A 51,227-nucleotide genomic window follows, 5' to 3' on the forward strand; every position below is an offset into this window, starting at 1 on the left:
AACAGAGTCCAATGCTCCGATTCTTCTCTGTTAGCCAATATCTGGATGGAATGCAGCAAGGCAATAAGATGCAACAGGGATGTCCTAAATGCCCTGTTTCATGCAAGGCTTCAACAAGCTGAGTAAAGTGTCTGTTCTTCCTTTGCATGTTTGGGGAGGGGGTTGACTCATCATCCTGCTGTCTCCCTTTGGATGCTGGGCCCACAAACAGGAAATCTTAAACTGTGATTCCACCTTGGTCTGTAGTCTAAACCAGTGTTTCTCAACCTTTTTCCGACCTTGTTTTCTTCCTATGTCCCCCCTGTCCTACAATATCAAATATGTAGGATTGGCAACCCTAGATTGGGCTATGCTATACCACATCACACTCCCAATGCAATAAAGAAGGCCTGGAAGTAGAAAAAAAATTCATTTTAAAGTATAATGTTTGAGTTGTGTGTCATGTGATGTGGAACTCCCCCCCCCCAAAAAAAAACCCCCAAAAAACAAAACCATGGCTCTAAGTGAGGAGACTTTGGGCCTTGACATTTCGATATAGGACTCAAAGTTTTGTCTTCCCATACTTTCCTCTCTAAGCACTGAAAGCCTTGTCCCTCAGCCAGGGGAAGTTGTCCTCATGTGAACACTGAGTCTCAAAAAGACAGTATCATCAGGTAAAATAGTAAAGAGTCCAGTAGCACCATTAAGGCTAACAAATTTTATTGTAGAACAAAATAGGAGTCGGTTGCACCTTTAAGACCAACTTAGTTTTATTCAGAACATAAGATGAAGTGTGCATGCACACGAAAGCTTACGTTCTGAATAAAACTAAGTTGGTCTTAAAGGTGCAATCGACTCCTATTTTGTTCTACTACTTCATACCAACACAGCTGTCTACTTGGATCTATCTACATAAATTTTATTGTAGCGTAAGCTTTTGGGAAACACAGCTTTCTTCATCAAATGCCTGGAGGGTATGTAGAAACTGGCCAGAGCTATATAGGTGGTAAGGGGAGAGGGGAGTGGATGCAGGAAGTGAGTGCCCTGTAAATGCAAAGCAGTTGCAAAAGTCATGAATAAGAGAAGATAGAATGCGCAGTCCAGGCTGGGTGGGACCACTTCCTTCTATACAGGGCTTTTTTAAAAAAGGAAAAGCCCAGCAGGAACTCATATGTATATTAGGCCACACTCCCTGACACCAAGCCAGTCAGAACTGCATTCCTGCTCAAAAAAAGCCTTGCTTCTATATATGCTCCCATGTGACATATGCTTTCATGTGCCAGCAATGCCCTCCTGCTCTGTACATAGCCTTACGCAAAAGAATAAATGGACACAAATCTGACATAAAAAATGGCAATATAAAGAAACTGGTAGGAAAACACTTCAATCTACCAGGAAATTCCATCAAACTTAAAGGTCACTAACTTAGAACTATATCAGAAATCATTTCAAGAAATGTGGCAACCCATGGTCCACTACTTAATGGACAATAACATTCTTCCTACTAATCCTTCATATGCGAAAATGATCTTTTTCTGATTACTTATTCCAACCTGTTAATGCAGAACCCGGTCAGTGAAATGTGATATTAGATTTCATATAGTTTTCTCTTCCTTCCCCCTATCTTTCTCTCCCCCTCCTTTTTCTTTTCTTTTCTTTTCTTTTCTTTTCTTTTCTTTTCTTTTCTTTTCTTTCTTTGGTTCATTTTACATACACATTTATATGCCTACATAAATGCACATTTTTGTACTCAGGGTATCCCTACTTGTATATAAGTAATTCTTTTATGGTCATTGTTACTGGTATTTGGATTTGTGTATGTTTTAGTATTCAAGTTTAAATAAAACTTCTTTCAAAAAAACCCTTAAAGGTCACCATAGTTCAACAGAGACATTTCAAAACCAAGATCTAACGGGAAGCTGCTGAACTGGAATTCATATGTAAATTTGACTCAGTCAATCTTGGATTGAATTGGGACTTTGGATGGTTATCTCATTGGCCTTTCCCATTCAGATATTCCGTTCAGATTCATCAATAGAAGGAAGTGGTCACGCCCGGCCTGGACTGCACATTTTACCTTCTCTTATTCATTTTACCTTCTCTTATTCATGTTTTGCATTTGCATGGCACTCACTTCCTGTATCCACTTCCCTTACCACCTATATATATCTGGCCAGTCTTTACATACCTTCCATGTATCTGACAAAGAGAACTGTGTTTCTTGAAAGCTGAGACTACAACAAGGTTCTTCACTATTTTGCAGCAACAGACTAACACAGCTAACTCCTCTGGATCTACATCAGGTAAATTATTGGTGAATCTTCCTCTACTGGGTGAGGGTTGGGTTTTTTTACAAAATTCATACAGAAAGGGTGGAGGTTACGTATGCCAAGTGCCAGCTTCAGGCAGGCATTGTCTTATCTATACTTCTCCTTGCCTCAGGGACCAGCAGGAGAAACAGCATGGGGGACATGATGTTGCAGTATATGCTGATGTCATATCCTGGCAAAAAAAACCCCAGATGTGGAGTAATGCCATAGAGTTTCTAGAGTGTCTGTTGATATGTTGATGTTATATCTGGGTATCTAAGTTTACTGTGACACTACAGCTGCCCCTTACCAGGCCCCCTTTGCCCAGGTAAGTGGGTTGGCATCCCTAATGGGTTGGAAAGCCAGGTAATGGGTTGGAGAGCCAGTTTGGTGTAGTGGTTAAGTGTGTGGACTCTTATCTGGGAGAACCGGGTTTGATTCCCCACTTGCACCTGCTGGCATGGCCTTGGGTCAGCCATAGCTCTGGCAGAGGTTGTCCTTAAAAGGGCAGCTGCTGTGAGAGCCCTCTCCAGCCCCACCCACCTCACAGGGTGTCTGTTGTGGGGGAGGAAGGTAAAGGAGATTGTAAGCCGCTCTGAGACTCTTCGGAGTGAAGGGCGGGATATAAACCCAATATCTTCTTCTTCTAATAGCCACTGTTTGAAAAGGAATACTCAAAAATGCCCAGGCCTCGGCAGTCTGGAGCAGGCAAGGCCTAAGTGTTATGATAGATTCCACTCTCCAATATCAAGTTGTTGCTACTTTCTTCTCCTCTGTGTGTGTGTGTGCTCGTGGGCAAGGTAGGCTTACCAACTTCCTGGTGGGGCTCTCAGCCTTCACCTGAGCTTGGAGAGACCACTCAGTACTTTTCTTCATCTGATAAGCCATAAATGTGGGGCATTGTAGAAGAGTAACCTAGGGTAGCTTTAACTTCTCTGGTTCCCAAGATAGTTTAACAGCAGCAACAACAACATTCCTTAAGCAGTATGCTTCTTGTCCTAGGCCACTAGATGCCAGTATAAGTCTTAGAGAGTCATTCCTCTCTCACCTTCCTTTTCTGAAAAAGGAAGGATCTAGTTTCACGCGCGCAAACACACTTTTCTGGCATAGGAGGTCTTTGGCTTTGTTCTCTTTCTTCAAGCCAAGTTAGCCTTTATTGGCATAAAACATATATATATATATATATATCAGAGCAAATTGGTTAAAAAAAGATAAAATGGAACAATTGCATATACATACATCAGGAAAAGCATAAATATAAACTATTTCTATGAGATCCTCTGGTGTGCCTTTAAAACAGAATAAAGAAACTTAGTCACTTTCTCAGTGACACTAGATGAAGTATCGTTCAAGAGATTATAGACCTTAAGTGCATCAGAACAATCAACCATGCTAACTAAAAGAGGATGTAAATACTTGTGACGAAGATCTGTATACAAATTACAATAAAGAAGAACATGAGTAACTGACTCCACACATTTTTGCTTACAGAGACAGTATCTGACTGAGTAGGCTGTCTTGTTAAATCTGCCTTAAAGAATGGCAGAGGGCATGGTGTTGCATCTGGCAAGGGAAAAAGCTCTACACTGCTGTGGCACCTGCAAGATGGATAGATATGAGGCCATTTTCCCAGTACTAAGAGAGATCTCAAAACTCAGTGGGGAACAAGTTTTCTTAGCCAGACTGTATAGGACTTGGCACTCAATATCTAGCAACCTGTTTTTAATTTGTTGGATGGCGGTAGTGAAGGACAGCATGGACAATAGTTTTAGGGATAAATCCATTGCTTTTATTTTTCTCTCAATTTGTGCTGACCAATTTGACAAATTGAATTCAGAGAGCATTTGAGAGATATAGCTCCCCTGTTCAGAGTTGTAATGCAAGGGTAGCCAGAATGAAGGTCATGAGCCATGCACTAGTAACCATTAAAGACATGCCACCTGTCAGACTTCGGTCTGCTACCCATAGGAGGAATCATATACAAGTGTGGAGAACTGAGACAGCGGACTGTAAAGTACTACCTTACAAGAGTGGTGTGAAATAACTTTTTGATTTTTCTATGGACATTTAATGAATTTTGGTTTGTTATGATAATAATATAATTGCATCATTATGAAAGAAATTGCTTAAGCATTTCTTTGCAACGTTATTTCTAGTGTTTGCTAATCAGTACACTGCAATTTCCGGTTTACCCATTCTCTATTTGGAAACATGTCTATGTAGAATGACTTATTTTCGTATAGTGAGGCTGACAAAGCCAATATACTCGCAACCATGTCACCTATAATGGATGTGGGTGGTGATACTCAAGATGAGGAATGGAATAAGATGGAATGGCACTTTCAGTCTCCAATCTCGCAGAGCGCTGAGGACTGAAAGTGCCTTGTTGTTTCTGGGTGCTGAGGGGTTGCAGGAACTCCCCCGGCCCCTCAGCGCCCAGAAACAATGGCTCTTTTGCAGCTGACGTGATGACATCACCACTTTTCAGGGGGGCACGCGTCAGGGTTCTGCCCTGAATGCATGCTTTGTTCCCAGTCCAAACTACGATCCCCACACATGCTTTGAGGAAACCCCGTAATGCACATCTGACTGTTACACAGGGTAGAGACACCAGACCAATTGGTGTATTCTAGGTTTAAGACAACATATCTTAATCACAGCACTGATAAACAGCTATTATTATGTTGTTGAAGTCTTTGGTGTGAATGTTGTGTTTTTTTTAAAACAGATCCTCTCCAAAAGGACACCATGTCTAACTTCTACCTGTGTTTGCTACTTGCTGGTCTCTGCATCCTTTCCAGCAGTTATCATATGCCCAGACACCAGGGTGGCCACAGTGGGCATGAACATCGAGCAGATGACCAACCTTCAGCTGAAAGTCACCAGAATAGCAGCCATTTGCCCGGTCTCAAGATAGCCCCAAACAGTGCTGAGTTTGCCTTTAAATTCTACCGCCAGATAGCTTCCAAGACTCCTGGGAAAAACATTTTCTTTTCTCCAGTGACCATTTCCACTGCCATTATGCTTGTGACTCTGGGAGCTAAAGGGACCACACTAGATCAGATGGTTTCAGGAATTGGCTTTAACCAGTCCTTGTTCAGCAAGAAGGAGATAGATGATGGTTTCTGCCAGCTCCTACAATTGCTGAACCGCCACAAGGCCGAAATTGAGCTGAGTGCTGGAAATGCCCTTTTCTCAACTGACAGATTCCCACTGAAACAGGAAGTGGTGGATAAGGCCCGTAATTTGTTCCAAGCAGATATTGTGCATACTGATTTTCAGAATGGCAAAGAAGCTGTGAAACAGATCAACAGCTACATAGAGAAGAACACCCATGGGAAATTAGTAGATGTTCTAAAGGATCTTGACCCAGAAACTGCAATGGTTCTTGTAAGCTATATCTTCCTGAAAGGTGAGGTGCTTTGTTTTTGTTTTTTTTCAAATTACATAGTGCACTTATTTCTTAATAGAACACAATCCATGTAATACCTTTTCTTGATCCCAAACTGGCTCAATTGTCAATGTTCACAAGCGAAGTAGGGTTAGCATTTATGCAGAGAACATGAGAACATAAGAGAATCCATGTGAAACTCTGTGTCACACATTGGTTAAAACAGAGGTGCCATCAGGATGTCCTCCAGCGGTGCCAATGGATGGCAATGGAAAACTGCTTCTGTTCTTCTCTTGCCTTGAAACTCCATGAGGCAGAACCTCATTTACCATTTTTGGTCCCGAAAGGGCAACATAAGGAACTACAATACAGCAGGGCTACATAAACAAGGATTTCAGTATTGAAAAACCACCACAAAAATAAGAGCAATCCCCATCTACTCAGTGGCTCTGGTTACTTTCAGGTTCATACAAAGGAGCAGAGTAGACTATGGGTCAATCCACATTGGTAGAAGCTGAAATAGTAGACAGTGCCATCTTTAGTAGACTTCCACACATCTACCTTCATTGACTTTAAAAGGGGTAGTTGTGCTTAGGATGGTTAGATTTGAGTCCAGTAGCACCTTAGGGTCCAACAAGAATTTCTGGGCACAGACTTTTGAGAGTTAAAGCTCCCTTCATCAGACACAAGCAGAGCTCCCTAACAAATGGTGCTTTGGCTTGCAAAAGCTGCCCTGGAAATGTTGTCGGTCTCTCAGGTGCCACTGGATCCGAACTGAACTGTTCTTCTGCTGACCAACATGGCTATCCTCTGAAATAATATCCTTAGGATGGCACTGATAGTCTCTTCATGCCTCATATTTCATGTAGGTAGGAAAGAAGGTGATGTGTGACATTGCTCTTTCAGTTGCCACTTGCCAGAACAAGGAAATGCTAAAATGAAGATGGCACATCACAGTTTTTCCACTTGGGATGCCAGTCTCCAGGCGGCAGCAGGGAATCCCCGGAATTACATCTTATCTACAGACTAGAGAGATCAGTTCCCCTGGAGAAAATGGATGCTTTGGAAGATGCGTTCTATGGCACTGTACCCCCCTGAGGTTTCTGCCCTTTCCAGGCTCCATCGCCTTTAGACAGAAAAAGGGAATTACTGTGTTGTTTGTGGATAATTGATAACTGGCATTGCCTCCTTCCAAGCAAAGATGATTCTATGTGTAGTTCTTGCTCTTGTGGAGGTATTTGAAGTGGCAGTGGTACATCCACATCAGTATTTTCCCTGCCCTTTCCTTGCCTCAGCCCTCTGTTGCAGTCCCACATCTGCCACCAATGCCACCAATATTTTTATGTCCATTAAAAAAATGGTAATAGCTATAGCACTATAATTTTACTTAAAAGTAAGACTCTATGCAGTGTTTAGAGGACAGCATTTAGAGTGTCAGACTAGGTTCTGGAAGATCCAAGCTTTTTTTCTGACTGGATGATCTTCTGCCAATCACTCACTCTCAGCCTAATCTACCTCACAGGGTTGTTGTGTGAGGATGAAATGGAGGACGGATTGATATAAGCCACTTGGGGTTCCATTCAGGAGAAAGGTGGAGGTATAAATGAAGTAAAATGCAGCAAATAAATACTCTTTATTGCAAAGTTATAAAGACAAAATGAGCAACTGTTGCCTTTTCCTTTATAACTATGCAATCAAAAGGGCCAGAGACTTACTTAAAAAAAAAGCTATAAAATAGTACATAGTTGCAATACATTGTTATAATGCTATAGTAATACAGTTATTAGAACTAAAAAATGCCCCCAAACCCTCTATTGCTTGTGTGTAGTAATGGTCACCACAAGGACTGAGGTGAGGAAAACAACACCAAAGTGGGAAAGACCAGAAAAATGTTTACCTTCCTGTCCATGTGATGTCCAACCACAGTTTTGACTACAAGTTTTCCAAAAAGATCATACCAAACTAGAGAAGGATTACAAGAAAGCAGGGTACAGCCTGGAACCAGGAGTAATAAAAGCACATAATGTGGATGTTCTCTCCCCAAACAGTGCTGCTCTAAACAAATCCAAAGTATAGCAAAACACATGGAAAAGCCATTGTTACCTTGAACTCCTTGCACTGCAACTGTTAAACATTAGCATCTTCTTTCCGCAGTGAGTACTGAGATCAAACCAAGAAAAGGTTCAAAATTTCAACTGGTTGTATTCAGACCTGGATGTGCTTTTGAATTTGGGTGACATTTCAAGAGTCTCATTTAAGTATGAACAAATCTTGTGACACTGTATCATATACTCCATCACCTTTTTCTTTCAAAGGTTATTGGGAAAAGCCTTTTAGTCTCGAGAATACTCAGAAGAAGGACTTCTTTGTCAATAACAAAACGACAGTGCAAGTGGATATGATGCGCAGAGATGGCTATTATTACACCTATCATGATAAAGAACTGGCCTGTGAGGTGGTGCGCGTCCCATACCGAGGCAATGCTTCGGCACTCTTCATTTTGCCTGAGAAAGAAAAACTGAACCAGGTGGAACAGGCAGTGAGGCGAGAAGCTTTGTTAAAATGGGAGGCTGGTGCAAAAGAACGGTAAGTCAAGGGAAGCGTAAGAGATGGTGAGATCTGGATTGGAGAGACTCTTTGTCAGATGTCTTAGGCCAGTGACTATCTCTCATTACATTTCTTCACAGAGCTACTGTTGTTATTTCATAGGCCCCAAACTACTCCTATTTACTAGGGACAGTCCCAGTTTCCTGGTTCTTGTCCTAGTTCCAGTTCTGTCCCTGGATTTGCTCTTTAAAATGGTGTTCGTTTCAGATGCTAGGCCATTCTGTTGGGCTCTGTTCCCTCCTCAGATGTCCTAAAGGCTAAATTTCTGAATGGGGAATTGAGGGATTCATAGAATCATAGAGCTGGAAGGTCCCTCCAGAATCATCTAGTCCAACCCCCTGCACAATGCAGGAAACTCACAAACACCTTCCCCTAAATTAACAGGATCCTCATTGCTGTCAGATGGCCATCTAGCCTCTGTTTAAAAACCTCCAAGGAAGGAGAGCCCACTACCTCCTGAGGAAGCCTGTTCCATTGAGGAACCACTCTAACAGCCAGGAAGTTCTTTCTAATGTTGAAACGGAAACTCGTTTGATTTAATTTCAACCCATTGGTTCTGGTCCTACCTTCTGGGGCCACAGAAAACAATTCCACACCATCCTCTATATGACAGCCCTTCATGTACTTGAAGATGCTGATCATATCACCTCTCAGCTGCCTCCTCTCCAGGCTAAACATGACCAGCTCCTTCAACCTTTCTTCATAGGATTTGCTCTCCAGACCCCTTATCATCTTCACCGCCTTCCTCTGGACCCGTTCCCACTTGTCTATATCCTTCTTAAAATGTGGTGCCCAAAACTGAGCACAATAATCCAGGTGAGGTCTTACCAGACCAGAGTAAAGAGATACGATTACTTCATGAGATCTGGACACTATACTTCTGTTAATACAGCCCAAAATTGTATTTATTTTTTTAGCCACTGCATCACACTATTGACTCATGTTTAGCATTTGGTCCACTAAGATCCCTAGATCCTTTTCGCACATACTACTGCTAAGAAAAGTCTCCCACATCCTATAACCATGCATTGGGTTTTTTCCTGCCTAAATGCAGAACTTTACAATTATCCCTGTTAAAATTCATTTTATTGGTTTTAGCTCAGTTTTCCAGCCTGTCAAGATCATCCTGTATCCTGTTGCTATCTTCTACTGTATTTCCAACCCTTCCCAATTTAGTATTATCTGCAAATTTAATATGCATTCCCTCTGTTCCTTCATCAAATCATTTATAAAGATGTTGAGCTGCCCTGAGCCACTTCAGTGGGAAGGGCGGAATATAAATAAATTTGAACTTGAACTTGAACAAAACAGGTCCCAGGGCAAATCCTTGAGGCACTTAATAACAGATCCTTGATTCACTTGGTCTTTAGTCCTGTGCCAATCTAAATCTATCACAGCAGCTAATTTCTGTGAGGTTTGGGTCACTCTTAAAGTCACCACATTACTTAAAGGAAGCCAGGATTTTTAGTCAAAAACACTAATGCTGTCAAAACATTGTAAAACTGTTTTTTCAACTGAAAACATTGTAAACATGTCATAGCATTTTAAAACATTTTTTTAAAAAAACAAAACAGTGTAGTCATCACAGGTTTTTATTAAACCGAAATACAAATTCCTGTTCAATGTGTCCCTCTTAGAGGCTGGGCTGGTGCTAGGGTATTTGGTGCCCTAGGTGAGCTGCCCGCTAGACCTCCCTCCCTCCCGAAATTTGAAAAAAAAACACCCAGAGAATTGTAGGAGTAATGAAGAACTTGAAACTATTTACATTTTTAACTTACAGGGCTTTTTTTATTTTAAATTTTATTTTTTTTGTAAAAAAATTTGTGAGATTAAGCAATAAAAATCGTGAGAATACTACTTGACCCTTTTAGCTGGAGGTGCCAGGGACATGACCTTCACATGACCATTTCTACTTGACCCTTTTAGCTGGAGGTGCCAGGGACAAGACCTTCACATGACCATTTCTACTTGATCCTTTTAGCTGGAGGTGCCAGGGACAAGACCTTCACATGACCATTTCTACTTGATCCTTTTAGCTGGAGGTGCCAGGGACAAGACCTTCACATGACCATTTCTACTTGACCCTTTTAGCTGGAGGTGCCAGGGACAAGACCTTCACATGACCATTTCTACTTGATCCTTTTAGCTGGAGGTGCCAGGGACAAGACCTTCACATGACCATTTCTACTTGACCCTTTTAGCTGGAGGTGCCAGGGACAAGACCTTCACATGACCATTTCTACTTGATCCTTTTAGCTGGAGGTGCCAGGGACAAGACCTTCACATGACCATTTCTACTTGACCCTTTTAGCTGGAGGTGCCAGGGACAAGACCTTCACATGACCATTTCTACTTGATCCTTTTAGCTGGAGGTGCCAGGGACAAGACCTTCACATGACCATTTCTACTTGACCCTTTTAGCTGGAGGTGCCAGGGACAAGACCTTCACATGACCATTTCTACTTGATCCTTTTAGCTGGAGGTGCCAGGGACAAGACCTTCACATGACCATTTCTACTTGACCCTTTTAGCTGGAGGTGCCAGGGACAAGACCTTCACATGACCATTTCTACTTGACCCTTTTAGCTGGAGGTGCCAGGGACAAGACCTTCACATGACCATTTCTACTTGATCCTTTTAGCTGGAGGTGCCAGGGACAAGACCTTCACATGACCATTTCTACTTGACCCTTTTAGCTGGAGGTGCCAGGGACAAGACCTTCACATGACCATTTCTACTTGACCCTTTTAGCTGGAGGTGCCAGGGACAAGACCTTCACATGACCATTTCTACTTGACCCTTTTAGCTGGAGGTGCCAGGGACATGACCTTCACATGACCATTTCTACTTGACCCTTTTAGCTGGAGGTGCCAGGGACATGACCTTCACATGACCATTTCTACTTGATCCTTTTAGCTGGAGGTGCCAGGGACAAGACCTTGTGCATGCGAGAGAGATGCTCTACCGCTGAGCTATGGCTCCCACCCCATGGCTCTGTTAGAGTAGGGTAGGAAGGATGAATGGCAGCTACAAATTCAACAGGAGCCAATTTTTAGAAACTGTAATTGGCTCTTCTTCAGCTTTTACTGTTGGTTAATTTATCCCTGCTGAGCTCCGAGGAGCACACTGTGCAGGCGCCATTCACTTTCGCACTACACAGCTGGGAAATGCAAAACTGGCTAGGCAGTGTCTGCCCTCCATGGACTGCTTTCCACTGGGGAAGGCAGGCCCCAAGGAGCACACACGCTGCACATGGGGAGGGCAGCCGCCTACTTGGCCTACTCCCACACACCGGCCATGCTTAGAGAGATACCTCAACCAACCAGTCTCTGGCTCTTCTTTCCACAGGAGAGTAGACCTGTCACTTCCGAGGGTTTTGCTGAGAACAAGCATTGATGCCAAAGAAATACTTCAAGAATTGGGCGTCACTCAGGTATTCACGGACCAAGCAGATCTATCAGCATTCACTGATAAATCCAGTTTGAAGATTTCAAAGGTATGTTTCTAAGAACTCATAGTGGAGATTAAGCCTTCCCCTTCTGTTACCGATACATGTATATTTGCCACAAGCAGGTATAGACTTATGGGTCTTCTGGGACTGTTTTATGGGCGGAAAGGTAATACAAAAGAAAAGTGGCCCCCTTTTCTTGCAAAAGCAACCCGAAATAAGCTTTCAGGTACCAAAGGGAATATGTGTCTAGGGCTGCCAGGTCCCCATTGGCCATCAGTGGAGATGGGGGGTAGGGTTGCCACCTCCATGTTGGGACATTCCTGGAGATCTGAGAGTGCAAGGATAGGGAACTCAGTAGGGTATGATGCCATAGAGTCCACCTTCCACAGCAGCCATTTTCTTCAGGGGAACTGATCTCTGTAGTCTATAGATTAACTGTTATTCTGGGAGATCCCCAGGTCCCACCTGGAGGCTGGCATCCCTAATACTTCACACTAGCAGGGTTTCACATCTGCCAATGGGTCCTTAGTTAATATAAGCTGACCAACACCAACATAATTCACCATACAGGAAGAATTTTGTAAGTGCTCAGGATACATAGCTTACACTTCCGAACAGATTTATTTTTTATTCCCACAATGCATATTTCTGGACATAATTTTTAAGAGTGTGTTCTTACATTTATGTTTAAGAATAGCCTGAAATTTCAGGGAAAAGGACCTCACAAACCAATCCTCACCTTTCCCAAGGTCAAGCTTGTTATCTTGTGTCTCATGACATCCTGTATCATTAAAATTATGATGTGCGAAAAACAGAGTCCTGGAGTAAAGGTGGTCTGCCACCAATTTAACCCCATTGAAGCCAATAAGTTTAGGACTGTAGTGCTATCTATTTAGTTGTAGAAAAGAGTAAGAGTCCAGTTACACCTTAAAGACTAGCAACATTTGTGGCTGGCTATGAGCTTTGGTGAGTCACTGCTCACTTCTTCAGAAAGCTGAAGTATTTGAAGAAATCCCCCCCCTCTGGTCATAGATCAGAAAGGGGGGTCAGTTCAGTTGCTTTCCAGACTTACCAAGGAACAGAGATTTGAAGAAATTAAATACTAGAAGACTTCAGCAAGGAAAATTCTGGAGGCTTCAGGAAAAGTTTATTTTTTTGGACCCAGCCTGACCTAGGCTTTCAGCTTCCAAGTCTGGGCAGGGATTCCCAACAATTTGGGGGGCTCCTTCCTGCCTCAGGACAGCTGCACAGCAGGGGAAGCCTTGCCCCAAATATGGCCTCATGGGCACTGTGCACACCCACCTTCCCAGCTGTGACACTGAGTCTTGTGAGGTAAGCGTGTACAGCACCCACTCTCTTGGAGCAGGGAACCACTTGCTCTTGCCTTCCAAGCCGATTGGGGCTTGGAAGGGCAGCAGCACACAGTGCCTGCTTCCCTCCCCAACCATTTAAAGGGAAGGTCCCTTTATATGGTTGGGGAAAGCAGGCACTGTCATTCTGCATGACATCTTCATGTTGAGCATGGCCCCTCCCAGAACACACACACACACACACACACACACACCAATTTCTCCATGGGGAATCGTTGGGACTTCAATCACTAGTCTGACCAGGTCAATACATGGAGAAACAGATATGATAAAAACTACTTGCTGCAAGTAGAAGGCCCCTTTGGGTGCTGAGCATCTGAGTAGACAGAACTCTTAACTGAGGTGTGGAGGAGGCAGTCACCAGCTGTGCAGTGACCTGGTCAGCTGAAGAAAGCTTTGAGGTAATGGTTTGTAGAAATCTGTAACTCTTTAAGCTAAGGAGCCTGTCATATATTAACATCTGATAAGGCATGCATAGAGAGAGCGACAGAGCAATTGTATTTTACCCATTTCTTTTGGTTCCCTTGCTCAGCCTGGTGCTGTGTTAAAAGTATGCTTGTGAACAGTTTCCTTTTAATAAATACCTTATAACTTTGGATACTCGTAGTGGTTCTCTGTAACCCATTGACCTCCACGATCTTGGACATGCTACTTTAAAAGTTTTGCCAGGGGGAAGGCAGGCAATTGGCAAATAGTTATTCCTCCAGGGGTGCACAAGGTAGTAAATGGTCCCCGTGGTGACTAGGTGCTGGCAGTGGGACACACAGAGGAAAGCTTCAGAATGTGAAAGAAGAACTGAGAGTCCTCATCATCCCATTAGGTAATTCCTGCAAAGGTCTGGTGGTGCTGGGTTACTGGAGAGAGAGAGAGAGGGAGGGAGAGAGAGAGAGAGAGAAGCCATTTCAGGTGTTGGGAAAACCTTGAAGGGCATGGTGGAACAGTGCCTGCAGGCCAGAGCAGTCCTGTTCTCTAACAATTAGTAGTTGTTCTTGCTGTTGGGATGAAGAGAAGAAGTTGTACCTACCCAACTTTGGAGAGGTAATAAATAAATAAATAAAAGTAGTACCAAACTTTAGAGTATATTTGGACACCTGTTTTGTGAATGAGTGCCATGCACATCCTATTTATGATTATTGGTATGATCACTTTTGGAAAGACTTCATCTGTCACAGTTAGACACAATCTCATAAAATGTGTTCCAGACATTCCGATTTATTAAAGAAATGTGGATTTCACCCTACAAAATGGTCACTGGATGTCAATCTAGCATGAGTAGGAGGGAGGGGAGGCAGAGACCTGCACCTCCCTTACACAGAGCAGATGCTGCCAGAAGGGAACATCTACAAAAGCCCCCCAGATCACAGATGGAATGATAAATAACAGAAATAACAACGTGACTAATATCTCCAAAGACATTAAATAATTTATTTTGCTTTGGAGTTCTGGAATAGATACGTCGCTCACTTTTCCCCACCCTTCCTTTCTCTTAATTCTTGCATTTGCTTTCCTTGCAGGTTGTCCACAAAGCATTTTTGAACATCCAAGAGAATGGCACTGAAGCTGCTGCTACCACTGTCATTGAAATTGTCCCAACGTCTCTCCCCCCTGTGGTTACATTCGACAGACCCTTCCTATTTATGATTGTAGAGCACTTTACCCGTACCATCTTATTCTTAGGGAGGGTTGTGAACCCTAATGACCACTAATCGCACAGCTGGTAAACTCAGGAGGCTCTCTTAATGCCCAAGTGCTAGCTTAATGTATGTGAAGAATTTCTTCTAGAGCAAAATAAAAAAACTGATGTGATAACCTGGAGTCTGTGAAAAAAACAAAGAATCTGGTTGTTCTTTCTCCTATACAGAATTTCTTGTCTCACAAATACTTCATTGACCAAATGGTAGCTGAGGCAGCGTAGTGGCTAAGATTATGAGCTATGAGCCACAGGGTCTTTCATTCAAATCTTAACCCCATCACAGACTCGCTAGGTGACGTTAGGCAGACCGTTGTCCCTGAGTCTTGAGTTGTCACCTGCCATAAAGGGCCATTCTTGCATGGGCATTAATGACTGGAGGCCGCAATATAACTTTTCCAGATGAATAAATAAAGTTGACCTGCATCACAGAGCTGATGTAAGGATCACAGCAAGATATTGGGTGTGCATGGCTTGAAACACTGAAATGATGTCTAAATGCTGAGCATTGTTACACAGGACATCTCAATATGTTTTATGCCTGGTATTTGTTATCTTGAAAAATAAGTGCCTATACAATCAAAGATTTAAACAAAAAACAAGCACACACCCTTTAAAGCATGCAGGAGCGATGGCTTGGAAGTTGAGCATTTGCTTAACATACAAAAGGTCATAGGTTCAACTTCAACCCTCAACATCGGAAAAAAGGAATAGGTAGAAAGTGATATGAAAGCCCCAATCTGAGACACTTCCTGCAGGGGTGGACAGGTCATTGTAGCCACTGCAGAATTTCTCAAAGAGCCAATGCTCTTCCTCACTTGGCCCCAGGGCTTTTTTTTGTAGCAGGAGCTCCTTTGCATATTAGGCCACACACCTCTGATGTAGCCAATCCTCCTACAGCTTACAGTAGGCCCTGTACTAAGACCCCAGTAAGCTCTTGGAGGATTGGCTACATCAGGGGTGTGTGGCCTAATATGCAAAGGAGTTCCTGCTACAAAAACAAAATACAAAACCGTTGCTTGGCCCAGTCCAGCCCAGGGAAAGTGGCCTCCGGACAAAAGAAATCTTATCTGGTCCACAGAAGGTGCTAATGGCCATGTCTGGATCCACCAGAGCTGCGGGACTTTGTAGCTCCTCCCTTCTTCCTTTGTAGGGGTAGGGCATGGCTGGGCTGGATGGTGAGGTCATTTCTCAGGGCCACTTTTCTCTTCTTCCCAGACTGCTCATGACTGCCATTCACAATAGACAATATCGACCCTCTCTAGGCCTAATGGTCTCAGTCAGCATAAAGGCAGCTTCAAGGGTGTTCACACAGAAATTCATATTCTGTGGCTCAAATGCCAGCGATGGACAGAAAACACCAGATATCTCCCTTGTATAATGAAAACAATGTACGGAATATCTCCAACACATGAATAATACACAAAACACTAGTATTACTTATGAGAAAAATTCAAAATGTTGTAACACACACTGTTGCCAATAAATACAATATCCAGAATAACATAAACCAAACCACCAAGTTCCATTACAGTTCCAGGCTTCCAAGGAATATGTAAAGACCTGTACAACACTCAAAGGTGATATAAATATATTCTCCAACTGTGCACAAAGTAGGTTCTCAATGGAATTTCGATCGTTATATTTCCCGTTTCGATTAATACCTTTGTCAAGTGATGCACATATGAATCACTTAAGCCTTTACTCTGAGGCTCTCTAAACCATATGTCAGCTTCAAAAATATTTATTTTAATATTTCTTCTCTCTGGAGCCTTCAGTCTCTGTAATATTCATGACTCAGTGGTACATACTTCCTGCTGGGCCAATAGCTAGTTGTTTAGTCTTTCTCCCCATCCCTGTTTTTTCATAAGAGATACTTGAAGCGAACCAATGATGATGCCGTACATTGCTTGAAAACTACAGAACATATTTATGACTCCCATGTGCAAACAACAAAACAAAAAACTGCAAACACAGATGAACTACTGTATCAAGGGCAGAGATTTCATAACACTGTTTGCCGCTTCAAACACAGGAAATAATATCACATAATCACTTGTAAGTCATGATACAATATTGAACACACAAAGCTGCCTTGTTCTGAATCAGACCACTGGTCCATATCAAGTTTTCTCAGGCTGGCAGCAGCTCTCCAGGGTCTCAGGCAGAGGTCTTTCTCCCATCACCTACTGCCTGGTCCTTTTACCGGGAGATGCCAGGGATTGAGCCTGGGACCTTCTGCATGCTAAGCTGAATGAATCAGCTCAGATCATACAGTTTTCTCCCTCTGAGCAACCTCTTATTGCTGTGCACTGATTATTGATATCTTTCAACAAGCATGGCATGGTCTCAACAGCAACTCTTCCATGGTACCCCATAACTTATCATTGAAACTAGAGTGGTAGTGTTCCTGATGGGTGTGGTTTTAGAACTATCAAGCCAGAAATATTTCTGTATATATAAATCCTGAGCATTTGTGACATTTTACAAGTTACAGTGAATGCACGTACAATCTTTCTATAGTGTACACTTGATGTTTTTCATATAGTTCTACTCACTCAGATCTCAAGAAGGAGAATCACCATTCAACAGTCTAAGAGAGGAGTAAAGCCTTCAAGCCTTACAGAGTTGGTAAAGATTCTACTCTGAATAGGGAAGGGTGGTAGCTCAGTGATAGAGCATCTGCTTGGGAAGCAGAAGGTTCCAGGTTCAATCCCCGGCATCTCCAACTAAAAAGGGTCCAGGCAAATAGGTGTGAAAAACATCAGCTTGAGACCCTGGAGAGCCGCTGCCAGTCTGAGTAGACAATACTGACTTTAATGGACCGAGGGTCTGTTTCAGTATAAGGCAGCTTCATATGTTCACATATGTGTGTTGAATAATTCTCATCTTGTATTCAACACATGTTCAGCTGAATGTATGACTGGAAATGCCCAGTTATCCAGGTACAGGTCCCCGGTTTCATTTGTAAAATAAATGTGCTTTAGTAGGTGCATGCAAACAAAAATGTGGATGCAGAAGGTGCATGTTTTGTATCATGTGAACAGAGCTGGAGTCTATGTGATTGAGGTATGTATGTGTTCCTACTCTTACATAGTATACATGGTTCACCACGAGCATGCTTAAATTTGCCTAATGTGTCAAACATATTTTATAATTAATATCCTAAAGATCATATAGTTCTAGTTTGGTGTAGTGGTTAAGTGTGCGGACTCTTATCTGGGAGAACCGGGTTTGATTCCCCACTCCTCCACTTGCACCTGCTAGCATGGCCTTGGGTCAGCCATAGCTCTGGCAGAGGTTGTCCTTGAAAGGGCAGCTGCTGTGAGAGCCCTCTTCAGCCCCACCCACCTCACAGGGTGTTTGTTGTGGGGGAGGAAGGTAAAGGAGATTGTGAGCCGCTCTGAGACTCTTTGGAGTGGAGGGCGGGATATAAATCCAATATCTTCTTCTTCTACTCACTCAAATCTCAAGACTTCAGAGTCTCTTAGACCACTCAACAGTCTAAGAGAGGAGTAAAGCCTTACTGAAGGAGGATAGGGAAATGGCTGAGAAGCTGAATGAATTTTTTGCCTCCGTCTTCACTGTGGAAGATGAGAACTTTTTGCCCGCCCCAGAACCACTAATTTTGGAAAGGATGTTGAAAGACCTGAGTCAGATTGAGGTGACAAAAGAGGAGGTCCTACAACTACTAGACGAATTAAAAACTAATAAGTCACCGGGTCCGGATGGCATACATCCGAGAGTTCTGAAAGAACTCAAAGTTGAACTTGTGGATCTTCTAACAAAAATCTGTAATCTTTCATTGAAATCTGCCTCCATTCCTGAGGACTGGAAGGTAGCAAATGTCACCCCCATCTTTAAAAAGGGTTCCAGAGGAGATCCGGGAAATTACAGGCCAGTCAGTCTGACTTCAATACCGGGAAAGTTGGTAGAAACCATTATCAAGAACAGAATGAGTAGGCACATTGATGAACATGGGTTATTGATGAAGACTCAGCATGGGTTCTGTGTATAGACAATTTTATTAGTAACATATGGTAGCAGAACTATATCTACAACTTATAAAAGCTTAAAGTAAAAGAAAGATCTTTCTACCCCATATCTTACTTTCCCCCCACCCCTCCTTCCGTTACTTGACCCCCGCCAGTGTTTCTTAAAAAAAAAAAAAAGTATTAAAGGTACCCTTAACTATTAAGAAAAAACAAAAAAACCCCAAAAGTTATATTCTTATTTTAAAAACCTTAATCATCAAAGATTGTCCAATGTCCTTTTATTTTCCACTCTTTTTCTACGTATCTTCTGAATTTCTTCAACTCCAACTTAAAAAGTTCCAAATCATAGTGTCTTAGTTTTCTTGTTAATTTGTCCATTTCACTCCATGACATAACTTTTGTAATCCAATCCCATTTCTCTGGTATTTTTTCTTGCTTCCACAGCTGCGCATACAATGTCCTAGCAGCTGAGAGCAAGTACCATATTAAAGTTCTATCTTCTTTTGGAAATTTTTCCATTTGTAATCCCAGCAGAAAAATCTCTGCCACTTTGTTGAATTCATATCCCAAAATCTTAGAAATCTCTTGCTGGATCATCTGCCAAAACATTTTAGCATCTGCCAAAACATTTGTGAAAGGGCTAAGACTCAGCATGGGTTCTGTAAGGAAAGATCTTGCCTCACTAACCTGTTACATTTCTTTGAGGGGGTGAACAAACATGTGGACAAAGGAGACCCGATAAATGTTGTTTACCTTGACTTCCAGAAAGCTTTTGATAAAATTCCTCATCAAAGGCTCCTTAGAAAGCTTGAGAGTCATGGAGTAAAAGGACAGGTCCTCTTGTGGATCAAAAACTGGCTGAGTAATAGGAAGCAGAGAGTGAGTATAAATGGGCAGTCTTTGCAGTGGACGACGGTAAGCAGTGGGGTGCTGCAGGGCTCGGTACTGGGTCCCATGCTTCTTTAACTTGTTCATAAATGATTTAGAGCTGGGAGTGAGCAGTGAAGTGGCCAAGTTTGCAGATGACACTAAATTGTTCAGGGTGGTGAGAACCAGAGAGGATTGTGAGGAACTCCAAAGGGATCTATCTGTTGAGGCTGGGTGAGTGGGCGTCAATGTGGCAGATGTGGTTCAATGTGGCCAAGTGCAAAGTAATGCACATTGGGGCCAAGAATCCCAGCTACAAATACAAGTTGATGGGGTGTGAACTGGCAGAGATTGACCAAGAGAGAGATCTTGAAGTCGTGGTAGATAATTCACTGAAAATGTCAAGACGGTGTGCGTTTGCAATAAAAAAGGCCAACGCCATGCTGGGAATTATTAGGAAGGGAATTGAAAACAAATCAGCCGGTATCATAATGCCCCTGTATAAATCGATGGTGCGGTCTCATTTGGAGTACTGTGTGTAGTTCTGGTCGCCGCACCTCAAAAAGGATATTATAGCATTGTTTTGGCCACTGTGTGACACAGAGTGTGAGACTGGATGGACCACTGGCCTGATCCAACATGGCTTCTCTTATGTTCTTATGGACCTCTGCTCCATATGTTGATCTAAAGTCTAGTGCTTATTCTGATGGATAGCAATTTACATACACACTGAACGCAACAGAGCACATTTTTTAATTTACATTGGTAAATTGTACTAAATTGATGGTCACATAAAAATTATACGATTATGAGCTATGAGCCGCAAGGTCTTCCATTCAAATCTTCCATTCTCCTCTCCTTTTATGCAACCATGGGCAGTTGCATCCCTGCCCTCCTGTAGAGGGCTGAACATGGATGGACTGGTGTAAAGAGACTTTTTGTGGTTCTGGTTCCTGAATTTTTACACCAGAAGCAAAAGCCGGCAGAGAGGGCTGGTATGAATGACCAAGGGGAGGGATGCAGGCGATACCTGGACAGTTATAGTGATGGAAAGTGGTCTGGGAAAAGATGCTATTGGTGGGATACAGAGCATGCTTTCCAGCTGGGAGAGATAACACCTCTTGATTAGAGGGCAGAACCCCCAAGGCTTAGCACTTATCACTCAGACCACAGAACACATGTATGGAAGGGTCCGAAAGAGAGACCTGTTCCTTTGTTTGGGGCTCCTTCTTGGTTTCAGTTGGAGGGGAGGGGACTTTTTCTGGGAATTTCTTGGAGCAGGTGTTTTGCCATGAAGAAAGACAGAGGTGAATTATGCTAAAGAGAGTTGCTGGTGCACCAGGGCAGGGACAGCCTGCAACTATGCAAATGAGAGGTAGCAGCTTTAATTAGAAGCTCTCTTTATGTTTATTTTCCTTACTGGGCTTCAATTATTCTCTCCAGAAAGATATGGGAACTGATCTCTGTCACCTGGAATTCAGTTATAATTCTGGGAGATCTCCAGTCCCCGCCCGGAGGTTTGCTAACGCTATGTAATCCAGGCACTGGAAGTAAGGGCAAGTTCAAGGCTTAAGGCTTTCTTTCTTAAATCCCCCCTCCCACTCACACACCTTGGCTTAAGCAAAGTAACTCTTTATTATAAAAGAGTAAATACAGTTTTGTACACAGGGTATGGTGTTCCCGACCCTCAAAATACTTTCCCTTCCCAAACCACAGATCCTGCAGTCAGAGTCCCAGAAGTGCTGCCTTCTTGATAAAGCTGGCCCAGCCACAGTCCCTCAGAAGCAGCAGGCCTCCAGTGGGAAGGAAAGTCCTCAGGGCCTCTCTCCTCACCATCTAAGAGAAGAAGTCAGCTTCAGTTCATAGGCAAATGGTCTGGGGGCTAACCCCCTCCAGAAAAAATGTTCAAAAAAAAGTGGGCCCACACCAGACAAAACTTTCTTCAGCTGAAGCTCAGCACTCCAGTCCTTGGAGAGACCAAAGGACTAGGCCCCTGCTGCTCCCACTACCCAGTTTACTTCTCTTCCAGTCACTCCCACACACACTCCTCCCAATACGAAAATTAAGTAGTTTCATTGCTCTCCCCAACAGCATATATCCCCAAAGTTCCACACTTAGTTTCAGGCAAAGTCTACTTCTTAGTTTATAGGCAAGGTGGCTACAAAGGAGCAAACAAAGTGACTCCAGTGGGGATACTGCATAATAATTGTGGATTGCAACCTTATTATCAGAGAGCTCCTAAGAACATAAGAAAAACCATGTTGGATCAGGTCAATGGCCCATCCAGTCCAACACTCTGTGTCACACAATGGTCAAAAAAACCCAAGTGCCATCAAGAGGTCCACCAGTCGGGCTAGAAGCCTTTCCACTGTGCCCCCCGCCAAGCACAAGAATACAGAGCATCACTGCTAGGGTTGCCAATCCCAAGGTGGGGGCAGGGGATCCCCCAGTTTGGAGGCCCTCCCCCCGCTTCAGGGTCATCAGAAAACAGGGGGAGGAGAGGGGAAATGTCTGCCGAGAACTCTATTATTCCCTATGGAGACTTATTCCCATAGGAAATAATGAAGAATTGATCTGAAGACAAAGAAGAAGATATTGGATTTATATCCCGCCCTCCACTCCGAAGAGTCTCAGAGCGGCTCACAATCTCCTTTACCTTCCTCCCCCACAACAGACACCCTGTGAGGTGGGTGGGGCTGGAGAGGGCTCTCACAGCAGCTGCCCTTTCAAGGACAACCTCTGCCAGAGCTATGGCGGACCCAAGGCCATGCTAGCAGGTGCAAGTGGAGGAGTGGGGAATCAAACCCGGTTCTCCCAGATAAGAGTCCGCACACTTAACCACTACACCAAACTGGCTCTCTGCGGGTATCTGGGGCTCTGGGAGGGATGTTTTTTTGAGTTAGAGGCACCATATTTTCAGTATTGCATTCAGTGTTTCTCCCCAAAATACCCCCCAAGTTTCAAAAAGATTGGACCAGGGGGTCCAATTCTATGAGTCCCCAAAGAAGGTGCCCCTATCCTTCATTATTTCCTATGGAAGGAAGGCATTTTAAAAGGTGTGCGGTCCTTTTCAATGTGACGGCCAGAACTCCCTTTAGAGTTCAATTATGATTGTTACACCCTTGCTCCAGGCTCCACCCCCAATGTCTCCTGGCTCCACCCCGAAGTCTCCTGGCTCCACCCCCAAAGTCCCCAGATATTTCTTGAATTGGACTTAGCAACCCTAATCACTGCCCCAGACAGAGAATTCCAACAATAAGCTGTGGCTAATAGCCACTGATGGACTTCTGCTCCATATGCTTATCCATTCCCCTCTTGAAACTGTCTATGTTTGTAGCCGCCACCACCTCCTGTGGCAGCGAATTCCACATGTTAATCACCCTTTGGGTGAAGAAGTACTTCTTTTTATCAGTTCTAAACCGACTGCTCAGCAATTTCATTGAATGCCCATGAGTTCTTGTATTTTGAGAAAGGCAGAAAAGTACTTCCTTCTCTACCTTCTCTATCCCATGAATAATCTTGTAAACCTCATAATCTTGTAAACCTCTTGGACACCAAGTCTCAAGAAAGGTGACTTGACACTTGTCCAGATTTGGGGCCAGAAATGGAACTTATACTAATGATATTTGCTACATAGGGTGCTCTAGGGACAGCCAGCAATGAACTTAGGACTGTTGATTAATATTTGTTCTTTGTGGGCCCATCATTATTGTCTCTGCTTAATGGTTAATGGAAAGCATACATTTCTCAACACTGCCCCACCATATAAATGACAGAGCAATACAGAGATCTCTCTCACCTGTTATCTTCAGGCAGACACTTCTGAATGCAATGTAAGTACAGAAAGATAATTTTCTGACTTTGGTATCACAGGTGTTTGCTGATCAGAATGATTTGCACGAGAGGTGATGGGTTTTCCCTGAACTTGTTAACATTTTTTATTCTTTAACTGAGACTCCATTTCACTGCTGCATTCATCCTCTCGACCAAATCATCGGTATATTTTTAACTACAGGAGAAATATAAAGTGATTCCATATTGGCTCAGCTGTGGTCTCAAGACAGAAAAGCTACAGAAAAGAAGGGAAGGTTGGCCATTTAAGCTCCTAGTGGCCAAGTCTCAACAACTCTGCCAGCGCCTCAAATCCTTGGTTCAGACCCTTCAGTGGGAATCTTTGTCTTCTCCCTAGTTGTCTCCTCTTGCACTGCTGCCATTTCGTGAGATGAGGCAATAGGTGAGCCAGTGTCCATTGTTAGTGGCCCCTAAAGAGCTGGCTGGTAAGGACAGCCCAGCTTGGCTCAGCCCAGGGCCACTTTCACTTCCCAGCTGGCTCCTGCTAGCAGAGCACCAGACTCTGCCTGGGAAATTTTTGACCCCAGAGTATGGTCTACAAATGCAAGCCTCCTTTTGGGCAGGAGCTGACAGGAGCTCTGGAACCTCTAAATTTTATTGTGCTCTTTCTTTCTTACCCCCCCCCCCCTCTCAAATACTTGCTTCTGGGCTCCATTGTTCGAACCCCCTGTGAGAATTTTGCTGAACTCTAAGATTTGACAAACTTTCTAATATTTTTCCTCACAAAAAAATGGGAAAATAACCAAAACATATGAAGCAGATAGATGGAAATCTTCCTCATGCCACTGCGGCCACATAGGAAAAAGAATTTAAGAAGTATGATGGGAGTAAAGTTTTATTGTGACAATTATAATTCCAGAAGCATTTTAAGAAAGATGCTGAGCTGATACAATTTAGCACGCCTTCCTGTGATGTCAGGGGTGTGAGGCATATGCAAATGAGTTATGGATAGGAGTTGTGCTAAAGAGCTCCAGCACCTCCTTTTCCATGAAATGATTCCTGAACAAATGTATTCACCATAGAAGAAAGAAGATTAGATTGTTTTAAGATTTTCACTAAATGGTTGCTCTTATGTAATTTCATAGAGAAGTGGTATAATCGAGACTATGGAGTACCAATTCCCGTTTTTCTTCCCTGTTTCCTATTGTTTGCACCACCTGTTACTTTTGCCACCTGTTTCCTCCAGTCCTTCTCATTAGCCCCATTGCTTCTGGCCACTACTGGCTTCAATTGGAGGTTTTGATTAAATTGCACTACTAAAGGTTCTACAGATTTAGTAGGCAGAAATTAACTTAATTTATTAGAACACTGGGTTAGGCTTAACAGGTTAGTAAGGTATTGCTATCATTAACTGTTACCACCAAGTTAGAGGCATACCAGGTATAGTTTGGGGTTTTGTCTGTATTTCATTGTATTTGCTGCTATCACCACAACTTGTTTGGTCTGAGGCACTGCAGAGACCATCAGAAGAGGTGATGAATGGGCCGGGGATTCCAGTGCTCCTGGGGAGGGGATAGTATAGCAGTGGGAACAGGCATAGATCTAAGGAAAGGAGTCTAAGATACCAGAAAGCTCGGCCTCCTTCCAGCCTGCGTCCCATCCCGACGGTTGCAGACAGTGGGGCCAAGTGGAAGCACCTGTCTCCGACATTGGTGTTGTGTAATGCCAGGTCCATTAATAATAAGACCCCTGTCCTTCGGGACTTTCTGCTAGAGCAGAATGCGGACCTGGCTTGCGTGACCGAGATCTGGGTGCCTGATGGGGAGACAGTTGCTCTCTTCCAGTTAGCTCCACCTGGTTTCTCGGTCCTTCACCAATCATGGACTAGCAAGTGGGGGGAAGGGGAGGCTTACTTCTTCCGGGCGCTTCTGTCTCCAAAGATCACTGGCATTGAATGTGTTGGCATGGTGTGTGATGTGGGAGAGAGTTTGGCTGTCTGGCTAGTGTATCGACCACCCAATGCACCGACCAGAGCCATACTGTCCCTTCTGGAGGCTTCAGTAGCTAGGTGTTGGAACACCCAAGGCTTTTAGTCTTGGGTGACTTCAATGTTCATGCTGATGACGCATGCTCCACTCAAACGATGGACCTGGTGTCATCCATGGCGGCACTGGGACTCTCTCAATATGTAACAACCCCCACACACCAGGTTGGACACATGCTGGACTTGGTCTTTGCGGCAGGAGTGACAGTGGACTGAATTACTGCTGATGCAGTGCCATGGTCGGACCACTATGCCTTGAAGGCCCATGTGAATGTTCCACTCAAAACCTGTTTGGGTGACAAGCATATTTTAGCTCACTCATGGAGCCAAATGGACCCCATGAGGCTTCAGACAGCTCTGCAAGATCCTTGGCCCCCTGGCGATTCTCTAGATGAGCTCATGGAGACCTGGCATAACAGGCTCCAAGGCGTCCTCTCCACCCCCGTTCAAAGCTGGCTCCATGGTACACCCCGGAGCTACAGCTGTTGAAACAGGGCCTGAGACAACTAGAGAGGCAGTGGTGATGTGCCCGCGACGAAGTGACAAGAACATCCTATAGGGCGTTTATGAGACCCTATGAGATGGCAGTCAAGGCTGCTAAGAGAACTTATCTTATGACCACGATTGCATCTGTGAGCTCATGTTCAGCACAATTGTTTAGATCAATTCAATCACTGACTACCCTACCACAGGGTAAATTAAATGCTAGGGAATTAGATATAGGCTGCAAAGTTTTTGTGAGCTTTTTTGCAGATAAGGTCTTGTCACTCTGCCATGACCTCCCGGTCACACTTGAGACAGTAAAGGAACTTGAGGCTCCATCCACTATCCAAAACTGTCTTCTAGTCAGTTTTTGGATTACTTCCTCCTTCAGCCTGGAGGAAGTTGACAGAACGCTCTCTACTGTACGCCCAACTACTTGTAGTCTGGACCCATGTCCATCCTGGCTTATAAAGGCTGGCTGGGATGAACTACTGGCCCCACTGAGGAAAATTGTCAACCAGTCCCTATCTGAAAGGACCTTCCCACAGCCTCTTAAAGAGGCAGTAGTCTGCCCCCTTCTGAAGAAACCATTTTTGGACCTGGTCGTATTGGCAAACTAACGGCGGTGTCAAACTTGCCTTTTTTGGGCAAGATTATTGAGAGAGCGGTTGTGGTGCAGTTACAGAGCTTTCTGGATGATGCTTCCTTGCTAAACCCTTTTCAATCTGGTTTCCGCCCAGGTCATGGGACAGAGACAGTTTTGATCGCTCTCATAGATGACCTCCAGAGGCATCTGGATAGAGGTGGCTTGGTGGTACTGATGCTTCTAGATCTATCGGCTGCGTTTGACACAGTCGATTATCAGTTACTACCTGACGCCTCGCCAATGCTGGGATACAGGGGTTGGCCTTACAATGGCTTTCCTCCTTCCTTCAGGGTTGGGGGCAAAGGGTGGCAATAGGGGAGGAACTGTCTCATTGGCACCCACTTGTGTGCGGTGTGCCACAAGGGGCAGTCCTCTCCCCGATGTTATTTAACATCTACATGTGCCCCCTTGCCCAGATTGCCCAGAGGTTCGGGCTGGGATGTCATGTATGCAGATGACACCCAGCTCTATCTGTTGATGGGCGGCCAATCCGACTCCTCCCCAGAAGACCTGACCATGGCGCTTCAAGCTGTAGCAGGGTGACTCAGACTGAGTCGACTGACATTGAATTCGACAAAGACGGAGGTCCTGTACCTAAGTCATCATGGTCTAGGAACTGAGGTCTCGTTACTGACCTTTGACAGGGTGCTACTTACACTAGCACCCAAGGTTAAAAGCTTAGGGGTGCTTCTGGATCCCTCCTTAAATATGGAGGCCCAGTTGGCGGCAACCACCAGATCAGCCTTTTATCACCTTAGGCTTATAGACAGTTTGTCTTTTACCTTGAATGCAATGACTTAGCGACAGTGATCCACGCTACGGTAATCTCAAGATTGGATTACTGCAATGCCCTCTACATGGGGCTGTCCTTGTCTCAAACCTGGAAGCTTCAATTAGTGCAGAATGTGGCAGCCAGGTTGTTACTGGGTCTTTCCTTACGGGACCGCCTTTCCCCACGTTCCCCAGAGAGCACTTCGGTCTGGATCACAAAATCTGCTTTCAATCCCCAGCCCTAAGGAGGCCAGGCTCATGACAACTAGAGCCAGGGCCTTCTCTGGAGTGGCCCCACACTGGTGGAATGAGTTGCCAGAAGACGTTAGGGCCCTGTGAGAGCTCATACAGTTCTGCAGGGCCTGTAAGATGGCACTCTTCCACCAGGCATTTGCAAACTAGATTGCTGGCCGCTAGTCCTCAGGAAACATCTGGACCACCATCTTGCAAGCTGGACCACCTCTTGCAAGCTGCTCTGTAGCAGCAGTGGAAAGGACCATCTAAGATCTGCTTACAGAGAACATAAATTTGAATTTAAGACCATAGCATCAAAATGTTATTTTTTTGTTTTTAAACTGTTTTATGGTTTTATGTTTTTATATGTTTTATACTCATGCATACACACGAGCTTGTAAGCTGCCCTGAGCCTGCTTCAGCGAGGAAGATGGGATATAAATGGAATTAAATAAATAAATACTGACAACAGGTTTTCCTGAATTCTCAGCTTTTGTTTTTAAAAAATAAGTTTCTAACTTTTTTCCTTTCAAAAATATGCCCTTTTCATTACATCTCTACAAAGGAAGGGAATAAAGACTTAACATCACTAACCATAAAGGGGCCCGTGTAATTGGAGATGGCTCAGACAGCAGGGTATAGATGCTGAACAAGACACACTTACAGACTGCATGACCTTATATTACCATCCTTGTGTCTTCAGCCTATAGTATCAGGTGACTCATGACTAGAGGTCAGGTGACCTGTGACACTGCAGTTACATCATTACATGTGACTCCTTATGTCACCAAAAGGGGCAGACAGGGGGAGGCTCCCAGTGGCTTGATAGGATAAGTGGGACTTGATGGGCTTACCTATTGGAAAACAACCTTAAATAAAGAAAAGAAGTTGGTCAATTTTACAGCCACATTATAATGTATTGTAACACCATAGCTAACACAACGGGGGTTTTCTGCATGACAAGATTACATCCTGGCTGGTGATCTTCTTTCTAGGCTACTTCTTTGTGTACAGTGATTTCCTTAATGGTTGGCAAGAACTGGTTTTTGTGTGGTAGCAAGCTCTTTTGTTTAACTGCAGGCTTACTCTATATGCATCTGGCTTAACACAACCAGCATATGTGCTACTCTTGCTTTCCCTTCATGGTGGCTGAGCAGGAACAAGATGGATGCAGGACCCCTACATCATGACTTCTGGTAAAGGCTGCATTTGGTGGCTGTCTTCAGTGGACAGGAGTGCAGTGGTCAGGCCTCGGATTCAGCAGGAGCTCACAGGAGCACAGCTCCTGAACCTTTCTGAGAGTTCCACCTCCTCCTTCTCACCTAGTAGGTGCAGCTGCATAACAATCCCTGGATGAGCTCCACCACCTATTTTACTACAAAACGACCCCTGGCAGTGGTGTTCTGCATGGCTTGGCAGCTTCTTGGAGAAGCCTGATCTGGAATCCCTCTATGCAGGGGGGTGCGCAGTCAGAGCAATGGCATGAACAAGCAGGGAGGCCTCTTAGCTAAACTGGAGTGTTTGCTGCTTGGCCTCACACAGTGAAATGTCCATATGGAAGCTGGCACAAATGCCAAATGCTTAAGATCAAACAGAATCCACTGCTATAGACAGTAGGCAAGTGAGTATTTGTTATTAATGTCCATATTGGGTTAGTTCTTATACCCAATGTTTTCTGCTTATCACTGAATGTTCATAGAGGCAGTTTGCATGTGTTCACACAACATAAGTTCATACTGAAAGTTCCTAACAATAAGAGTCCTGTATTTCTGACACTAGGCCAGAGTAAACTCAGTCCATAAATGGTGATAAAATGGGGTCCTGGGAGTCTGGTACCAGAATCAGGGTGAATACAATCCATTTAAAGTTGGAGGAGGAGGGCTTGGGCCTAACAGAATGGCCAGCATCTACTTGCCTGTGAAAGGCTGGATTGGCAGCTCTGCATTGGGAAACACCTGGAGATGTGAGAGGTGGAACCTAGGGAGGGAGAGATCTCAGCAGGTCATATAGAGTCCACTCTCCAAAGCACCAGTTTTCTCCAGGGAAACTGATCTTGCTTATCTGGAGACCAATTGTAATAGCAGAAAATCTGCAGGTGCCACCTGGAGGTTGGCAATCCTAGATGTGGACTTCAAACAATGTGAATAGAATCTATTTCATTCCCACCCTTTGTACAAGGAGCTCAGGGCATCATACATGCTTTTTTCTTTATTTTATTTTCACAAGAACCCTATGAGGTAGCAGTAGAAAAGAGCAATAGTCCACTAGAACGTTAAAGACTAACAAAATATGTGGCTGGTAGGGATGCCAGATCCAATTCAAGAAATATCTGGGGACTTTGGGGGTGGAGCCAGGAGCAAGGTTGTGACAAGCATAATTGAACTCCAAAGGGAGTTCTGGCCATCACATTTAAAGGGACTGCACATCTTTTAAATGACTCCCTCCACTGGAAATAATGGATAGGGGCACCTTCTTTTGGGGCTCATAGAATTGGACCCCCTAGTCCAATCTTTTTGAAATTTGGTCCTCTTGAGGAGAGGTGTTGCTAAAAATTTAATGCCCCAGATACTCGCAGTTCAATTCTCCATTATGGGAATCAGTCTCCATAGGGAATAATGGAGTGCCCAACAGGCATTCCCCTCCCTGCTTTCTGATGATCCTGAAGCAGGGGGAGGGCCTCCAAACCAGGGGATCCCCTGCCCCCACCTGGACTTGCTCCATATAGAAAAGTGGCTTGCTCCATATAGAAAAGTGGCTTGCTCCATATAGAAAAGTATTTTGCAACAATGGGTGAGTTTTAAGAGTGTATGTTCCCTGTAATAGCTAAATTGCTTGGAGATAAAGTTTTGGTTTCACCCCTGGGTCCTTGAAACGCACCATATTAGTTCATAAACAACCCGTATTAGAGTTTTGTTATTTATATTTTCAAGATGGTTCCTTCATGAAGCCTCAGTGCTTGTATCCAGTATGTATGGAGAGTGTTGTGGCGAGCAATGGAGTGGAAGGCTTTGCTCATGCTTCTACTAAAAGGAACTGGCTTACTCCCTTGTAATACACAGCACAAGTGGAAGATATTATAATACTGATGAAGTGGGAACATGAAATGCGTCTATTATATTATTGTAACTAGTTACTTGTATGCTGTATTAGTAAATTACTATGGGCTCTGTTTATAAGGATTTAATTGTATTTTGTGGTTGTCAATGTGGACTTGTGTGTCAAATGTATTGATTAAGGCTGAAGCAGTTTTATATTTAAAAAGCATATAAATATATTTAAAAAGTATTAAAAAGTCTGGTAGCCTATTTATATCACAGACATGTTGTTTGTTTTTTGTATATATCCTCACTGTGATCCCCTTGTTGATTATGTTAATATGCACCTGGGGATTGGCAACCCTAGTGGCAGGGCATGAGTTAGCCCGAGTCACTGCTCACCTCTTCACATACAGCCTATGAGGCAAGTTCGGCTGCAAATGAGTAGCAGATCCAAGTCACAAAGTGAGGGTCATGGTAAGTTTGAATTCATCGAGACCCTAGCCTGACACTCCAACCAAGATACCATACTGGAAGAGGATGAACGCTGTAGTCTACAGGGTTTCAGTGACCTCCTGTTATAAGCTAATGTCTGCTATTCAGAGGAGGCCCAGACAACAGCCCACATTTCAAGAGGTGGGAGACCCATGTGTTGCTGGGACACCCATAGCCTTCTGCACAGGGCTCAGAAGCACCCTACTAGAACATTTCAGGCTGGGGAAATGGGAAGAGGGGCAGACAGAAGCTCAGTTTGTGCTCTGCTCCCAATCCAAACTGGGATGTCCACGCAGGCTTTGAGGAGACCCCGTAATGCACAAACTGAGGAAGAGACACAGGGTAGAGACACCAGACCCAATTGGTGTATTCTAGGTTTAAGACAACATATCTTAAAAACAGCACTGATAAACATCTATTATTATGTTGTTGAAGTCTTCAGTGTGCATGTTTTTGTTGTTGTTTTAACAGATCCTCTCCAAAAGAACACCATGTCTAATTTCTATGTGTGTTTGCACCCAACTTGAACATTTCAGGCTGGGGAGAAATGGGAAAAGGGGCAGACAGATCAACTTTTGCTCTGTTCCCAATCCAAACTGGGATCTCCACACATGCTTTGAGGAGACCCTGTAATGTTTAAGTTTATTAGATTTATATCCCGCCCTCCCTGTCGTAGAAAGCTCAGGGTGGCTCACAACCAATAAAATCACAATAAAACAATTCAACAACATTAATTACATCATAATTAAAATTCAACAGTTAAAACAATCTGGTACTAATATCATTTGATGTTCTTTCATTTCTGATGGCTTCAGTACTTATTAGAAATCGTTCACTACTACTGACCATTACACAGGGTAGGGACACCAGACAACATAAACATAGGTTTAAGACAACATATTTTAATCACAGCACTGATAAACATCTATTATTATGTTGTTGAAGTCGTGTGAATGTTGTGATTTTTTCTTACAGATTCTCTCAAAAAGGACACCATGTCTAACTTCTATGTGTGTTTGCTACTTGCTGGTCTCTGCATCCTTGCCAGCTGTCATCATGTGCCCGGACACCAGGGTGGCCACGATGGGCATGAACATCCAGCAGATGACCAACCCCCTGCTGAAAGTCACCAGGAGAGCAGCCATTTGCCCTGTTTCAAGATAGCTCCAAACAATGCTGAGTTTGCATTTAAATTTTACCACCAGATAGCTTCCAAGGCTCCTGATAAAAACATTTTCTTTTCTCCAGTGACCATTTCCACTGGCATTATGCTTGTGACCCTGGGACCTAAATCAGGGCCGACACTAGATCAGATGTTTTCAGCAATTGGCTTTAATCAGTCCATGATCAGCATAAAGGAGATAGATGATGGTTTCCACCACCTCCTACAATTCCTGAACCGCTCTGAGGCTGAAATGGAGCTGAGTGTTGGGAATTCCCTTTTCTCAAGAATCCCAGTGCCACAGGAGACCGTGGATGAGGCCCGTGATTTGCTCCAAGCAGATATTGTGCATACTGATTTTCAGAATGGCAAAGAAGCTGTGAAACAGATCAACAGCTACATAGAGAAGAAAACCCATGGGAAATTAGTAGACGTTCTAAAGGATCTTGACCCAGAAACTGCAATGGTTCTTGTAAGCTATACCTTCCTGAAAGGTGAAGTGCTTTGTTGGTTTCAAATTACACAGCACACTTATTTTAATACAGAACACAATCCATGTAATACCTTTTCTTGGGCACAAACAGCCTCAGTTGTCAATGCTCACAAGCTAAGTAAGGTTAGCATTTGGATGGAAGACTACCAAAGAAGACCAGGGTTGCTATGTAAAGAACATGAGAACATTAGAGAATCCATGTGAAACTCTGTGTCACGCATTGGTTAAAACAGAGGTGCCATCAGGAGGTCCTCCAGCAGTGCCAATGGAAGGCAATGGCAAACTGCTTCTGCTCTTCTTTTGCCTTGAAACCATGAGACAGAACCTCATATACCATTTTTGGTCCTGAAAGGACAACATAAGGAACTACAATACAGCAGGGCTACATAAACAAGGATTTCAGTATTGAAAAACCACCACAAAAATAAGAGCAATCCCTGTGGCTAATAGCCACTGATGGACCTCTGCTCCATATTTTTATCTAAACCTCTCTTGAAGGTGGCTATGCTTGTGGCTGCCACCACCTCCTGTGGCAGTGAATTCCACATGTCAATCATCCTTTGGGTGAAGAAGTACTTCCTTTTATCCGTTTTAACCTGTCTGCTCAGCAATTTCATCGAATGCCCACGAGTTCTTGTATTGCGAGAAAGGGAGAAAAGTACTTCTTTCTCTACTTTCTCCATTCCATGCATTATCTTGTAAACCTCTATCATGTCGCCCCGCAGTTGACGTTTCTCCAAGCTAAAGAGTCCCAAGCGTTTCAACCTTTCCTCATAGGGAAAGTGTTCCAGCCCTTTAATCATTCTAGTTGCTCTTTTCTGGACTTTCTCCAATGCTATAATATCCTTTTTGAGGTGCGGCGACCAGAACTGCACACAGTACTCCAAATGAAACCGCACCATCGATTTATACAGGGGCATTATGATACTGGCTGATTTGTTTTCAGTTCCCTTTCTAATAATTCCCAGCGTGGCGTTGGCCTTTTTTATTGCAAACGCACACTGTCTTGACATTTTCAGTGAGATATCTACCACGACCCCAAGATCTCTCTCTTGGTCAGTCTCTGCCAGTTCACACCCCATCAACTTGTATTTGTAGCTGGGATTCTTGGCCCCCATGTGCATTACTTTGCACTTGGCCACATTGAACCGCATCTGCCACGTTGACGCCCACTCACCCAGCCTCAACAGATCCCTTTGGAGTTCCTCACAATCCTCTCTGGTTCTCACCACCTTGAACAATTTAGTGTCATCCGCAAACTTGGCCACTTCACTGCTCACTCCCAACTCTAAATCATTTATGAACAAGTTAAAAAGCATGGGACCCAGTACCGAGCCCTGCGGCACCCCACTGCTTACCGTCCTCCACTGCGAAGACTGCCCATTTATACTCACTCTCTGCTTCCTATTACTCAGACAGTTTTTGATCCACAAGAGGACCTGTCCTTTTACTCCATGACTCTCAAGCTTTCTAAGGAGCCTTTGATGAGGAACTTTATCAAAAGCTTTCTGGAAGTCAAGGTAAACAACATCTATCGGGTCTCCTTTGTCCACATGTTTGTTCACCCCCTCAAAGAAATGTAACAGCTTAGTGAGGCAAGATCTTCCCTTACAGAACCCATGCTGAGTCTTCCTCAATAACCCGTGTTCATCAATGTGCCTACTCATTCTGTCCTTGATAATGGTTTCTACCAACTTTCCCGGTATTGAAGTCAGACTGACTGGCCTGTAATTTCCCGGATCTCCTCTGGAACCCTTTTTAAAGATGGGGGTGACATTTGCTACCTTCCAGTCCTCAGGAACGGAGGCAGATTTCAATGAAAGATTACAGATTTTTGTTAGAAGATCCACAAGTTCAACTTTGAGTTCTTTCAGAACTCTCGGATGTATGCCATCAGGACCCGGTGACTTATTAGTTTTTAATTTGTCTATCAGTTGAAGGACCTCCTCTTTTGTCACCTCAATATGACTCAGGTCTTTCAACACCCTTTCCAAAATTAGTGGTTCTGGGGTGGGCAAAAAGTTCTCATCTTCCACAGTGAAGACAGAGGCAAAAAATTCATTCAGCTTCTCAGCCATTTCCCTATCCTCCTTCAGTAATCCTTTTACCCCATGGTCATCCAACGGCCCCACTGCCTCCCTGGCTGGTTTCCTACTTCTAATATATTTGAAGAAATTTTTATTGTTGGTCTTTATTTTTTTTGCAATATGCTCCTCATAGTCCCTTTTTGCCTGCCTGATCACAGTCTTGCATTTGATTTGCCACAGCCTGCGTTCCCTTTTACTAATCTCACTTGGACTGGTTTTCCACCGCTTAAAGGAGTCCTTCTTACCTTTTACAGCTTCCATTACTTTGTTTGTTAACTATGCAGGCCTTTTCTTATGCCTGTTTGTGCCTTTCCTAACTTGTGGTATGTATTTTATCTGAGCTTCTAGGATTATAGTTTTAAATAGTCTCCAAGCTTCCCCAAGGGTTTTGACCGTATTTACCTTTCCTTTCAGTTTCCTCCTCACATGCCTCCTCATCTCAGTGTATTTACCCCTTTTAAAGTTAAATGTGGTTGTGGCTATCTTTTTTGGGCAACTCCATATGGTGAAATCAATAACATTATGGTCACTGCTCCCAAGCGGCGCAATCACTTTTACATCTCTCACCAAGTCTTGGGCATTACTTAGGACCAAATCCAGGGTCGCCCCACCCGTGGTAGATTCTGTGACCATCTGCTCCATAGCACAGTCATTGAGAGCATCAAGAAACTCAATCTCTTTCTCTCGACCAGAACACATATTGACCCAATCAATCTGCGGGTAGTTAAAATCACCTATTACGACACAGTTTTTACATTTAGCTGCTATCTTTAAGCTTTCCATCATATTATAATCGTCCTCTCTCTTTTGATTTGGTGGGCGATAACTCCCATAGTTAAATTTCCTTTTGGGCCCTCTATTTCAACCCAAAGCATTTCTAAAAGTGAATCTAATTCTCTGACCTCAGTCTTACTGGACCGTATATCCTCTCTGACATACAGAGCCACCCCACCTCCAACCCTTCCCTTCCTATCCTTCCAATATAACTTATATCCAGGAATCACCGTGTCCCACTGATTCTCCTCATTCCACCAAGTTTCTGAAATTCCCACAATGTCTATGTTTTCTCCCAACACTAAACATTCCAATTCACCAATTTTACTTCGAACACTTCTAGCATTTGCATACAAACATCTATAATTTCCCAGGCAAGCGAGGCCCACCACCTTCCTCCTGCTGCCTCGAGACTCTGGCAGACAGTCCATTCTGTTTCTCACCATCACAGTGGACAACTCTGGTCCATTACCCGGTAGAAAAATAGCAGCCAACCCTACATCTCTTTGAGACGAGTCCTCCTGAACCAGAGACATTTCATCTCCTGTCGGCTTTCACCCAAGATTTAGTTTAAAAACTGCTCTGCCACCTTTTTAATTTTAAGCACCAGCAGCCTGGTTCCATCCGGGGACAAGTGGAGACCGTCTCTTTTGTACAGCTCCCGCTTGTTCCAGAAAGCATCCCAGTGCCTAACAAACTTAAACCCTTCCTCCTTACACAATCGTCTCATCCACACATTGAGACTTCTCATTTGTGCCTGTCTCTCCTGCCCTGCACATGGAACAGGTAGCACTTCTGAGAAGGCTACCTTGGAGGTCCTGGCCTTAAGTCTCCCACCTAGCAGCCTAAATTTTTCCTCCAGGACCTCACGACTGCATTTCCCCACATTGTTGGTGCCAACATGCATCACAACCACAGGCTCCTCCCCAGCACTGTCTATCAGCCTATCTACTACACGCGTAATGTCCGCTACCTTCGCACCAGGCAGGCAAGTCACCATACGGTCAGTATGTGGTTTCACCACCCAGCTGTCTACTTGCCTAAGGATCGAATCACCAACTACCAACCCCCCCCCCTGCCCAGGGATGGTTCCTTGGCGTGATTGGATTCCCGCTCACCAACCGAAGAAGCGGTCCCTTCTGAGGGCGCATTCCCCTTATCCTCAGCACGGTGCCCTGTTCCCTCTCGACCCTCATGCTCTCTGGCAGCAATGGAGCTGCTACGTTCAGAGCGGGGCTCATCTAATACGCCCCCAAGAGTCTTCCCCAAGTGCCTAACTGACCGTCTCTGCTTCTCCACGGCAGTCACCTCGGCCTCAAGGGTACGAACTCGTTCCCTGAGGACCAAGAGCTCTTTGCATCGAGCACACACCCAAGACTTCTGTCCTTTGGGCAGATAGTCATACATATGACAGTGCAAAATACTGGAAAGCCCCCAACCCCCTGCTGGCATTCTATCTTCATTATATATATATATATATATATATATATATATATATTTAAAATATACAGTCCACTTTAAATGCTGTTTGTTTAAGTGGCTCCCCTTCTGGAGGGTCAACTTACCTTATTGGGAGAACAAGGAAATCAGGGATCTGGGTTCCTGGTCCTTACAGAGCCACTAGGCAAAGAGCCACAGGCCAAGAGCCCTTTAGCTCTCTTGCCCTTTGGCAAGGCGCAGCTTAAAATGCAAAGAGGGTGGAGCAGACCACTCCTAAGCAATCATCAACAATCACTTTCACCTTTAGCCTACTCACCCAAACATACAGCAGTTCCCCAGCTATCACAACTCAGCCTTTTAAGCAGTCACACAAACCTCAGAATGAAGTCTTTTAAAACTCAGAAATTCTCAGAAACTTCTCCAGCTGTCTCAGCTTATCAGAGCTGCTCTGCTCTGTTCTGCTCCTCTCAGCAACAAAGGAGTAGAGTAGACTATGGGTCAATCCACATTGGTAGAAGCTGAAATAGTAGACAGTGCCATCTTTAGTAGACTTCCACACATCTACCTTCATTGACTTTAAAATGGGTAGTTCTGCTTAGGATAGTTAGTTTTGAATCCAGTAGCACCTTAGGGTCCAACAAGAATTTCTGGGCATAGGCTTTTGAGAGTTAAAGCTCCCTTCATCAGACACAAGCAGAGCTCCCTAACAAATGGTGCTTTGGCTTGTAAAACCTTCTGCCCTGGAAATGTTGGTCTCTCAGGTGCCACTGGATCCGAACCGAACTGTTCTCCTGCTGACCAACATGGCTACCCTCTGAAATAATCTTCTTAGGATGGCACTGATAGTCTCTTCATGCCTCATATCTCATGTAGGTAGGAAAGAAGGTGATGTGTGACATCACTCTTTCAGTTGCCACTTGCCAGAACAAGGAAATGCTAAAATGAAGATGGCACATCACAGTTTTTCCACTTGGGATGCCAGTCTCCAGGCGGCAGCAGGGAATCCCCAGAATTACATCTTATCTACAGACTAGAGAGATCAGCTCCCCTAGAGAAAATGGATGCTTTGGAGGATGGACTCTATGGCACTTTACCCCACTGAGGTTTCTGCCCTTTCCAGGCTCCATCGCCAAGTCTCCAGGAGTTATCCCACTTGGACCTGGCAATACTACCCTCTTTCCTCCTGCTGGGGTCCAGGGGGACATGACAACCCTATTTCCCACTGATGTAAGAAAAAGAAATGCTTGTGTGTCATGCCTATATATAACTTTGTCAAGTAAAGTTAGCACCTGACATTGAACACAATGCTCTACATGTGAAGGCACAAATAGTGAAGGAACAAGAGGGTTCACGACTCAGGAAGGTTTATATCTTTCCCATCAGATGAAATTGTTAAGAATTATAGCATAAGTGTATACTGTGCAGATTGAAATACCATTCCTTCAAAAAAGGAGAGGGATCTTATGCTAGTTTAAATCTGCTTATACAAACTCAGGTATTTGTGAGTATTACTTTGTATACAGCCTCAAGCATGGTTACTGACAGACGGAGGAACTTTAGACAGAAAAAGGGTATTACAATGTTGTGTTTGGATAGTTGATAACTGGCATTGCCTGCTTCCATGCAAAGATGATTCTATGCGTAGTTCTTGCTCTTGTGGAGGTATTTGAAGTGGCAGTAGTACATCCACATCAATATTTTCCCTACCTTTTCCTTGCCTCAGCCCTCTGTTGCAGCCACACACCTGCTACCAAAGGAGGGCTATTGTTATGCCCTTTAAAAGTGGTAATAGCTATAGGACTATAATTTTATTTAAAAGTAAGTCTCTATGCAGTGTTTAGAGAATAGTGTTTAGAGTGTCAGACTAGGTTCTGGAAGATCCAAGCTCATTTTCTGGCTGGGTGATCTGCCAATCACTCACTCTCAGCCTAACCTGAGAGCCAGTTTGGTGTAGTGGTTAAGTGCATGGACTCTTCTCTGGGAGAACCAGGTTTGATTCCCCACTCCTCCACCTGTACCTGCTGGAATCGCCTTGGGTTAGCCATAGCTTTCATAGGAGTTGTCCTTGAATGGGCAGCTGCTGTGAGAGCCCTCTCAGCCCCACTCACCTTACAGGGTGTCTGTTGTTGGGGGGAGAAGATATAGGAGATTGTAAACCACTCTGAGTCTCTGATTCAGGGAGAAGGGTGGGGTATAAATCTTCAGTCTTCTTCTTCTTTACAGGGTTGTTGAGTGAGGATGAAATGGAGAACAGAATGATATAAGCCATTTGGGGCCCCATTTGGGAGAAAAGTGGAGGTATAAATGAAGTAAAATAAAATAAATAAATATTCCTTTTTATTGCATAGTTATAAAGAGAAATGTGCAACTGTTGCCTTTTCCTTTATAACTCTGCAATCAAAAGGGCCAGAGACTTAGGCCGTTTTCCCACTTACCTTACCCCGGAGCGACATCCCTCTTCACCGCGCTGCATCTGCGCGGATTTCGCACAAATTGCTGCGCAGCACCAGGAAGAGCCGCGTAGTCCCGGGGCTTTTGCGTCGCAAATGTAAACTGCCAAAAAGCAGTTTACATTTGTGACGCAAAAGCCCCGGGACTACGCGGCTCTTCCTGGTGCTGCGCAGCAGTTTGTGCGAAATCTGCGCAGATGCAGCGCGGTGAAGAGGGATGTCGCTCCGGGGTAAGGTAAGTGGGAAAATGGCCATAATTAAAAAAGAAAGCTATAAAATAGTACATAGTTGCAATACATTGTTATAATGCTATAGTAATATAGTTATTAGAAATAAAAAAATGCCCCCAAACCCTCTATTGCTTGTGTGTATTAATGGCCACCACAAGAACTGAGGTGAGGAAAACAACACCAAAGTGGGAAGGACCAGAAAAATGTTTACCTTCCTGTCCATGTGATGTCCAACCACAGTTTTGACTGCAAGTTTTCCAAAAAGATCATAGCAAACTAGAGAAGGATTACAAGAAAGCAGGGTACAGCCTGAAACCAGGAGTAGTAAAAGCACATCATGCCGATGTTCTCTCCCAAACAGTGCTGCTCTAAACAAATCCAAAGTATAGCAAAACACATGGAAAAGCCATTGTTACCTTGAAATCCTTGCACTGCACCTGCTAAACATTAGCATCTTCTTTCCTCAGTGAGTACTGAGATCAAACCAAGAAAAGGTTCAAAATTTCAACTGGTTGTATTCAGACCTGGATGTGCTTTTGAATTTGGGTGACATTTCAAGAGTTTCATTTAAGTATGAACAAATCTTCCGACGCTGTATCATATACTCCATCACCTTTTTCTTTCAAAGGTTATTGGGAAAAGCCTTTTAGTCTCGAGAATACTCAGAAGAAGGACTTCTTCATCAATAATGAAATGACAGTGCAAGTGGATATGATGCGCAGAGATGGCTATTACTACACCTATCATGATGAAGAGCTGGCCTGCGAGGTGGTGCGCGTCCCATACCGAGGCAATGCTTCGGCACTCTTCATCTTGCCTGAGAAAGGAAAACTGAACCAGGTGGAACAGGCAGTGGGGCGAGAAGCTTTATTAAAATGGGAGGCTGGTGCAAAAGAAAAGTAAGTCAAGGGAAGCGTAAGAAATGGTGAGATCTGGATTGGAGAGACGCTGTGTCAGATGTCTTAGGCCAGTGACATTTATCAGAGACTGTAAAACAAAATATTGCAAGTGGGCTAATATTTTAAGCATGTTTAATTTTAAGCAAAAAAAAAAATCTTTAATTTAATTTCTGTGCCCTTTATAAAGTTTATATTACCTGGCATAATATTTTATGATACACATGGGTCGGCCCGACAAGGTCTCATTTATGTCAAATCCAGCCCTCATAACAAATGAGTTCGACTCCCCTGTCCTAAAGGTTGAATTTCTGAATGGGGTATTAGAAATTCACTTGGCCTTTTGTCCTGTGCCAATCTAAATCTATCACAGCAGCTAATCTCTGTGAGTTTTGGATCACTCTTAAAGTCACCACATTTTTTAAAGGAAGCCAGGATTTTCAGCCACTATGGCTGTCAGAGCATTTTAACGCTGCATTTTCAACTGAAAACACGTCATTTTAAAACATTTTGTTAAAAAAAACCCCACAGTTTAGTCATCACAGCTTTTTATTAAGCCAAAATACAAATTTCTGTTCAAAGCATCTTGTATTTTGTGCCCTCTTAGAGAGATACCTCAACCAACCAATCACTGGCTCTTCTTTCCACAGGAGAGTAGATCTGTCAGTTCCAAGGGTTTTACTGAAAACAAGCATTGATGCCAAAGAAATACTTCAAGAATTGGGTATCACTCAGGTATTCACAGACCAAGCAGATCTACGGACATTCACTAATCAGAGCAATTTCAAGCTTTCAAAGGTATGTTTCTCATAGTGGGGATTAAGCCTTCCCCTTCTGTTAGCAATACATGTATATTTGCCATAAGCAGGTATAGACTTATGGGTCTTCTGGGACTGTTTTTTGTGGAGAAGGTCATAAAAAAGAAAAACTGGCCCCCTTCCCTTGCAATTGCAACCTGAATTAAGCCTGCAGGTACCACTGGAAATATGTGTCTAGAGTTGCCAGGTCCCCACTGACCATCCATGGATATGGGGGGTAGGGTTGCCACCTCCATGTTGGGACACTCCTGGAGATTTGAGTGGAACCTTGGAAGGACAGAGACCTCAGTGGGGTATGATGCCATAGAGTCCACCTTCCAGAGCAGCCATTTTCTTCAGGGGAATTGATCTCTGTGGTCTATAGATTAGCTGTAATTCTGGGAGATCCCCAGGTCCCACCTGGAGGTGGCATCCTTCATACTTCGTATTAGCAGAATGTCACATATCTTCTACCACTGGCTCCTCGATTAATATAAGCCGACCAATACCAACATTATTCACCATATAGGAAGAATTTTGTAAGTACCCAGGATACATAGCTTACCCTTCAAAACAGATTTGTTGTTTATTCTCACAATGCATATTTCTGGACATTATTTCTAAGAGTGTGTTCTTACATTTATGTTTACAAATAGCCTGAAATTTCAGGGATGGACCTCACAAACCAATCCTCATTTTTCCCAAGGCCAACCTTGTTATCTAATGACATCCCATATAATTAAAATTATGATATGCGAAAAACAGAGTTCTGGAGTAAAGATGGTCTCACCCTGTTTTAACCCCACAGAAGTCAATAGGTTTAGGGCTGCAGTGCTTATCTATTTAGTTGTAGAAAAGAGTAAGAGTCCAGTTACACCACAAAGACTAACAATATTTTTGGCAGGCTATGAGCTTTGGTGAGTCACTGTTCACTTCTTCAGAAAGCTGAAGTATTTGAAGAAGTCTCGCCTCCCCCCCTCTCATCATAGATCAGGCAGAATGGGGGAGATCGGTTTAAATGCCTTCCAAACTTACCAAGGAACAGAGATTTGGAGGAATTAAATACTAGATTTTAGCAAGGAAAATTCTGGAGGTTTCAGGAAAAGCATTGTTTTTTAACCCAGCCTGACCTAGGCTTTCAGTCTCCAAGTCTGGACAGGGGTTCCCAATGATTTGGGGGGCTCCTTTCTGACCCAGGCCAGCTGCCCAGCAGGGGAAGCCTTGCCCCCAAAATCCTTGCTGGCCCCATAGGCACTGTGCACACCCACCTCCCCAGCTGCGACACTGAGGCTTGTGAGGTAAGCGTGTACAGCACCCACTCTCCTGAAGCAGGGATGGCCCTTGATTGGGGCTTGGAAGTGCAGCAGCGCACAGTGCCTGCTTCTCTGTCCAACCATTTAAAGGGAAGGCACCTTTTAATGGTTGGGGAAAGCACATGGCACTGCATCCCCATCATGATGACATCATTCTGCATGACATCATCATGTTGAGAATGGCCCTTCCCAGAATGCCCCCCACCCACCCTCAAATTCCCCCATGGGAAATAGTTGGGACCTGGCAACCCTGGCCTGACCTGGTCAATACGTGGAGAAACAGATATGATAAAAAACTATTTGCTGCAAGTAGAAGGCCCCTTTGGGTGCTGAGCATCTGAGCAGACAGAACTGTTAACTCAAGTGTGAAGGAGGCAGCCACTAACCATGACGTGACCTGGTCAGCTGATGGAAACTTTGAGGTAATGGTTTGTAAAAATCTGTAACTTCTTAAGCTAAAGAGCCTGTCCTATATTTTAACATCTGATAAGGCTCCTTCCTGCCTCAGGCCAGCTGCCCAGCAGGAAAACCTTCCCCAAAAATCCTTGGTGGCCCCATGGGCACTGTGCACACCCACCTTCTCAGCTGTAATACTGAGGCTTGTGAGGTAAGTGTGTACAGCACCCAGTCTCTGGGAGGAGGGAGCCACTTGCTCTTGCCTTCCAAGCCCTGATTGGGGCTCAGAAGGGCAGCAACGTACAGACCCTGCTTCCTTCCCCAACCATTTAAATGGAAGGTACTTTTTAATGGTTGGGGAAAGCAGGGGAGGGCGTGTGCACATGGCACTGCATCCCCAGAGTGATGACATCATTCTGCATTACATCATCATGTTGAGGATGGCCCCTCCCCCTCCCAGAATGCCCCCCCTCAATTCTCCAATGGGGAATAGTTGGGACCTAGCAACCCTAGCCTGACCTGGTCAGTACATGGAGAAACAGATACAATAAAAACTACTTGCTGCAGGTAGAAGGCCCCTTTGGGTGCTGAGCATCTGAGCAGACAGAACTCTTAACTGAGGTGTGAAGGAGGCAGCCACTAGCCATGCAGTGAACTGGTCAGCTGAAGGAAGCTTTGAGGTAATGGTTTGTAGAAATCCATAACTTCTTAAACTAAAGAGCCTGTCCTATATTTTAACATCTGTTAAACCACATGTAGAGAGTGCAACACAGGAATTGTATTTTACCCATTCCATTTGGTTCCCTTGCTCAGTCTGGTGCTGTGCTAAAAGTATGCTTGTGAATGGTTTCTTTTTAATAAATACCGTATAGCTTTGGATGCTGGTAGTGGTTCTCTGTAATACATTGACCTCCACCTTCTTGGACATGCTATTTTGAAAGGATTGCCAGGCAGTTGGCAAATAGTTATTCCTTCAGGGGTGCACAAGGCAGTAAATGGTCCTAGTGGTGATCAGGTGCTAGGCAGTGGGAGACACAGAGGAAAGCTTCAGAACGTGGAAGGGAAAGTGGGAGTCCTGACCATCCCAGTGGGTAATTCCTGCAAAGGTTTGATGGTGGTGGTGGTGGGTTACAAGAGAGAGAGAGAGAGAGAGAGAGAGAGAGAAGCCACTCCAGGTGTTGGGAGAACCTTGGAGGGCAGGGTGGTACATGGCCTGCAGGCCAGATCAGTCCTGTTCTCTCACAATTCATACCTCAGTTAGTATTTGCTTCTGCTTTTGGGATGAGGAGGAGAAGTTGTACCTATCCAACTTTGCAGAGGTAAATAAGTAAATAAATAAAGCTAGTACCCAATTTTAAAGTAGATTTGAACACCTGTTTTGTGAATGAGTGCCATGCACATCCTATTTATGACTATTGGTATGATCACTTTTGGAAAGACTTCATCTGTCACAGTTAGACACAATCCCATAAAATGTGTTCCAGACATTCCGATCTATTACAAAAATGTAGACTTCACCCTACAAAATGGTCACTGAATGTCAATCTAGCATGAGTAGGAGGGAGAGGAGGCAGAGACCTGCAACTCCCTTACACAGAGCAGATGCTGCCAGGAGGGAACATCTACACAAGGACCCCAGATCACAGCTGCAATGATAAATCACAGAAATAACGTAACTAATATCTCCTAAGACATTAAATAATGTATTTTGCTTTGGAAGACTAGAATAGATACAATGCTGCTCCTTCCCCCCACCCCCCCCATCCTTCCTTTCTCTTGGTATTAATTCTTACTTTTGCTTTCCTTGCAGGTTGTCCACAAAGCATATTTGAACATCCAAGAGAATGGCACTGAAGCTGCTGATACCAATGTTGTTGAACTGGTCCCAGCATCTCTCCCCCCTGTAATTATATTCGACAGGCCCTTCCTATTTATGATTGTAGAGCATTTTACCCGTACCATCTTATTCTTAGGGAGGGTTGTGAACCCTAATGACCACTAATCACACAGCTGGGAAACTCAGGAGGCTCTCTTAATGCCCAAGTGCTAGCTCTATGTATGCGAAGAATTTCTTCTAGAGCAAATTGAAAAAAAAACTGATGTGATAACCTGGAGTCTGTGGAAAAAAACAAAGAATCTGGTTGTTCTTTCCGCTATACAGAATTTCTCATCTCACAGATACCAATGGCAGCTGAGGCAGCGTAGTGGCTAAGATTATGAGCTATGAGCCACAGGGTCTTCCATTCAAATCTTAAGCCCATCACAGACTCGCTAGGTGACTTTAGGCAGACCGTTGTCCCTGAGTCTTGTGTTGTCATCTGCCATAAGGGGCGATTCCTGCATGGGCATTAATTATGACTGGAGGCTGCAATATAACTTTTCCAGATGAATAAATAAAGTTTTGTAGAAGTTTAGGATGTATGTGCCATCATCCTCTCCTATGGCAAACTTTTCAATTTTGCACAAGTGTTGGGACACATCTGAGGAAAAGCCATTGTGAAAACTGTTGGAGGTATTATCAATGATTTCATTAAAAAATCTCCTGCTGAAATCCTCAGGAGATTGAAACTGGTAAGGATCACACCCAGCATCAACACACCATGCAGACTTTCTGCACCTAGGAACAGTGGGGCTATTTAAATCTAAACCTTTTGCTGTTATGACTGTCTGTGCCCAGAGCTGCTCAAAGTTGTTCTGCAGTTGCTTTGTACTCTCCTTTGCAGAAGCAAGAATACATTCTGCTGGATGGAACGGTAGATTACTTTTTTGAAGAGCTGTATTTAATGTGTCCAAATGACTATAAAGAAGCAACAATAACTGTAGCATGAAGTAAGAAGCAAATCTCAATAAGCTTTGTATATATCCATCTGCTTTTGCCCCAGGATCTCCTCTCTCTTCAGAAGATACATTCTCAAAGAACTGAATCAACTCTCCATAATTTGAAGACACTGTAAGGAGGCCGCTCTAATAGTCCACCTAGTGGGGCAAAATTGTCTCAGATTTCTGTTCTCTGCCTGTTGAAAGTGCTTAAACCAAGCAAGACGTTTGGGTGAAGTTTTTACAAAGGTAATCACTTCAGATAACTCACTCAGAAAACTTCTACACATTGTAACATTTTCTGACCCATCTTGTGCCACCAAGTTCACAACATGCGCAAAACAATGAACATATAATGCTCTTGGCTCCTCAGCCTTTACTAGAGCCTGGACTCCACTAATATGCCCAGAAACATTTGATGCTCCATAATAGTATTGCCCACAACATCTGTCAAGAGGCAGATCAAAGCAACAGAGTACATCCTTCAAAATAGAAAAGAGTTTTAGCAGTAGTGGATTCAGTTTCATAAAATCCAAAAAAGGTGTGTGCTTTTGTCCAACATTTTTGTCCAACACATTTTGGCCAACACTGCAAGCTCTATTGTGAATTCTTTGTGTGTGTGTGTGCAACTTGACACTACTTCCTTGTGTTTTCTAAGTAGAATAATAGAATCATAGAGTTGAATGGGACCTCCAAGGTCATCTAGCCCAACCCCCTACACTAGAGAGCGATCTGCCTAAACTGATTTAACCTCTAGTAGTTAATGCAGGTGTGCTGACCTTGAGGATTGTCCTAAGCATGTTAAGCATTCTGTGCTTATAATATACTTGGTTCTATGCGTGGCAGAGTCTCAGAGTAAGTGATAACAAGCTCTTTAATAGGAATGACATAGTATAAGGTCACATTACAAGACTGTCGTTGGGGCCCATGGACCAAACATATATACATCTCTGAGAACATAAGAACATAAGAGAAGCCACGTTGGATCAGGCCAATGGCCCATCCAGTCCAACACTCTGTATCACACAGTGGCCAATTTTTTTTGTGTGTGTGTGTATATATACACATATATATATATACACTGTGGCTAATAGCCATGATGGACCTCTGCTCCATATTTTTATCTAACCCCCTCTTGAAGCTGGCTATGCTTGTAGCCGCCGCCACCTCCTGTAGCAGTGAATTCCACGTGTTAATCACCCTTTGGGTGAAGAAGTACCTCCTTCTATCCGTTCTAACCCAACTAATCTCTAAGTTCCTGCGCAAGCACGTTATTGGGTCATTCAAACCAGTGGGGGCTTGTGATTGGTCCTGGGCTGCGGGGATTTCAATCCTACATCCCATTGTTCCCAAGTCCCCAAACTCAGTCCGTATGCCTCCAATGAGCCAGACAGAAACACCCAAAGTCTTCCCTTGTGTCCACATACATAACATCCCTCCCCCCTTAGTTTGCAAGCCGTAGTGAACATAGTATTTTAGGTACACGGGCTTGCGGTGCTTTCACGTCAACCGCCTGAACACTGGAGTTGGCGGTGACACGGTTTCGGCTTCAGCCTTTGCTGGCGGAGGCCCTAGTGCCGAGGGGGAATCTGCCGGCTGGATTGGGTCCTCTGAGGTCTCTGGTGGTGATGGTGGTTCCATCTGTTCCTCTGGCTCTGGCACAAGTGTGGCTGCTGGCTCCTCTGCTTCCTCCAGCTCAGGGGCTGTCTCACCTAGATCAGGGGCTGGGGTGGTTGTATTCTCGTCCTCATCTTCCCCCCCCCGGGTGCCTCACGCACACGCAATTGGTCGAGGTGTCGCCTTATTGTGAATCCCACCCCTGAGGTGACTTCGTACATGACGGCCCCTAGTACTCGGGATACTCATGCTGGTATCCATGCTGCCCCCACTGAAGTTTTTGGCAAAAACTAAGTCCCCTGTGTTGAATGCCCAGGGGGCCTGGACCGCCGTTGGCACCTCTTGCAGGTCGGGTGCGCGATCCAGGTGCATGTGGTCCAGGAGGGTTGTCAGCCGCCGGCCCATGAGAAGCTCTGCTGGGCTGCAGCCGGTGACTGTACTGAGGGTGGAATGTTGCGCTAGGAGGCACTCAACGAGGAGCACTTCCCACTCCCCATATATGATGCAGCGGAGTGTTTCCTCCGTAGCCCACACCATCCTTTCCGCTTGTCCGTTTGTGGCTGGGTGAAAGGGGGCCAACCTTATGTGTTTTATTAAATTCTGGCCACAGAATTCCTGAAACTCGGCCGAGGTGAAGGCCGTCCCATTATCCAATACCAAAGTGTCTGGGAGGCCATGTGTGGCAAAAACCCTGCGGAGCACCCCTAACGCCACCTGAGAAAAGGTGGATTCTACTGGCACTAACTCTAGCCATTTGGAGTAGGAGTCCACAATAAGGAAGAATATATGCCCCTGGAAGGGCCCCGCGAAGTCGAGGTGCAGGCGGGACCAGGGATTGTGAGTGGACTCCCACTGTTGGGCTGGGGCGTGGGGCAGTGCCAAACGAGTATCCTGGCATGGCTGACAACGGGCCACCCAGGACTCAATGGCGTCATCAATTTCTGGCCACCATACATAGCTGTGGGCCAGCGCCTTCATGCATACATTTCCCGGATGGGTTTCATGCAGCGCTGTTAGGACAAGCTGTCACAGTACGGGGGGCACCACCACTCTACTTCCCCACAACAGGCACCCTTTATGCACAGACAGTTCATCCCGATGGAATGCAAATGCCGAGAATTCCAAGCCCCCCTTCTGGTCACCCCCTCCACACCCAGTCCAGAACTCGGGAGAGGGTTTTGTCCTTGGAAGAGCAGCGGGCAATGTCCTTTGCGTGCACCAGGTGGTCCGAGAGGGCTTCCAGCGACGTGATCTGGAATGCCGGGGCCAGGTCTGGATCCATGGAAGGCAGCAGCAGGTGACTCAGAGCATCAGCGTGACCCATCGCTTTCCCTGGGCGGTACTTAAGGTCATAGTGATAACCTGCCAGGAAGATGGACCACCTCAACACCCGCGGTGAAAGCATTTGGGGCGTTTGTCAGTCAGGGGCGAAGAGGCTCAGAAGGGGTTTGTGGTCCGTCAAGGTTGTGATGGGCTGGCCATACAGGTAATCGTGGAATTTTTTTACCCCTGCCACGATGGCCAAGGCCCTCTTTGTCTATCTGAGCGTAGTTTCACTCTGGTTTTTGTAAGGTCCTTGAATAATAAGCTACCAGGACCTCGCGCCCATCTGGCAGCCTGCGGGCCAACATGGCACCGACCCCATAAGGCGAAGCGTCGCATGCGAGCATGACGGGTAGCCACTCATCGAAGTGCTCCAGCAAGCTGTTTGAAGTCAAAATGTCTTTTACTGCCTGAAAAGCGACGGCTTGCCGATGACCCCAAACCCATGGTGCCCTTTTGTTCAACAGTCTATGTAAGGGCTCTGTGACGGAAAGCTAGGGGTTAACCAGAAACTGAAGACTCACAGGGCCTGCGTCAGATGACCTGAGGGTGGGGGCCAGAGTGCTCGGAGCTCTCAGGGAGGGAAACTGGTTGAGTGACAGAAACTGCTGAGGCAGTCATTCAGTCAGTTGGTGTCTGACAGAGTTGGTGCCTGTCAGAAGTCTGTCAGAGTTGGAGCCTGACAGAGACTGAGAGGGTCAGTTCGTGCCTGACCGAGGCTGAGAGGGCAGCTGATTCTTTGAAGGAGCTTGAGACAGTGGCGGGAAAGTCTTCCAGAGACTACAAGCTCGACAAAACCAGCCAAGAGGGCTGTGTGTGTGAGGAACAAGTGTGAGTTAGTCAAGACCTGGACGGTCACAGACACCTATATACATCTCTGAAGAACTAGAAAGGTGGTTGAGGGAGCAGATGTGGGTCTAAGAAGTCTGAAGGGCTGTTAATAGTGGCTCCAGTCGACTAGTGAGACCTGGGCACATCATACCCAAGAGGCCAGCCTTTGCTAGAGGTGGAGAGAGCAAGATATAGGGAAACTGTGAACTGAAACTGAGAGACTTAAAGAAAGAAAAAGTTATCTTAAAGCCTGAAACAACTGAGCAACGTGTTAGCCTGTGTAAATATCTCCCATATCCCCAAGTTAAAGACTTTGTGTTACAATAAATATCTGTGGTTTGAGTTAAAGTTTCTCTAGAGCCTATAATTTTGGGAAAAATTAACTAAGCTGCTGTGGTCCCCTACGAAGTGAATTCTATTTCCATCAGAGAACAAAAGTAAGAGTTTTGCGATCCAGATGCAGTGACCATGATCGGGCTAGGCGGCGGTGCCTGTTGAGCAGCAGTGCTGGAGTTCAATGCACGTGGCGGTGCCAGGGTGCCCTGGACCTCACTCATCTGGATCCCATCCTCGTCGCCACTATAATATAGTGGGTTCTATGCATGGCAGAGTCTCAGAGTACTCACCACTTCAGGGACCCAGGTATGCCAGTTGCCCCTTCCCTCCCTTGACAAATACTACGTGACTGTATTCATGGAAGGCAAACCCTGAAAAATGGAAATAGACTCCGGGGCGGGTCAGACGGTCATTTCTGCCCGCATGTTCAAGGAAATGTGCCCTGTGGGGAGGAACTCAGTTACAACCAACCTCATTCATAGTTCGGGACTTCCAGAAGTGGGAGGTTGCAATCCAGACCGAGGAAATGAAGAGTGAGTGGAAGGAAGGTGGCCTGGATGTGTGTGCACATGAATATGATGTGATCCTTCCATTTCATTACACATTGCTTGTACTTAATTATACAGATCTCTGTCCCAAACTAATGTCAAGGGCAGGTATGACTGTACGAACGCTAAGGGAGCAGGAAGAGCTCCAGTTAGTCTGAAGTTAATTAGCAATTCCCAGTACTCTTAGAAGTGGGTCTTTGCAATTGCACTATTATTAGACCTCTAAAGAAAAAGTGAATATCAGCATGGGAGGATTAGCTTTGACTGGTGAAACTGAATAGAGGGGGAAGAGATAAATCCCCTCTCCCCCTCTCCCCGCACCTTGATTAAAATGGAGTCCCTGAACAGCTCCGATTAGCATTAAAAAATGTGAAAAGAGGATTTAGTCACAGGTCTCCCTGGAGAATGTCTAATTGGACCTTCAGTCTAGTATGCAAACTTTTAAAATGGTTTTAGGTATAGTTTTGATCTTTGTAATCTGGAGTCCAGTCCCCACCTGGAGGTTTCTAACCCTATTTTCAGGCAAACTCTACTCCTTAGTTTATAGGCATGGGGGCT

At 44.5% G+C, this 51,227-nt stretch overlaps 2 protein-coding genes across 2 annotated transcripts; both read left to right on the forward strand.

Moving 5' to 3' along the window:
- The first annotated feature begins 5,020 nt into the window (after positions 1-5,020).
- On the forward strand, positions 5,021-14,813 carry LOC132588736 (alpha-1-antiproteinase-like). Its single transcript, XM_060261124.1, has 4 exons — positions 5,021-5,700; positions 7,995-8,265; positions 11,635-11,782; positions 14,622-14,813. Exons 1-4 carry the CDS (start codon positions 5,037-5,039, stop codon positions 14,811-14,813), a joined length of 1,275 nt encoding a protein of 424 aa, XP_060117107.1. The 5' UTR covers positions 5,021-5,036.
- An 8,617-nt stretch (positions 14,814-23,430) lies between these two features.
- Positions 23,431-45,330, forward strand: LOC132588732 (alpha-1-antiproteinase-like). Its single transcript, XM_060261121.1, has 5 exons — positions 23,431-23,492; positions 32,135-32,815; positions 40,424-40,694; positions 41,342-41,489; positions 45,008-45,330. Exons 1-5 carry the CDS (start codon positions 23,486-23,488, stop codon positions 45,197-45,199), a joined length of 1,299 nt encoding a protein of 432 aa, XP_060117104.1. The 5' UTR covers positions 23,431-23,485; the 3' UTR covers positions 45,200-45,330.
- The last annotated feature ends 5,897 nt before the right edge of the window (positions 45,331-51,227 follow it).

This window comes from Heteronotia binoei, chromosome 21 (assembly GCF_032191835.1).
Source record: "Heteronotia binoei isolate CCM8104 ecotype False Entrance Well chromosome 21, APGP_CSIRO_Hbin_v1, whole genome shotgun sequence".
Taxonomy (NCBI): Eukaryota; Metazoa; Chordata; class Lepidosauria; order Squamata; family Gekkonidae; genus Heteronotia; species Heteronotia binoei.

What these genes read in the sequence shown, in the direction of transcription:
- LOC132588732 (XM_060261121.1), top strand. An exon ending in AAGCTATACCTTCCTGAAAG is followed by an intron (nt 32,816 to 40,423) that starts GTGAAGTGCTTT and finishes TTTCTTTCAAAG; the next exon opens with GTTATTGGGAAAAGCCTTTT. An exon ending in GAGGCTGGTGCAAAAGAAAA is followed by an intron (nt 40,695 to 41,341) that starts GTAAGTCAAGGG and finishes TTCTTTCCACAG; the next exon opens with GAGAGTAGATCTGTCAGTTC.
- LOC132588736 (XM_060261124.1), top strand. Translation starts at nt 5,037, where the DNA reads ATGTCTAACTTCTACCTGTGTTTGCTACTTGCTGGTCTCTGCATCCTT. An exon ending in GAGGCTGGTGCAAAAGAACG is followed by an intron (nt 8,266 to 11,634) that starts GTAAGTCAAGGG and finishes TTCTTTCCACAG; the next exon opens with GAGAGTAGACCTGTCACTTC. An exon ending in CCAGTTTGAAGATTTCAAAG is followed by an intron (nt 11,783 to 14,621) that starts GTATGTTTCTAA and finishes CTTTCCTTGCAG; the next exon opens with GTTGTCCACAAAGCATTTTT.